This window comes from Melopsittacus undulatus, chromosome 4, assembly GCF_012275295.1.
Source record: "Melopsittacus undulatus isolate bMelUnd1 chromosome 4, bMelUnd1.mat.Z, whole genome shotgun sequence".
NCBI lineage: Eukaryota > Metazoa > Chordata > Aves > Psittaciformes > Psittaculidae > Melopsittacus > Melopsittacus undulatus.
Genome location: NC_047530.1, coordinates 15,625,447 through 15,695,981, shown reverse-complemented (window position 1 = coordinate 15,695,981; position 70,535 = coordinate 15,625,447). Strand labels below are relative to the sequence as shown.

Here is a 70,535-nt window from a genome sequence, read left to right as displayed (position 1 = left end):
AAATCTGTTGTGGTAGAACCTGAAAGGAATGAAACTTTCTAGTCAGTATTTGAATACTTGCTTAGCTTTACAGATTTAGTGTCTTTTTTATTTTTTTCTCCACCAAAACTAAACCAAAAAGGAAGCTTCAAGCCCTACCATATACAGCTATATAGCTGTATAGCATGCAGAATGTGCTGGCTACACGATGAGTGGCTCTCAAGACTGTGTAGATATGTGTCATCATAGAAGGCAGAAAACAAAACTGATATTTGTCCCCTAAAACTAATTCTGTGATGAGTCTGCTTAGTGTTTGTATTGCCCTTTCCTTCAGGTTTTTCATCTGTGAAGCAGCAATAATAATAATAATTACCATCTATTTATGCATAGCTATGTTTTGTGGCAGTAAGAGACAGGAAACTGAAAAATGTGTTCAAAGAATGAAAAGATGTAGAAGTTTTTTTCAACAGAATAAGATTACTCATTGGAACTAGGATCTAACTCCAGCCACACAAAAAGCATCCATGTGTTTTAAGTGAGTATAAATTCACAGACTTTCTGTTGCTGTAGTCCAGCTGAAAGAGGATGCTATCGGTACCACAAAGCCCTTTCACTGTAGAGAGGGGCAGGGTGGAGGCTAATTTTTAGCATGAAAGAGAATGAACAGCCCTGCTTCCTACAGCCATTTAGGCTTTTTGTGCTCATGGGCATAAGCAATTTTGGTGAGTTCAGGAGATGGTTGTTCTGAGTCTCCTGTGTAATGCCAGGCAAGTCACATCCCTGCTCTGTGACAAAGTATCCCCTTTGTATGATGGGTCATCTCCTTCCTTCAAAAAGGGCTCTGAAATCTTTTGGTGACAGGTCTCTTTTTTTGCTAAGGTTAGTTAGCTGGCTTATGGCTTGTCTTTTTCTGTATCAGCATGCAAAACCAGAGCTAGAGCTTTATAAACATGTGGCAATGTATGAATTAACATGTGTTTACACAAATATGTCTGGCAGGCCTTGAGATTTGGCTCTATGGCCATGTGGTAGCTGTGTTTGGCCACCTTAATTTCTTCATTTGGCTGTGGGCTTGCAAATCAGTATCCCTACAGATGCTGCCCCAGTGGCTGGGCCATGGGTCGGGAGAATATCATCTGGTTGTAGGGACTGAGGGCAGATGCAGCCTTGTGTCCTGCTGGCTGAGGTCACGATTCTGTAGGGGAAATGAGAAGGAGGTATAAGGCTGACTCTCCCTCCCAAATCAGCTTTCTTGGGGTCACACTGTGAGACAATGGCCACATGTCCAATTGCCAGGACCTGTGAGCGAGGTTCCCCATCCTCAGAAGGGTTGCTGAAGCCACAAGAGTCATGCTTTATTTTCCAAATTTAGTTTTCTTGTCTTTTACCAGAGTTTTCTCACCAAACAGAATATCCATTCAGAAACTGTCTGTCTACATCTGTTTATGAATGATTTTTCTCTCAAATTCCTGTTTCATGCGATGATGCCTCCAGTCTTTCTATAATGATTCATAACTGTTACTTTTAAAAGGCTGACTTCTGATGCTTAGGGTCATGTCCTGGGCTATATTGGTGACTCTGCATTTGGCCATGCATCTTGAAAAATCCCTGGACTATCTGTCCAGCACAGGCAGATAAGCTCCACTTAACCACTGGGTATGCCTTTGACCTGCTACATACCTCTGGAAAAACTCCTTTTGCAGTGAGATTGCAGCTTAATTGTGTAACGCTGTGGCACTGAGCATCTCCCTACAATGCTGTGCATCTCTTTTGAGTCCTCTGATCTTCCTGCCCCTGTTCACCTGTAAGCTGCAAGGGGTCTTGTTACTTCCTCAATGACACTTAGCTCTGAATTTTCATTACTCCCTACCCGCAGATTGCCAAGCATATTCATACTTGCTCAAGACTTAGATCTCTCCCTGCTTTGCCAGTTCCCTACAGACTTCTAACAAGCAGCTACTGGATCAAAGAGGCTTAGCTGGGTCTACTCACAAAGCAGCTCCTGTGGGAAGAAAACAGAGAATGACCTGGTTTCAGCAGCAGCAGTTCAAACTTCATCTTCTCCAATGCCATTTCATGGCAGCCTTCTCAGTAAGTGATTCAGTGCACATGCTGCATGATCAGTAGTCTCTTCTTCTGGATTTCCTGAGAAATTCTTCATCAGGGAGCTTTGGGTTATTTAAGAAGTGAAGAACTACCACAGAGCATAAGTCTCTGCATAGTAAATCCTGCACACTATTTTAGTTAGTTTTGAAGGAAGTTCTGATGTAAAGCAGAACAGGATTTCCTAGTTGATAGTCATGAAAAAGAAACTGGATGCACCCCCTGTGCATTTGCCCAGCTTCAATTTAAGGTTGGTACACACACCACTTAATATCCCTTTGTAGTCTCCCTTTACCTTCACCATCTGCATCAGTGTGGGAAAGTGAGGGGAGCTTTATCTGAGCAGAGAAAACCTGGTTAGGACTGCCTTAACCGCTCTGACTCCTACAACATGGTCCCATGGTTGCTATATTTATAAGCCATTTAAATTTTTTTTTGGCTTAAAATGCCAAGGTTCATGAAGCTGGGATTAGAGATTTGCTGCAAGAACCTTATTCCTTTCAGATTATTTGTGTTGATAGTGCCCAAAATCAAGTAGTATCAATACCACTCTCTTTGAAGATACTGTCCAGGAGGATGGGTAATCATTTTGGAGAGATTTATGCTTGCAATTTCCCCAAGGAAAAGCCAGTCAGGCCATCAGCACCAGAGTCCAAACTTCCCGTCCTGTTCTGAGGTTATGTGCCCTTCTGCATGTCAGTACTCCAGGCAGGTAATACTGCTGGCACACAGCAGGGAGATTCTATCATTCTGATGAGGTTACGCATGTGTTGGGAATTCAGTTAGGACCACGTCAATATTGGGTAAAGCCCATCTGTTTGATCATCTGTTGTTAAGTCATTGTGTTCCTAACAATCCCCCATGTATAGTTACAGCAATACATTCAAATGGCCCTTCAAGGAATTGCAAAACATTTGGTCTTTGAGTCTTTCTGGCTGATGAAAGAGGATATTTAAACTTTGGCAGATGAACATTAAAAAAACCTTTCAAAACAGAAAGAAAGGCTAAAGTCGTTCTCTCCAGAGCATGATTTGTTGAGTTTCCTGATATTTCACAACAAGGACATGTGAGATAGCAAAATGACAGAAGTTACAAATTGCTGTAAAGCAGACATGAAAAAAGAGGAACACAGTCTGTGGTTTCAGGAAAAAGCCAAACTCATAGTAATTCCTGGACTGTAAGTTTCCTTGCAAAGACCTGCAGGTTTGAGGTCCCAGCCGTGCCATTGCTTTGCAGGAACACTTGTCACTGCAGCAGTGGGCCACAAGGAGGTATGCCATGAGATGCCAAGACATGCGTGCAGTCACTTTGTCAGCAAGACTGTTCTTTGGGCATAGATAAAGGTAGGTGCATGCAGATAGAGGGAATTGTGAAGTTGCTGTCAGAGGGTTCTTTTCAATGTGAGAGCATGGCTCGTTGCTGCCCTGCAAGTCTGCAATATAATTTGGACTGTGGAAGGCAGATACTAGACAAGGCAAAAGCATACTTGGCTTGTTCCCCAAACACACATAAAGGTACAAGGTTGGCTGCCATGGGTTCAAATATGGCCATGTAAGAATAGGAGCCCTGCTTGATGTGTAGCCACATGGTGAGTGTACAGTGCCTGAGGGCAGCTTCTTTAGAGAAGACAGCAGTAACTAGATGGCCAGAGGGAGGGTGAAGGTTTTCTGCTTTAAGATTCTTCTCCAGTCTGGAGATATGTCTCAGTGTTGAGTATAAGGATCACACCATGTCACTGCAGCTTAAAGACTCTGAAAAAGCTTTTGCTGCTTAGCCCATTCACAAACAGAAGATGACTCATTTGACTTCCCACCAGCAATTTTCTGTGCTTCTGAAGTTTCCTAAGATAAGCTATGGAGCTCTGTTCTTACCAGAGTGATGACAGTTGTTACAGCATGTCTCAGAAAAGGGCAAACCACCACGGGAAGGTAGAAAACAGTTTTGAATCAGCACCAGAACTGGAAGATAAGTGGAATGACTCAAGGAAACCATTCCTCCTTTCAGCAGTGTGATTACTGCCAAGCAAACGAAATGATCCCTATTTAAGGAAACTCTTCAGCATTTTGCTATAGGACATATGACATACAATTTGAAGAAGTGTGGCTTCTTAGCACCAGGGAAGATAGTCCCTTTTATTCCCCAGTAGTGTTCCATACTGTTCCATAGCAGTGGTGGAACAGTAACAAAATCAGTGGATCTTATGGACCCTTTAGATAAGATATGAAGTTGATCTTCATAATTAGGAAATTAACTGAGAGGTATTGATTTGATTTACCTTAAAAACTGTTTATATTGGAACTTTACCTGAGATCAGCAGTGACAGAAGATCTTATTCATGTCTTTTCTCCCTCTTCTCGACAAGGAGTGATTTCTTTCTGATTTATATGTGTAATTTATTGTAAGGACAGTAAAATATCAAAACCCTATGTATTTTGTAAAATTTTCCCTCTATTCTCAAAATAGAGAAATTCATTGACGACTAGACCCAATTGTGAAGTTAGTATGCATAGGTCACATCCATGTGACCATTCATTCTTCAGAAGGCTCTTTAAGGTCATTTGGATTTGAGGAATTAAAAACCATTTAGGAAAACAGATTGGTAACTCATTATCCAGCCTCCTTTTGCACCCACTGATCCTTCCCACCCATTTATTCCTTTAAATATTAGAGAATCTTAGAGAATCAGTTCCCTTATTGCTCAGGATTTCCTGTTCCAAAGGATTAGATCCAGGGGAGAATGCTCAGAGATGCCATCTGGATAAACGGCTAAAATTTTAAGTAATTATTTGAGTTGAACCAGGATTTTTGGATTAAACCACGTCATTAAAAGCAGAGCTTTTTAGAGGGATCTGATAGTTTTAGTAAAACTTTTGCTAGGACAATTTGTAGGTTCAAAAAGAACTTCTAGGTAGTGAGATATACCCACTTGTAACTAACTGAGAGCTTCCTGGGTAGAGAGAAGCTTCCCAATGCCTGGGAAAGCAAGCTGGACTAAAGATTTATTTACCTTTTCTCCTACATTTCAGCATTTTTTTTACAAGGGCCTCTGGTGACAGGACAAGAGGTGAATGGTTTTAAGCTGACAGAGGGTAGATTTATATAAGATCTAAGTAAGAAATTCTTCCTTGAGAGGGTGGTGAAGCACTGGCACAGGGTGCCCAGAGAAGCTGTGGCTTCCCCATCTCTGGAAGTGTTCAAGGCCAGGTTGGACAGGGCTTGGACCAACCTGCTCTAGTGGAAAGTGTCCCTTCCCATGGTAGGGGGTTGGAACTGGATGAGCTTTAAGGTCCTTTCCAACCCAAACCATTCTGTGATTCCATGAAAAGTTCTCCTGAATATCAGCCACAAGATGTTCTGGAGCAGGGAGACACTCAGCCTCTCCTGTGGGAACTGTCCTGCTTTAATTATTTACATAAACAAGGAAATAACACATTTCAGCAAGAATAGAGAGAGGCCTAAATCAGAATTCATGTGCTTGTGGTTTTAGAAGCTCATTTTGAAGTTGTAGAATGTGCAGAAGTTTCCAGAGAGAGAAAAATATCTTGGGGAACTGGGAGTCTTATTCTTGGACTGAAGAGGCCTTGGAAAATGCAGCTGGAGGTTAACGAGGTGAGCTTGGCTCATTCTTTATTGACACAGGAAAGAGTCTCCTAAGCATCTGAGGTGGCTTAGATCAGCCTTGGAGAATCTCTTAGCATCCTAGATGAAGCTGGCTCCTACAGGGCAGGGATTATGGACCCTATCACAAATGAATGCTTGCAGTCAGAGTCTGAGAGCTGCAGGACTTCAGTGTTCAACTTGGGTGGTAAATAGCTCTCAGTCTCTTGAAGTCAGGAGGACTCTCAGATCAGCCTAGAAGGATGGTCTCCAATAGAAATTACCTTGAAGATTAACAGATGGAGCCTGCACAGTGAATCCTGCAACCTGATGGTTACAGAGGATTGAAGTAGGCACCTAGCACACCCACTACTGATGCTGACACCACAGTGATATTAAACCTGCATGCCAGATGGGATGGAAATGCTTGGTGAAGTCACGCAATCTGAATCTCCTTGGGAGGCAGTGGGTGATCTCACAATGATCTTGCTTGCATACAGATCACCTCTAGGCTGGATGCTGGGGCTTCTCTCCTTTTTTCTTTGTATTATTGGTAAAGATGTGTCCTATTGATAGTAGCAGAGAGGGACTTTGTCATTGCATATCAGTGTGATAGAAGGAAATACATCTTGTGACTGAATAGCAGTATAAAATATCTCTGTGACTGGCTTTAGAGCTATGTCTGATGTATACTTCCCTGATAGCATAGCTGTCTTGGTGGTCCTTTGTCAACATGGCTGAAGCTCTGGGAAACAGAGGGATCTTACTCTGCTGGTAGAGGGTGTGGAGCTGTGACACAGGAGACGGCAGTCAGCACATATTCTTTTCTCTGGCTATTTACTCATCCTTTCGCAAGCCAAGGGAAAGCTGACAGCATGTAACAAACTTACATCAGAATCCTGCTTTCCATAGAGGAGTTGGACTTTCAGCAAATTCTCTGAAAAAGGCAGGTTTGCTGAATGAAGGACCAAATGAGGGTATTTTTTCTGATAGTGAATAATTCAAGCCTAAAGCTTTTTGGGTCCATCCAAAGGCACATGCGAGTTCTCATAAAAATATTACTAGAAACTGGGAAGCTCTCCTTAGCCTGAAAGCTATCAGAGAGAAAGGATTAAACACCAGAGAAAGGAGCTTCAGGTGACACCGGAGTCACAGTCAGAAGTGCAAATCTTTGGCTTTATAATAAATGAGTCTTCAGCAGATCCTAAGTAGACAAGTAATACTCATGTTTTCCTTAGTCAACAATTGCTTTTCAGTTTCTTCTGTTGTGGAGGAGGATATTGGTATTTTGTTGCATGAAAGCCTACATGCAGTTGTTAATGGCAGAGGGCACAATGCTCCCAACAGACAGAAGGGAAAGAAGGAACTGAAGAAACAAGCAGACAACCAACCACAGGACATAAAAGAACATTAGGAAAATTTTATGTCCTGGCACCTAAGCCACTTCTCACTGAAGCTGATGGAATGACTTGCTTCATTACAGCAGCCTTTGAATGTTGTCAGCTCTATGGGGAACAGGCTGTGTTTGTTTTCTGTTTTTTAACTGCCATGTACAGTTAGGAAAAGCTTACTAATAAAGACATCCTGCACTCATAAATTTATCCTCATGGTTTTGGATGGATGTAATTTTTTGTTTCGTTTCTGCATGTATGCACAATTTTAACTGCATGTAGTTAATATGTAGTTAATAAACTGCTAGTTTGCATTTCAGATGTGGCTTCTCTGCTAATGCAGAGAACCAACATTAAATGATATTTCTAGATGTAGTTTGCATGTTAGTTGAAATCTATGAAGTATTTGGTAAGTACTTAGAACGAAGGCTGCTACAGAAGTGTAAACTTCTTTTTCCATTGTCAAACTTTCTAGCTTTGCTATTCTGAATGAGTCCTCTAGCCCAACAAAAATTAGTGGGATAACTCTTACAAGCACCTTCCAGCTCTCAGTCCATTTTCTTTCCCTTATCTACCAGCTTGTGCAGGGGAATAGTAGGAGACGGCAAGTTATTTAAACCAAAATCAACCATCTCTAAATGGCAAGTTCTTAGCATATAATTTCAATTATTTTTTAGAAAGGGCTGATTTTGCCACGTGTGCCTCTGCACTTATTTCAGGTTTTCCCATTAATGTGATTTTATCTGATTTCTGCATCTGTCTTACTAAACCAAAACCCCAGTCTCTTTATCTGTTATAAAAAAGCATAATACCTTGGAGCTAAGCTGGTTCACACTATCTGGGGAATTCATCTCTAGGGAGACCATCATGGGATCTTTGAGCCTTTGTGTGTGCAAATGGCTGAGAATAGATGAAACCTCTCCACAGATGAAGACAGCAAGGAAAATCTGTTCTTTTCACCACTGCCTGTTGATAAAGTGTCAGGAGTTAAATGTGTTAATAGACCCATGAGACTGGAACCTTTTGTGTAGGAGTCCTGCCAACACTGACAGACAGAAGGTCTTTCCCTGTTCCTATGAGTTCTTGTATTCTCTCTTCTGATTTTATGTCCATCCGTAGTAACCTGCTGCTTCCTAATGGTAGTAAACAAGGCTGGAGACTGAAATGCAGGATTGTCTTGGGTAGCTATTCAGGAAGAAAAAGATGCTCTTGATGTGGGCTGGCCTGGTCATATTCAGCATTTTATAACACTTGAAAAGAAGACCCTATTAGGCAACAGCTGCTCTCAGCCAATGGTCTCAAAACAGCACCTGACAGAAGGTAATTCCTCTTCATGAGATCATGATAATGCAAATTAATTGCAGTTCATTCATTTGGTGGGAGATTCATTATTTTAAATGCAAACAAGCCCAGACTTAATTATAGTTTGAATTCCCAAAATAGTCCTCTGTTACAAGGCCACTTGCTGTCTACCTTGTTACCCTGCAGCTGCTGGCTGCACTTAGAAGTGCTGCTTACGAGGACCTTCATCCTCAAAGGGGGTATTGCCATGCTCCACTGTTGGTACATAACTAATCAGCAATGCCCCTCAGAATTCAGCTCTGAATGCTGCTCATCAAGAGCCACCATGCCACTTCACTGTCACCTGGCCAGTGAAGCTGGAACAGTGCTGTGAGTTCTGAAGCCAGCTGTCTCATTTGACTTAGAGCTGGGTCAAACTCCCAGAGACCCCACTGTGTCTGTTCTCAGCATCTCTCTGCATGCAAACTCCATAGAGGCAACTCTGTCCTTCCACCACAGGACCACAGAGGTGACTGCCATGTCCCAGCTAGCATCATAAAGGGTAAGCAAGACTGTGGGTATCAGTCCCTCCTTTCAATGTGTTCTTTCCTTTTTCATCTCCTGATGAAACTCCTGGCTAGACTCAGGCAGACAACGCAGATGCTTCTTTTGCTTTACATGAGGGAAACACCTACAGCCCTGGAGAGGACCACTCCTATAGGAATGGCTGCTGTGGGACAAAAAATTGCATAGGAGAATGCGGACATTTTAGACAGTTGCTTAAATACATTTAAAAGGTTTTTCCCTTCTTGCCTTTGGCTCAGGTTGCTACCTACTAGAAAGTAGCCTCACTGAGCTCATTCATCCTCATCTACAGCTTCCCAGCTTTACCCTTTCCTCTTCAAGATGCAGGCTGTTTCTGGCTCTCCTGAATGTGCGCTGCACACAGCTTCATGGCCGAGTCTCTCGATTCCCACAGGCTAGTTATATTCCCTAGAGCATAGTTACTGTGTAAAAATGATGATTTCTACAATAAATCTGTTTCAAGCAATCGATCCTAGCACATGTTGTGCTAGGTGTGTTGTGAAGGCTGTGCATCCATTCTCTTTCAGCAGTGCTCTTTTCAGTATATGCACCATGTGCAGCAGCCAATCAAGAATGCAGAGCTAGAAGTATGTTCCTTGTTGATGCACTCAGACTCCTTTAGTTATGCTAGCACTTTAGTTTATGCAAGGTGGCAAAAAAGATGCTCCTGTCATTGGGTTAATGGTTTATTCCAGATGTGTCTAAATACGTATTTCAGTGCATTGCCATGTTTCTCTTTCTGCATAGGATCTTTGGCTGCCCTAGCACAGCCTGCAAGCTTTGCCTGGGCAGATGTGCTGGTTTATATCTAATTGTTTTATTCTGAAATTCTGATAAGCATCATCTGTGCTATAATGTCTAGGCTTTATAGGAGCCAGCTTCCATGAACACTGTAAAGATTCCCCTTAGCATCTAAAGGCTTTGCTCCTAAAGTGCTCTGGGCTGTGTGTTAGACTCCTCAGGTACCAATAAAAGCCCTTTGAATTCTCTCAGACACTCCAAGGGGAATACTCAAATGGATATATGCCCTATGGGAATACCACATTTCTAGCAAGGCTACATGGAAGTTGCAGTGGGTGGTTCAGCAGATGTTCAATGATGAACTCTTCAAGCCACAGTTTGAAGACAAGAATTGAATTAGCATGTATTGTTTGAGGACTGTAATGTTGCCTCTGCTTATCTTCATTTTCATGGATCAGAGCACATGGATAGTGCCTTTGGGAAGGCTCACTCTGGAAAAATTCCTAAGTGCCTCAAGTTATACTTCTTTGCATAGCCTGAATTGCCCCAATTACACCATTCAGCACAGCACAGAACCTATTGCGTCTGAGAGTTTTCTTTTAGGATCTACAACTAACCAGCCCTTCACTTTATTTTGAAAGGTGCTCAGCCTGTAGACTATCTCAGATGTTGTCTAGTACAAGCCTAAAGACCCAAGCTCTCAGAAAATGCAGCACCTTCATAGCATTGTCCTCTAGAAGGCAGGAGACTGCTGCTTCCATTGCTGGATGGCATTTAAACCCCTGTTTCCTACCTGCTAGGCTGTTCCCCTGACACAGTAAAGCTTTACAGGGAAGCATTAAGGCTTTGCTGAGCAGCAACACCTAGTTCTTAGGGCACACAGGGGAGGGAAGAGTAATGGAGGGCAGACCTCTCTCTCAGGGCCGTTTGTACATTTTAACCAGGGGCTGTTTAGTGCAAAATGACACAGCTTAAGATGTTCAGAGGATCCTTCTGTATCCCAGATTACTTGCTTCTCAATGAGCTTAAAACCCAGTGTGGATTTGACAGTTGCCTAGAAATCGCACCCGAACTGTTAGGTCCCATTTCTCCCATGGCTTTAGCTTCAGCCATGGATGTCTATACTGCTGCTTCCACTTGACTCTGCAGATGCCAGTTGGGTCATTTGCAGTGCTTACAGAGTCCCCAGAAGCAGCTGCAGCTATGGGAGACTTGGCTCTCTATCACAAGGTGCCGCTCAGTGGAAGCTGCAAGTACATGCAGCCCTTGATGAAGCTTCTACCTGAAAGGAGGACTGGTTTCTTGGTGGGCAATCAGAAGCTTCAATTGCTATCCCAAGTGCTGGATTTCAGTCTGTGACAGGCACTGGCAGTCTCTGTGAGTTGAGAATAACTCATATCTTCAGAGACCTAACAGTGAGAAAAAGGTGAAGTGCTATGCTCAGCAATGACAGCTGAGCACTGTTCGCAAAAGGTTTGCAAAGGTTAGGGAAGCCCTATATGGGCTGACGTGTTCCAGGCATTGCTGCCAGTATGTACTCCAAAGGGTTTCCCATCCCACTCTTATGCCTCAGCTAAACCATAACTAGCCACTGAACTTATATCTCAGGCTTATATCCTGTATAGGCTTAGCCCTTCTGTGACTGTTCCTTTGAAGTTCCTCTCTGGTCAGTTACATATCAAAAGCATCAGCTACTTTCTTGTCCAATGTCAAGCTCAGGCTCCACTACAGATACAACAAGTTTCCTGAAGGGATGGTAGCAGGACAATTTGGTATGATGGTCAGGACCATCATTTCTGATCCATAACAGTTTATTAACTCTGACAGAACAAGTACATGACCCATCACAGAGAAATTACTCCCTTCAAAAGAGAAACCCCACTTTGGCAAGGAAGAAAAAAATCCTGCAAAATCCTAAACTCTAAAAACATCTAAAAAAGAGTTCTGTTGGTGGAAGCAATGGGTGGTAACAGGGTTCTGTGAGCTTATCATTCCAGTGTGTGGTTTTGAGTTGAGAATTGCCCTAATGAGCTGCAGTAGGTAGATTTTTCTGTGGCTGCATACACAATTGGCAAACACCCACTTCATCTGGCTTGTGCTGTTTTATTTAAATTCAGTTAGCTTAGTCCCACTGCAGTCGGGTTTATTTAATGTTTCTTTATTAGCTAAGTACTGCTGGATGCTCCAGCACATTATGCTTTATGGTAAGGAATGAAAACCACAAGAGCAAGCTGTAGCATTAGCAGCATTCCCCACCATTGCCCTTTTGCTCCTGTTGAGCATTGTGTTTTGCTGTGGAATAGTAACAAGCCTGCATTGACAAGAGGCGAGGACAAGCATGACAGAGGATAGGGAAACTGCTTTGACTTCATCATATCCTTAAGCTCCACAAACTGCTCTTTGCTGATTGATAACCTGATGCCCACTCATCTCTGTTCTTTTTCTGGCTCTATTTTGCTTGCTGATTCATTCTGGGTGAACAAGCTCCCATATACAAAAGGCATATATCTCAGCATTGCTTGCACATTGGGAAGTGCTATTTCAGTTGCTAGGGGATCTGCTTAGAAAATAAAGCCAACTCTTTAAAATGGTATTTCCATTTCAAACAGTATTACCTTGTTCCTACATGTTGTTTCAGCTAATTTTTTGAAGAATCATACCCTGGTTTTGTGTTTCTATTAATATTGAGAGGAAGTCTTTATTGAGAATTAAGACTGCTTGAGAACTCAACTTGCATGCATGCATACACCACAGGCAGCCCAAACTGAGTCAATATGTTGCCTAAGTTCCTGGAGAGGAAGAAAGAGAACCGCTACAGAATCTAGAGGCAATTGTGCTGTACTTTTTTGGGTTTTGCCCAGGTTCAGTGTTTGAGCAGAACATACCGAATACAGTTTAAAAAATCAAGCAGTATTCTTGTGAAAATGGTCAGATATGTCTAGTAAGAAAATCAAATGGATCAGCAAATGTTCTGTGAATGACTCTTAAATGCAGCTGGAGAAGTCATGTGTTTATAAGCTCAGCCAATAGCTCTAGCAATGGAAATCAGGGATCTGGATGGAGATAAAGAACTGCTAATAAAGTAATTGACCCCACATTAAAAATTTAGAAAATACAGATTCATATCACTGTATCTGAGGTTAAGTAGAATGCAGCACTGGTAAGAACGGAAATGAAAGTCCTTGGGTTGTATTAGGTAAAGAACAGCCTATGCTTGCAAGTAGTTCTAGCAGTTAAATGGCTCAGCTCATTCTTTAATACCTAATAATAATGTCTTCAATTTCACACATTGAGTTTTAAACAATGTCTGTCAAAATAAAGTGAGTTCCAAAGTCAAATTAGCACAGTCATAGATCTGCCGCCTTCTTGATACCTCATTGGAAACTCCACACTCTTGGAGCAAGCTAATTCCATTATCCTCAAGGTGACTGTTGGAATGGGGCTTAGATCGCTCTGCCCAGGACACACATACGAAGTACCAGCTGGTCATCAGCTATTAGAACTATATTGCAGCACAGCCCATCCTCTAGCAACTGCTTCAGACATGTTCCCTGAAAATCTCTCAAAACTATTAAGTACTGCATTTCCCTTGTGTTCTTGTGTTGTGGTTTAAACCCAACCACAATGTCTCTCTCTCACACACATCCTTCTTTCTCTCCCCTCACCCTCCTCGTTCCCGGAGGGATGGGGAGGAGAATCAAAAGAATGTAACTCCCACAAGCTGAGATAAGAACAGTCCAGTAACTGAGGTATAACACAAACCACTGCTGCTACCACCAATAATAATAATGAGAAGAGAAATAACAAGGGAAGAGAATACAATACCACCCACCAAAACGAGCCTGACGCAGAAGAGAGCAAGCCCTTCTGTGTAACTCCCAGTTACCTTCCCGATCATGACGTGCTGTGGTATGGAATACCTCTTTGTCTAGCTTGGGTCAGGTGTCCTGTCTCTGCTTCCTCCCGGCCTCCCCTCCTCCCTGGCAGAGCATGAGACTCACAAAGTCCTTGGTCAGAGTAAACATTACTTAGCAACAACTAAAATCATCGGTGTTATCAGCTCCGTTCCCAGGCTGAAAGTCAAAACACAGTGCTGCACCAGCTACTAAGAAGGAGAAAAATTGACTGCTCCTGATAAACCCTTACATAATCTCCTTACTGGAATACAGACAAATAACCTCTTAGTTTTTTGCAGTAATTGGTATTAAATTCAGTGTAGTTTTAGATGGGAAGAGGGTAAGAGGAAGAGCAGAGGAATTTAATATTGGCAGAAGGTTCAGTATGGACAACCCTGGAACCACTAATTCACATAAATTGTGAGACAAAGTCTGTGGGGAGGAGTTTGTCCCTGCCTGTCTTGCTCTATGGGAGACAGCGCTGGGAGGGAAGAATTTGGGTACTATGACTACTGTACCTCCCACAGTCTTCAGGCCCTAGTACGCTGGTGTGGGGCCACACTGACACTATATTTACTAAAGACAAGCTCTTGAGGCACCCCAGTTGATCTGGTCCATGTGCATTTTCTGTGTCTGGTAAGGGAAATGGTAAAACGGAAACTTTCCTTATGCAACCTAAGCCAGATACAGCCATTAAAACCTGGCACCTGAATGTATGTGTGGTCAAATGCTACAGAAAAATGGGTCTGCTGTACACAGCAAGGTTGCTTCATTGTGCTGAATATGACACAACCTTGGAAAATAGCATCTGTGCTTGCAGAGCGTAATCCAAGTGTGCCATAAGAATCTATAATGAAACATGGGCCTAATATTTTTGTTTGCTGCTTTCTTTCCCACATTTAGGAAATACCATATGAGGAGGTCTTGGTTGAGAAGCACCAGCAGGCCTGTCCATTTACCCGAGGACTGCCTGGAGAACAGAATGGCCAAAGCCTTTGAGGGCCATGAATGTCTTCCCTGTTCTCTGCCATGATGCTGACAAGGGTTATGTCCAGCAGGGGTCTTTGTGCTTGTCAAGAAGTTGTGTAGTCACTTGCAGATGTGCAGCTGTTTCTGATTGCAGAAGGTGCTCCCTATGCTTCAAATAGCTCTCTTCTGAGCAACAAGGAATTCACCCTGCTGAGCTATTGGTGCAGATGGGGATGGCACTGCCACTATGTACGTGTTGTGGTACTATTAACCATGCTCCTTTTTTGTTTGCTCCACAGATACTATGTGGGAAAGAGATCCCCCGCTGGGTGAACCGTCTGGCCTACTTCAGCTCGTGCATCCCCTTCCTCCAGAGCTGCCTCCCCAAGGAGTGGCTGACTCCAGCAGCCCTGCAGAGCCACATCAGCCTCGGCCTCCATAAGGAGGAGCAGGGAGACACAACGGATGAGGAGTCCCCCTCCACCTCCACAACTCCCTCAGCCTCAGGCACATCGAGAACCTGTAGACATACCCGGGTCTAAACTGTGCCCTGTATGCCCTCAAATAACACCCTCTTTTCTCTTGTACCGTTTCTTTCTCACACCCTTTTGCATACCTTGTTTTCTCTCTTCTTCAATGGACAACACAGGAGTGGGAAGACCCTTTCTATTATGGAGATGAAGCTTCAGTCCCTTTTCCAAGGGCTTCCACTATAGTTGCTCAGCAAAATGACTGTGAACCCCAGTGCTGAACTGAGGAGCATGGCAACTAAACTGGATTCTCTTCCCACGGTTCCTTGATCATACTCCCTGATCAACAGATAACTGCTGTCTCTCTCAGGCATAAAGGCATGCACACGGGCAAGGGGGCACCATGCTCTGATGTTCCTTCTCTGGAACTGTTTTATCTTTTTATCTCTTCCTCCTCCCCTCCCCCCCCTCATGTGAGCCCAGCAGCCTCCTCCCTATTTTGGCTGGGCTTGCCATTCCCTTATGACAAATCTCCTGCCCACATGCAGTGAAGGAAGCAGAGCCAGAACTCAACCTGCTCATCTCTTAGACCAGCAACAAGCTCCACTCAGCCCCATCCCTTCTTGTAATTATCAGGTTTCTAACTCATGTGAAGTACAAATGAAAGGTGCTGCTGTTCTACAGCCACCAGTTTTCAGTACTCAAATTTAAGAGCTCAAATGACTGTCCTGCTCTTGAAAATAATAACAAAGAACCAAGAAAATTAATGTGTTACCATGGCTTTTCTTTGGGTTCAAAAAGAGGATGGGGCTAGTGCTTAGAGGCAGCTACTACATATTTGCAGAGATGACTTTTGACCATATTGGTGCTTTCTGGCATGGACCCCTCTCATTTCCCCTAATTCTAGGCAGAATTTGCCCCCAGATTCCCTGGGGAATCTCTCTTCTAGCTGACATATGGCTGTCTTTGGGCCAGAGGAGGAGAGAATATCTGTTGAAAAGGTATTTCCTTTAGCTTTTTCTCCTGCACTCACAGACCTAAAACTTGTCTCAGAGCCACCCTTCCCTAGTCTATTTCTGAGCCAACTCAAGAAGCTAAAATAAAAGCGATGAACCCAAAGAATGTGAACTGTTTCCTTCTCCTCCCTTTTTGGAGGTGGAAGGGGAAACTTAAAGGCACATCTGAAAAGCATGGATGACTCTTCCAATGCATGGGCATCATGGCGCTTTCCATGTGTGCACTATTTCAGTGGCATGGAAAATGGGCACTGCCCTCTTCAGGCTGGCTCTTGACAAGAATCTGGTCCTTGCATATATTTATGCTCACTCTGACAGCTGATGAGAAAGTAGAGGAGGAGGAAAGGACAAGTATCCCAACTCTTCCACTCAGTTACCTTACTAGGAGTTCTAGTCACAAGATGGATGAGAGAATCAAAGAGGAAATCCAGGCCCCTTCCTCCCTCCCCCTTACAACTCCTCTTGGCTACACAAAGGAGGATGAAAAAAGAACAGGCACAGTGTTGAAAGGGGGTTGCCATTTTAGAAATGCTGTTTTCAACATCTATTACCAAGTCAGGACTTCCATCCTCCACCAAGAAAGAACTGCAAGCTCTGAAAATGGGTGGCTGTTTCCTTTTATTGGTCACAATAGCATGCTAAGTCCAACCTGCTGTTTCTTTAGCTCAGGTATACAGAAGTGTGTGCTTTCAGGGCTGAAGGTCTTGGCTATGATGTACATCATGTCTGCACAGAAAGTGCTTAATGGTTGTTGCATGTTCACACTCTTAGTGAAGCAGAGGGCTATGGAGAGATGCATGGATGGAAATATAACTCACAGGATGGCCTCACTTCACTGCCTCCCAAAGGGATGCACGTTTGGGCAACAAAACCTTTACAATATGCCTCTCATTTTCATCCTCTGAACAAACTGCTGCAAGTTCTGTACTGAACTAAAGTCATGTTCTTTATTAACCTTGGTTATTCACAGCCAATACTAAACTGTGAGCAATTCTGCAGCTCTGGGTATCCAGTCCAGCACCAATCTTGCTTACCCATGCTTGTCCAGGGATATTTAATAAGATTTCCATCCTGCTCTCCATCCTGCTGCCTGGAAACCACATTACACAATGTACTGTTGCACTCTCTGTTCCCTGAAGTCATGGTCATTGCTGCCTAAACCAGCAGTGCAGGCTTCATTTGTCTGAAGTTCCCAGGGTGCCTGCCAATAGCCAGCAGCACATTATGTGCAATGAATTTTAATATCTCCTTTTAGGTCCTTCCCTGGAGAAAAGTGAGTTTTTGTCCAGGTCACAGAAACTGCAGTCAGAAACACACAGTTCCTGATGTGACAAAAGCCGGCCAGCCCTCACCCTGAGCTCCAGATAAAGCACCATATATACATCTAGGAGACAACTAGGGCTCCAGGGGCGTGTTTCACATGGAAAACCTTCTCACCGTATTTCCCAAAGTAAAAAATGTTTAACTCACAGTATGGTAAGCTGGACAAGAAAGCTACATTCAGCCTCCTTAGGGACATGAATACGTGCTTGAAGTATTGGGAAGAATACTTGGGGCAAGCTGGCAATGTCATATACCCCAGACGTTTGGTCATCTACTGTTACATTTGTCTGTTTATGGTAGTAGGGGTCACATCAAGGAGGGATCGAACCTCTGTTGTAAATCAAAACCAGAATATATTCCAAACTTCAAAAGCATTTCTCCCCACTCCTCCCTGTTCAAAGTGACCAACCAACAATGACAAGAACAAAGGGACACTGTGGAAATAAAATATATAATGATGATAGCTTTACCTCTGTAATTTAACAGCGTTTTAGATTATTAAACATGAAGACATTTTAAAAGCCTAACTTACTGTTCATCTCTGGCATACCATGTTTATTTTAGGCACTTTTCTTACACTTCCAATTATTACAAAGTAATTGTTGTTATACAATTATATCATACTTGTATTTAGTTACACATTTGCTTTCTCTTGCTGTTTTTGAGCATAACACAATGGGGAAAATTTTAGGTAGCAACACTTATCAATGAAAACAAAAGAGCAGTTTATGAACATTAACAAGAGCACCCCATGGCACTGGCACAAACTCTTAACCCATCTTCTTGCCGCCAGGACTTTTAGTGTTGTTTTGAAAGATAGAGATGGCACCAACTCTGTACATGGGCATCAGCAGCTGTGGGTTAAGAGAGAAGAGGTGAGAACCTCTCTTCTGAGCACATCTGTATGGAATCATAGAATGGTTTAGATTGGAAAGGACCTTAAGATCACCCAGTTCCAAACCCCTGGCCATGGGCTGGGACACCTCACACTAGACCAGGTTACCCAAGGTGCCGTCCAACCTGGCCTTGAACACTGCCAGGGTGGGAGCATTCACCACTTCTTTCTACAATAGCAGCTCTCACTTTCAGGCCATTATTCTTGGTCTCCTTTTCCAAAGTCTGTGATTTGAGGTGTGTATCTCTCAAAGTTTTAAAAGGGGCATTTGTTCTTTCAGAGGCTCTGGGTAAGCAGGTTCCCCAGCAATGAGCCTGTGCTCTGTGGTGAAGTCGTTTCTAGTCTCAGCACAGTGTAGGTACGGACACAGACCTATTCTCTTCCTCTCAATACTCCCAGATGAGAGTTTGTATTACCAGAATTCAGACCCACATTGCCTTTGTGCTACTGACGAAGTCAAGAAGCAGTCATGTCCTGCTTCTTTATTCTTCAGTTCTGCTTATTTGCCTCTACCCTGGAGAGGCTCTCAGGACAAGTTAGTGGCCACTGGATTGCAATAATGTTAGCTTATCCTTATGTGTTTGATTTTCCCATTTTAGTTTGTATTAAAGTGCCTCCACCAATTCTTCAATGATGTGATTAATGGAGAAAACCAAAGCAAGTTATCATCAGTGTTTCATTTTAAAATGGTTTTAAATCACTATCTTGAGGCAGCTGGTGCCCTGTTCACTTTGTCCTTGTGCTCCCCCCATCGGGCAACGATTTGGGTTGTGCATAGGCTGTTAGTGACTCAGGAAGTATTTAAAATCACTTCCTCTCCCAGCTATTGCCACAGGCTATCTGAACGTGGCAGAGCATTTCACTATAGTAATATGTGAAAACATCGCAGCCCATGCCTGGAGAGTATGTGCCCCTACCTCTAGCATGTCAGTGCTCCACCGCTGTGCATGCGGCTGTCGCTGAGGGGTGTGCGAGCGGATGGCACTAGCAGGAATGAACGCCTACCGGCTATAAATCAGAGACACAGACTGTCCATCAGTGTTGTAGCCAGCTTTGTTTTGGGAAGGCTATAAAGGTGTTTTGGGGGCCGTTGTGGTTGGGATAGGGAATAACAGTGAAGGAAAACGCAGTCCGGCTCTGCCCAAACCGACTCCCGCTCCCTACCCTCCTAGTGCACGCAGCCGGCAGCACAGCGATCGGAAACCGGCTTCCCGGCGCGCTGCAGCGGCGGAGGGTCCCTGTGCCGGCAGACCCGCGCCCCGTCGGAAGCGCTGAACTGGGCGAAGAGCGGGATCCGAGCCTCCGGAGGGGCCGTACGATGGCCTTCGGGGGTCCCTCTGCTGGCGAGCACCGCAGGGAATGCGCTGGCACCGGGAAGCAGGCGCGGCCGGAGGCCAGGCCCCACCGCGGCGGGGCGAGCTGGCTGCGGGCAGCGCCTGCGCCCGCCGTTGCGCGACGGGCGGTGGTACGGCGCAGGCGCCGCCGGAGGCGGTGGAGCAGCGTGGGGCGGTGCAGTGCGGGGATGGCCCGCGGTGGTGTCGCCACAACCGGGGGTTCTTGCCTGCTGGCGGGAGGAGGAGAGGGACGGTGCGGCAGAGTGCCGCGGTTGTGGGGAGCTGCAGGCGGAGCCTGGCTGTGCTCCCGGGGAGTGCGGAGCGGTGTTTTGGCTTTAAAACGCTGCTTATGTATTTGTCTGACTTTAGCTTTTCAACCGATCTTAAACCGCAGTGGCAGTGACAGTCTGGTAACGTATGCGTCTGAGTAAATTGAAAGAATTTGAGTTAAACGAGTTGATAAGTTATAGTTACAGTTGTGCTCAAAGTGATAGGTGAGGCATAACTTTTAGAATGCTCGAGGTTAGAAACGATGAATCATAGAATCGTAGAATAGTTAGGGGTGGAAAGGACCTCAAGATCATCTAGTTCCAACCCCCCTGCCATGGGCAGGGACACCTCACACTAAACCATGGCACCCAAGGCTCTGTCCAGCCTGCCCTTGAAGACTGCCAGGGATGGAGCATTCACAACCTCCCTGGGCAACCCATTCCAGCACCTCACCACCCTAACAGGAAAGAATTTCTTCCTTATATCCAATCTAAACTTCCTCTGTTTAAGTCTGAACCTGTTACCCCTTGTCCTATCACTACAGTCCCTAATGAAGAGTCCCTCACCAGCATCCTTAGAGGCCCTTTTCAGTTACTGGAAGGCTGCTATGAGGTCTCCACGCAGCCTTCTCTTCTCCAGGCTGAACAGCCCCAACTTTCTCAGCCTGTCTTCATACGGGAGGTGCTCCAGTCCCCTGATCATCCTCGTGGCCTCCTCTGGACTTGTTCCAACAGTTCCATGTCCTTTTTATGTTGAGGACACCAGAACTGCACACAATACTCCAAGTGAGGTCTCACAAGAGCAAGTAGAGGGGCAGGATCACCTCCTTTAACCTGCTGGTCACGCTCCTTTTGATGCAGCCCAGAATGAAACAAAATTATCTTCATTAGGGACTGTAGTGATAGGACAAGGGATAATGGGTTCAAAAATAAGGAGATTTAGGTTAGATATAAGGAAGAAGCTCTTCCCTTTGAGGGTGGTGAGGCACTGGCACAGGCTGCCCAGAGAAGCTGTGGCTTCCCCATTCATGGCAGCAATCAAGGCCAGGTTAGACAGGGCTTGGAGCAACCTGGTCTAGTGGAAGGTGTCCCTGCCCATGGCACGGGGTTGAACTGGATCAGCATTAAGACCCTTTCCAACCCAAACCATTCTGTGATTTTATCCCAAGTACCTGTGCACATTAGAGGAAAATCTAAACAACCCAGGTGCACTTATGGATAAAAACTCAGGGAAGAATGTGGGAATTCTTAAAGAGCCAAGGCCACGTAGTGAGCGATCCCAATATCCTGAGCCTTGTTACTGTAAAGTAAGAAGATTTTGGCAGGCATAAGCAAGGTCAATTGTCTTGTTAGGCCTCTGTAATTTTCCACTGAAAATGTGCAGAGAATGATCTCTGCCAAGGTTGTAGTTTCCCACTGTATTTTTAGAGTAAGGTATTTAATCACAATTATAACAAGTTATAACCATTAGCTTTGTAAACGGTACTAACCTCTAGATTAACCAATTAGAGCTCAGTATCCAAGGCTGTTACATAAGGGAGTAAGGGTATAAGAAGAGCACTGTATCTAATAAAGTTTGGCAATCATTTGATCATATTGATCGTCTCTGCATTGTCCGTGACTCCTGCATCAACAGAAGAAGACAAAAGCAGCAGCCAGGATGGTATGGTTTCTGTTTGTGTAATTCATGTCTCATTTTCCATATATATAATTGGTTTATAAAAAGTAAGCAAATTTCAAGGTGGATAAAGAGTAGGTTGAAGGATCATTCTAACTTTTAATAATACTACTAGAGAAATTAGTGTCATCTTCCTAAATATTCAGCAGCATGCCTCAGAAAAGCTCAGCCAGGCCAGCCTTTAGCTCCTGGCTACCGGTGAAGGGTTTCTGTTCTGTGAATAGTGCACATTAATTCTTGGCTGCCAGTCTGTAACTTACCAGCATCTATTTGTGTGTGGGCACTGCATTCACATGGTTGCGAATAGTTTTGCCTGTTTGGTTTTGCCTGGACAAGCTGAAGAACAAAGTCTGATATGCCACCAAGAGTTTCCCCCCTGAGGCTGCTGCCTCCTGCTGCCCTTTCCCCTGCCAGCCCTGGTGAAGTTTCTGAATCCCTTGGCTGGGATATGCCCCCCACATGGAAAGGAAAAAAAAGTCCATAATCAGCTCAGTTAATGTTAAACAGGTTGTTATTTAGGAAACTAAGCACCAGAAAGTATGTTACTGGTTAACTGACCTCTCTTGCCCTGGCTGTACCTGACCTCAGAATGGCACCACATATTGCTGTCCTCCAGCTTCTGTGGATACTGCATGGACCCATATTTGAAAAGATGTAGGCATTTGTGCACATGCTGTACTGTAAGAGCAGCTCCCATGTTCTCCCACAGTGCCACTGTTAAGACTTGTGTGATTTGTTTGGACTGTTTTTTCTTTTTAAAAATAAATCTGCAAGTGTGGACTCTGATGGCTTGTTAATGATACAGTGCTTCTTTCTACATATGGATGCCTCAGAACTTGTCTGAATCCAATCAGAAGGCTTTCTTTTAAAATAACTAGCTTTGGTTTTGTATCACAGCAAACGAAAATCATGTCTGCTCCATTTGTGCAGGTTTCTGTTCACCTCATATTTTAATATCAAAGCTATAAATCCTGGAGTGGAAAGGTGGTGGGCAGAACGCTGTTTTTCAGAAATGCCACCAGGCAGGAGGCTGACAGCAGCACTGCCAGGCACTGATGTAATGATCCTTGTTTCTTTGAGTTACATAAATAGTTACAGCCACTTCCCTCCGTGCCTGTCGAAGGCCAGAAGACTGATGGTTCAATGGATGCTACTGTTAAGGCAGCAAGTAGAGAGAAAACAATGCAAAATCCATTGTTGCACACACATGGGCTGAAAAAAGCAAACTGACAGCAACATTTGCAGAGCATTCGGTCAGTTCCGGCTTCAGCTGCATGTAATCGTCAGGTGTTCTTGGCATAGGATCAAAGTCCTGGTTCATGGTGGTAGGAGGAAGGGAAAAGAAGGACTGAAGCAGGAAGCCCTGTATTTGATTTGAATACTTTACACTCAAAATGAGGTGTGGTGCAAAGTGCTGCCTGTTTGATTAGGAAAGTAGCATTTGAGTTTGATTCCTTATTGTGGCTGATCTCTCCAAGCATGAAAAACCCTGCTTTCAGTGTAAAGGATAGAGGGTTAAGTTCCAGGTGATTATTTTTAAGCACTCATAATCTCTCACTTAAAGATCCTTCTGACACAGCTCTAGGCAAAGATGGGATTTGGTGACTACTCTTTTTTTCATGATGGCAGTTCCTCGTTCTCTCCCATCCCACTCGGGAACCCACTTTTTCCACTATTTGGATTCTCGCTTGTGTTGTTTTTCCACCCTTACTTTCTGAAGGGATTCTCTTTCGTCCCCAGATCCTTTACATCAGCTTGGGTTGTCCTTCAAAAGGGGAAGCAGCCACTGCAGAGCATTCTGGTGTGAATCAGAAATCCTTATGGATGAGCTAAATGCAGCAGAGCAGAAACGAGGTCAACACTAGCTCTCATGAGAATTTAGCTATATCTCTGTCATGGCACTTCTGATCTTTCTCCCGACCCTTCTACTTCCTCTATAGCCACAACTATGCCAGAAGTGTGCTTAAAATCTTTGTGTTTGACCAGTCAAAGTACGTTTCACTTCCTGTTAGGAAAAATTCATCAGTTAATGCCCTGGAAACATGTCCTTTCTCCTTTTCCATCCCCATTAGGGGAGACAAAGCCTGTCTACCCATTGTACAGTTAGCTGCAGGCACGAGTCCTGTTGAAAGACTAGTGAAGGAGAAGGACTCTACTTCCTCAGCCAAAATGTCCCTTGTGTCAGCCTTGATAGGGTTCCTCACTAGAAAAACCAGCCCTCCTGCAGCATGTGCTGCCTCAGCTGCACAGAACAGTAGTGCCTATTCCAGCATTGAAATCTTGGAGAGAATATCATTTCCAAGGAATGTTATTTCCTTATCATGCCATTGTCTTTAATAAAATAGTTCCAGGTCTTTAATAAAATATTTCCAAGAATCAATGTGGACTATGTTTTTTTCACAATGTGATTTTTATTAGTAATTTACTCAGCCTAGCAGATGCCAGCATGCAAACTATGCAAAGAGCAAATCTCTTCCTCCAAGTGTAAATATTTACAGATCACATGCAGTGGTATTTAGTACTCTGCAAACATACTGTCAACAGTTCCATCCAGAGTCTTCCCTAATCACAGCCTCAGAGTTGGCAGAGGCACGTTCTCTGTGAAAAGATGGTTATGGAGAAAAATTATAACAGGCTAAATAGCTTCTTGGCTTAAGTAGACATGAATTATACCGCAGGTGAATCTGGCCTACACCAAGTTAAAGCTCTCTTACAGGAGCTTGTACCTAACACATGAAGAGTTGGAGAGGTGATGCTTCCAGGATGACAACTCTCCCAGACACACTGGAAACCTCTCTTGGCACTGGATGAAAGGGTGATTACAGTGCATGGCAGGGAGTTTGAACTTTCCACATGTTTTAAAAGATGGAGTTCCACCTTTTCTTGGAGATAATGGACAGGACACCTGTGGCTATTCATTTCATCAACTAGCTAAGTATATTTGAATAGTCCAGAAGAGCAAATATTCCCTACTCCAATCTGTTCTTGAAACAGAAATGTATTATTTCTTAAATGCAGACCTACCTTTTGGTCTCTAGCTCAGTCAGTGCAAAATCCCTGAATGGGTTATGTCTGGGCCATAGCTCGACAATATTGGAGCCATTCTGTTTAAACTAATATCCTAAAATCCCCTTTCCTGAACCTCCAGCCCAGTCCCCCTTAATAGAATTTCATTACTTCCCATAATCTCTGCTCCCCTGACAATCTGGCATAAATACAAACCAACTGAAAGCTCAATGGTGGCTTAGCCCTCATTTAGATTCTGTGAAAACCTCCTCTTACAAGCATGTCTTAGCACCCCGCTTTTCACATGAGGTGTGCAAAAGTGCAGAGAACTCTTAACACTTCAAAACACTGGGATTCTCAGAGGAAACAGCCTGACTGACATTCCCTGTGCATCACAAGGAATGAAATGAGAGGGAACATTCATGACATCCCATATTCTGTTTGCCTGATCACAGCTTTCTTTCTTTCAGTGCTTCTATTTTCCCATCCTACACATGGACTTCTCCATGAGCATTTTCATCTCCTGAGGCTGTTTTTCCCAGAAATGCACTTGTTCCCTGCTACACCGAACAGCTTCACAATATTTCCTCCATCTTTGTTCTTGGTCCTACCAGATAATATGTTCTACAGCACAGTTTTCCTCCCTCCTTTAACTATCTCTTCTAATTCTCTTAAATTGCAGAGTTTCCTTCTTCCTTCCTCCATTTCTGGAATGGGGGGAAGGGAACATTTCAGTAAATGTCAGTATCCTACATGAAAGATGCAATGATAGATCAATACAATATATTACATCTACTAATGTAATATATTGAGGCATTCTATTAATGTAATATACATTATTACATGTAATATATTAATGTATTATAATACAATACAGACATACTTTGAGTCCTTAATGTGAGTATTGGCCAGCTCTGAATTTTGTCTGCTTTTAATCAATTGATGGACGAGTGTATCAACTCCTCCTTCTCATTGCTCATTTAAAAAGCAGGTCTCTGTGTTCTAAAATTACATTGGGATGTGTGAATGATTTCAGCATTACTTTCACCTATGGCCAGATTAGCAGTATCAACTGAAATCCTGAAGTGGTTTCTTAATGACTCTTCTTTTGGTGATCTGGAAATAACCCAGAGGAGCTGAATTCAGGAGATAATGTGCTTGTTCTAAAATGGGCACCCATGGCTTAAAGGAAATCCTGCACCTGCTGCTGTTCCATGGACCTGGCTCCACACTTCACAATGCAGCTTGAATATATACGAGTGTACATACATGTACATGGTGCAGTATATAAAAGCTTCAAAGCTCCACTGCTGCTAGGGTCTGCCCAAGCAGCTGTGAGCTGCTGATGTGCAACCTTTTAGTAGAGGCAGCCATACTAAAAATAGCAAAACAATCAACAAGGATTTTGACTATTTGATTCAGTACTTAGTTCAGCAGCAGTCTCTACTCACACAATGCTATTGCCAGTGGACTGTTTTACTAGATGTTTTGCTAGTAAACCAGAGATTTGCATATTTTAAGGATTACACAAGTTATTCGTAAATTATGGGAGAATATGTGTTTTTCACAGTGCAGGGTAGCAAGAAGCGGTTAGCCTGTGGATTTTTCCTCTTTGGTGGCAAGTATTGAAGTTTGGACCCAGCTAATTTAGCCACTGTTCCTTTACTCATCCCAAGAAACCCTGTTAGGTTTGCTGCAGACAACATGGGCAAAACGCATTAGTCTTACATTGGCTTTGCCGGGAACATTCCCGCTGCAACACCACAACTTGCAGGAGATGGTGGCCGCTGGAGGCCACGTTGTGAACATTCAGGACGATGCATGCTCTGGACAATGGACAACGGACAATGAATATACTTCATTGGACTACAGCTGCACAGACGCATATCCCAGACCGAACTCATCGCAAACCTCTAAATACACAGTGACAGTAGGAGGGCCCATTGGCGGCCCTGGGGAGTGTAAGGGCAGAGAAAGCACAGCACAACCAGCGGTGCCGGTCGGAGGCAGGTGGAGGCAGCGACACTCCCCTTGGCGCACGGGCCGCCCAGACAGTGCCTCGGGCCGGTGGCAGCTGGTGCCGGACGGTCAGTGCCGAGCTCGCAGTACCACCTGGCGGAGCCTGCCGCCACACGAGAACGGCTTCGGCACCGCGGGGACAGGGGAGCGGCACCACACCAACCGCTGCCAGCCCGAAGCCCACTACCGTTACCCTAGAACCACTTCCGCCCCTTCAAACCCTACCCTAGGGAAACGTCACTTCCGCGTACACGTTGCCACCTTCTACCGGTGTTTCCGGTGTGAAAAGCTGCCTGCGCTGCTGGACCTCCGCGGAGGGGCGGGGCTAGAGGGGAGAAGGCGTGGCCTCAGCTTTAGGGGCGGGGCTGTATGCGGACTGGCCAATGAGAGAGAGATGGGGCGTGTCTGGGGCGTGTCTTGGCCGTGGCATGTGGCGCGGCGCGGGGTGCAGGCTGCTGCCGATCTCCTGGGGCCGCCCAAGCGCTGGGCGTGCGGCCGCTGCCTCTGCCGGGGTAAGCGCCACTTCCGTCCCGCTGGCCCAGGCCGTGGTTTGCGCCGGGCTGAGCCGCGTCGGGACGGAGTGTGTGCTGTCGGGCGGTGGTTTGTCCTGGGCCTGAGGGACACAGGCAGGGGAGCGCAGCGCCGGGTGAGCCGCGGGGGCGGGGCTCGGAGGTAGGGGTTTCGCGGAGCGAGTGTCGGTTTGAAGTGCTGCGGGTCGTGACCGTGTCCTGGGAGGGGAGCAGGGGCTCGGCAGTCTCTTCCATGAATTCGCCACGGAAGTTGCTAATAAAGTTGCAACTCCCCTCGCCATAGCAGTCGTGGCAGTGGTGGTTTGCGCTCACCCGCTGCTCGCCTGCAGTGCGATGTGTGTGTGCTCGTAGGTGATCGTGTTCTTGGGGAGGTGGGAGTGGAGGAAACTCGGTTTCGTTGTGGGGAGGAAAGCTGATTGACTCAGCGAGTAATTCTTTGCCTGAAATGTTGCATTTTTAGGCCCTATGGGCCACCTCAGAAATACGGTGCCTGGTAGCAGATCACCCTAATGCATGGCATCACAGATGTGTGCACGTAACTTGTGTCTGAATAAATAATGCGGAATGTGTACCGTTGAGATCACCTTTGTAAATAGAATGTAAATGGAAAGAGTGAAATCTTTCCCATCGTACCAGTAGGTCTCGCTATACCCTGAGCGATGTTAGCAAAGTGTCAGCTAGAATCTGGTAATTGGTAGGAAGAGTAAATACTGTCCTTTGCTCAGGCTCTTGAATACGGCAGACTGTAGGGATAGTCTGTCACAGTGGATCTTGTTCTGGTGGATTCCTCAAATCCCTTAACTTTCCCTTCTGCTGTCTCCCAAACTTTGTCTTCTAGGATTGGCAAAGAAAAATCCTGCCAAGTAAGGTGCCTTGATGTCCTGCACATTAGCTGACTGAATCTATGCCAGACTTGGTCATGCAACAGCACTTCTGTTTCCTGATAAAGTGAGTCAAATGACTGCTTAGTGGAGGAGCAAACCCATAGAAATATTAATTCTCTGCACACTGAGCCAAGTTGCAGCCTTGCTGAGTGAGGTAAACTTGCTGATAGTGAGCAGTTCGTGCCCTTTAGACCTCACAGGGTTTGTGGTTGATCAGTATCTTTGAAAAGTAGGCTGTAAGATGCATATTGATGCAGTGTCTGTCTCAAAAGTGTATGAATTTCTGTGTTAATCTTACTTATCTACTGTAATTATCCACTACAATACATGTTAATGCAGGCCATTGCATGATAATGGCTAATTTAGAAGGAATCTGTAAATTTTTATTAACTTTTACGTCTGTAGTAGATTAATGCTCTTACTGTGCATATTTACTGCTTTGGTTCTAGTTTATATGTATATAAACATAATGTATGTATACATGCCTGTATTGTTTTAGTAAGTTTCTGGGATAAATTCAAGATTACATGCTTCTTAACACACTGGTGCAGATGTCTTTGTTTTTTGTTTTAATGGCAAATTCCCTGCTGGATTTATAAACCCATCTGCCAGAAAACAGTCTTTGTATCTGGTTATTTTCTCTTGAAATTCTAATTGGCACATCCATGCAACTCTGCAGCCTCTGCCTTCTAAGGGAAGTCTCCTGGCATACACTTCTCCAAGGCAATGGGAATAATGTGCAAGCAAAATTTCAAGCTTTAGTGGTGAAAAACATTAGTTCTGAAGACCTGGTAATGTATTTGAAATGTCTGCCTGCACACCCTGGATTAATGTACCTGCTTTTAAACGTGGTAGCTTTTTCAGTGACTAAATTTTCAAGGGAAAATGTTGCAGAGACATTAAGGAATGGGGATGTTTATTTAAAGCAGTGCATGCTCGAAATGTCCAAAACTTTGCTTGAAGAAACCATGAAGAATTGATTTGTTTGGGTAGAGTTTTTTGCCTTTTTTTGTTTTGTTGGTTTTGATTTATTTTTAAGACATGGATTAAACTACATGAAGCTTTTAGTATACAGTTCCGCTGATGTCTCCCCATGCTCTAATATACAATGTTAACTAAGCACATATCATCATCCATGCTTGAACACAGTTTTATAATCTGAAAGTGCCTTCAAGCGGGCCAAGCATAATTGCAGTGAGAAACTACAAGGTACCTAGATGTCGGAGGAATGAACTTTTTGCTCCACTTTCACCCACAAACCAGGTGTATTGCAATGGCTTCTTCATCCCGGCTGACATGCATGTTCTGATTGATGCTGTGCTTATGGCTCAGAGCAGTGGTGCACATGGGTGCGTGTCATGCACATGCGTTTCCTTGCAGCCCTCATCTCCATACGGAGATCTGTACATTGCCTGCATGTGTGTGCTGAACAGCTCAGGTTCATCTGCTTTGACCTGGTTCTGTTCTCATTTATGGACCCCACATACGGGAGTGTTCAGGCACTGTTAATGTCAGTTTTATGTTTAGATTATCCTTGTGTTTTAATTGTTGCTTTGCGTTTTATACAAACTTCTAATAGCAAGAGCAGTTATGCACTGGGAAAGACAGAGGGGAAAGCTTCTGTCAATTCACTGGCATTTGCAGGTAGATCCTCAGCTGCTGTGCAGTGGCTACCGTTCTCATCATGTCTGCCATTCCTGTCAGTGTTCAAGGCCAGGTTCAATGGGTCTTTGATCATCCTGGTCTAGTGAAAGGTGTCTCTGCCAGTAGCAGGGGGGTTGGAAACAGATGATCTTTAAGGTCCCTTCCAGCCCAGATAATTCTGTGGTTTTATGGTATGTGTTTCCTGTGGTGATGTTCACCTGTGGGGCTTGGGCTATAGTTGTCATTCTGTTGTACTTTGGAGCTGGGTTATGATATGATAGACTCGCAGGTCATGAAACTCGTGGTCTGTGTGGTCGGTGTTGTCGTCACCTTTGTTCCTCGGGAGCCATCTGGTGACAACTATGAACAATTGCACCTTTGGCCTTCTGGGAGAGCCGGCTGGTAACAGATACCTTCCATTCAATATCCTCATTCTCCTCCAGGATAATTACAGTAGTATTTGAGAAGCTTAAAAATTTTGAATATTCTTTGAACTCTTGAAACCAGCCTGGTTCTTTGCTAGGAACCAGCATGTTGCTGAATATGGTTCAGATCCTGCTCAGGTTTAAATAGATGCCTGTGGCTACTCCAACCCTCATGAAAAGCACAGCAACTTGCAGGAGCAGGACTCAAGACTCCACTGACAGGCACTGTGGTTACTCAAACTCCAGTGGCAAGGAATTTGGCTACTTCAACCCCTGCGGCACGTGCTGTGGCTACTCAAACCCTGATGACAAGCACTGCAGCCTCTTCAGTCTTCACAACAAGCACTGTAGCTACCCATACTCTGATAACCAGTACTGTGGCTACTCAAACTCCAGTAACAGGCATGCAGGTACTTTTATCCCCATAACAAATACTACAGCCACTCAAACTCCAGCAACAACTGTGGTAGCTATTCAAACTTTGGCAACAGGCACTGCAGCCACTTTAATTCCTGTGATGAGTGCTGTTCCAGTCTCTGGTGGCCAGTTTTCTAGATGGAGTGGAAAAGCTGATTTTGCTCCAACTCCTATGCAGAGGAATTCAAATCCCTTTGTACAAGAAGTGAAAAACTTATGGTCATTGTTAAAGGGGCCCTACCTTCAGCTAGGTGGAGGAAAAGGACAGCCAGGCTTAGTGGACTGTGTGGCTCAGATGGCCTGGCACATCAGTCCCATGGGAGTATAAAGCTCTAGTAGACACCAGTGCACAGTGTACCCCGATGCCATCAAGAGGAAAACCCTGTTTGTATTTCTGGGGTAACGGGATCACAACAGCTGACGGTACTGAAATCAGCCAGACTGGGAAGGAGTGGCAAAAGCATCCGACTGTGGCTGGTCCAGAGGCTTCATGGGTCATTTGCATAGACTGTCTCAGGAGAGATTACTTGAAGGACTCAACAGGGTACCGATGGGCTTTTGGTATTACTGCCTTGGAAACTGAGCAACTCTCCACCTTGCCTGGTCTCTCAGAGGATCCTTCTGTTGTGGAGTTGCTGAAGCTCGAAGAGGAACAAGTGCCAATTGCGACCACAACAGTGCACTGGCAGCAGTATCACACCAGCCGAGACTCCCTGATTCCCATCCATAAGCTTATCCGTAGACTGGAGAGTCAAGGAGTGATCAGCAGGACCCGCTCACCCTTTGATAGCCCCATATGGCCAGTACGGAAGTCTAAAGGAGAGTGGAGACTAACTGCAGACTACTGTGGCCTGAATGAAGTCACACCACCATTGAGTGTTGCTGTACCGGACATGCTAGAACTTCAGTATGAACTGGAGTCAGAGGCAGCCAAGTGGTATGCCATGACTGATATTTCCAATGCATTTTTCTCATTTCCTTTGGCAGCAGAGTGTAGGACACAGTTTGCTTTTACTTGGACGAGCATCCAGTTCACTTGGAACTGACTGCCCCAGGGGTGGAAACAGCCCTACCATCTTCCATGGACTGATCCAGACTGCACTGGAACAGGGGCAAGCTCCAGAACATCTGCAATACATTGATGACATTATTGTGTGGGGTGATACAGGGGAAGAAGTCTTTGAGAAAGGGAGGAAAATTATCCAAATCCTGCTGAAAGCCAGTTTTGCTGTAAAACTGAGTAAGGTCAAGGGACCTGCACAGGAGGTTCAATTTTTGAGAATAAAATGGCAAGATTGATGTTGCTAGATCCCCACAGATGTGATCAACAAGATAACAGCAATGTCTCCACCAACTAATAAGAAAGCTTGTATTTCTTTCTCAAGTATTGTGGGGTTCTGGAGAATGCACATCCCAAATTACAGACCTGGAATAAGAATGATTTTAAATGAGGCCCTGAGCAACAACAAGCCTTTGAGCAAATTAAATGTGAGATAGTTCATGCAGTAGCCCTCGGACCAGTCCGGTCCGGGCCAGATGTAAAAAATATACTGTACACTGCAGCTGGGGAGAATGGTCCTACCTGGAGCCTCTGGCAGAAACCTCCAGGGGAGACTTGAGATCAACCCTTTGGGTTTTGGAGTTGGGGATACATCGGCTCTGAGGCCAGCTGTACCCCAGCTGAGAAAGAGATACTGGCAGCCTGTGAAGGGGTTTGAGCTGCTTCGGAAGTGATTGGCACTGAAGCACAGCTCCTCCTGTGTGTGGTACTTGGTTGCTGGCTGTGTTTAAACCACCACACTGTTCAGGAAGGCAGTGGGATTGTTTTCCCTGTGTTCCAGCTAACTTGGTGCCAGGATGGAGAACTGCTTAAGCAGTAGTTCAGCAAAACACTTGGGTGGATATGTCAGACAGGGAATGTGCACTGGTGTTAGATTTGTTTTAAATATATTTATCAAAAAAAGGAGGGGGGGGAAGTAGAAAAAAGGGATTTGATGACATTTGCATTGAATTTTGCTTGCTTGTTTGTGTTGGATTTGTATTTGTTTGGCTTGAGGAGACTTTGCAGCACTAACTAAATTTGGTTTAAATCCACTTAAGTTAAACCCAATACAACTTGTGTGTGGACAGCAGGATTTAATTTCAATAGCATGGAACATGTTATTTTGCTGAGTTTTCTTCTCCATCTTTCTTTGTTTCACTTGTCTGTATTAAAAAGGATAAACCTTTCCACTCTTCCATCTCTTTGAAAAAATACTTTGACTGTATCAGGGAAGTGTCTCTCTGGTTGCATACAACAATATTTAATTAATTATTATTTTTTTTTATGCTTTCAGCTCTTGTCCTACCATACCCAGGCTTTTACTGGCTTTTGCTTCCCCTAAAGGTGCAGTAAGTCCTGGCAGTGAGAAAAACGTTACAAGGGTTTGCCTGGTAAGTTTCTACACTCAAAATTATGATTATTCTTTTGCTCCCTCTGGCCAGATTTGAAGCTGCTGTAAAACAAGTCCATTGGTAAAGTGAAATTTTGTGGAAGTTGGCAGAAACTGAGCAGATGGGTGAGGGCAAAATTCATCCCTAGTTGTGAATGCTCCATCCCTGGTGGTGTTCAAGGTGAGGTTGGACAGAGCCTTGGGTAACATGGTTTTGTGTGAGGTGTCCCTGCCCTTGGCAGGGGGGTTGGAACTTGATGATCTTAAGGTCCTTTCCAACCCTAACTATTCTATGATTCTATAAAGGTAGAAGTGTTATCAATGCAAACTGGTTGAATGGAAATACTTGGGATCCATTTAAGGTCAGGCAAACCATTAATTGGAGAGAAGGCTAGTTCATGTGTTTGTGCTATGGCTTCCCTTCCTCACTTCTCCATGTACATAATCCTCTGAATCTTAACTATTGGTCATTTTTGGTTTGTATGTGATATATGTTATAGGAACACTCCTCTTGCCCCTGTCCTTCATTAAATGAAAATCCCACAGCAGGTGTTTCTTGATATTCCTGAGATGCTTTTCATGACACACTTACTAAATATATGCTTTCATATTAAAAGTAGGCTGTCTTGTAGCTCATGCACTAAGCTGGATTTCAAGAGACTCGGTTTTCATTTGCAGCTCTGACCCGTTCCTTCTATAGCCGTACACAAATGGCTCAGTCTTCTCGCACTTCTTTTTCCACCCTACGAGATAAGGGAGGGTTGGTCTATCTTACCTATGCTCTGCTCTTTTGAACCAATGCCATGTTGTGCTATGGACTAACCTGTGTTACAAAGGTTGTCCTGGTGTATTTGTGTCAGCAGAGCTCCTTTACATCATCATCCTTTTGATGAAACTTCATCTCATTAGTGGGTCATTTTGCTAGCAGTGGCATCTGGAAAAAAAAGAAAAGCTATTTCTTTTTGGTTTTGCTGTAAGGTAAGCAAGAGATTGGATTATTAATGAGGTTAAGGATGGAAGTATCCGGTGGGTGAGAAATGCCCAGTGATAAATTGAAATATTCTATGTCCAAGCAAAGAGCGTTTACTCCCTAGTTCTTTACTTGCAGTAAATGGGTGTTAGTCTATTTGGTAACTTAATAATTTAAGTATTGCTATAATTTTTTTTGGCCTTTCTCATCTGTGCTGATCAATTTTCTTTTCCTGCTGAGACCAGTTTTGTTTTAAGTCGTCATTTCTTCCCATTTCTAAAACTCTTCCTGTCGTAGCTGATTTGAAAAGATGATGCTGTCACTAGGATTTCACAGCTATTTATATGAAGCTTCGGTGTGAATTTCTGACATGCTGACTTGATGAGGCTTACAAAAAGGAGCAAAGTGGCTCTCCCTCCTCTAAAAGAAAATATTCTATACCCTGGTTTCATATATTTTTAAAGTATTTTGGAAAATGTCTCATTTATGAGCATGATGGAAGGTGCTGGGACAACTGTAGGCATGACTAGCTGGTCTGAAGTTTGAGTGTGAAAACTCGAGACCATCTTTGAAATGAGCAAACACACTCCCTCCTCAAGCTATTTTTTTATTTAATTATTATTATTAGTGCTTTTTATTAGTGAATCCTAATTATCTAGAGCTTTACAAAATGCACAAATCCTGTTTAATCTTTCCAGTTTCTTTTCATATGTGAGTTTTTTTTCTGGGATAATCATAATAACTTCCTTAGTTTGTGATACAGATGATGTTATGTATGTACAGTATTTGCTTAGGCTGGTGTAGAACTGCAAAGCCTGTTGTATCTTGGATGCTTTCCATACCTGGAAATGACCTTGTTTGCAAGAGCAGCAGCTCCTGCATTGTCTCAAAATGGTACTGCTATGCAGAGCTCCTTTAGGACCAAGAAGTGTTAAGTGCTGAAGCCTACCTCCCACCTGATGGTGGAGCATATGCCTTTGAAGGCCACATGGAAGCTTCTGTTCTTGAATTTGATCTTGAGCAGAAGTTGCAACTTCTGTTCTGGGAAACTTATGAAGAAAAGCTGAGAGAGCTGAGACTGCTCAGCCCTGGCTCGTGGGGATCTTTTCAATGTACAGAAATACCTGAAGGGAGAGTGTTCTTTTCAGTGGTACCTAGTGGCAGTGACATCATCCCTGTGAACTGGGACACTGAACCTGGAACAGAGCCTCTTCTGTTGGAGAACCCTTCTCTTCTCCATGGTGGTTCACCTGAATATTATTTGCAGTCTGTCTTCTAAAATCTTCATGGTTACTGGCATTAGGATAATAATGTATGTACTTTCTGCTAATGAAAAGGTGTCTAATACACTGTTATCAGGCTTAGAGCCGTGTTTTCAGGCTGTCTCATGACTTTGATAAATACATAAAAGTTCTGTAGCCAATAGCAGGTTGTGCAAATGTTCTGTTGATGCTAACTAAAGCTTACTTATAGCTTTAGATGCAGGCTAACCATGCAACTCAGTCACAGCTTCTGGTCTCAGAGAAGTAATGTCACAGTGTCCTGATTGCTGTTGATTCTTTCATAATGTGGAGCATGCAAAGTCTTCTCTCCGTTAAAAGCAACTGCACCTCTTTTTTAGTACTATTTCAAGTTTTGTAAGACTTAATCATTGCTAGATGAAGATTTGCACTGTTGGCTCTGGCTAATGATAGATTTTTGAGTGAAAGGCCAAAGTACCTCTTCTAAAGAGGCACTTCAGAGTTTGTAAAAAGGAAAAAAAAAGTGAACTTTGGAATTACAAAGGAGAGGTGGAAGAGCTGAGGGTCGTTGCCAACATCCAGTGGAAATGTTCTTCCTTTTTCTTGTTTATGTTTGCAAGTTGGTGGCTTCATACTGCTGAACCCTGATGCCCACTGGTTTTTAGTGAAGAAGGTGAAAATCCAGTATCACTCACAAAATTCCTTCATACTGCCTTGCCAGGGCACCTTTGTGCCTAACTATGCTTTAAGGCTGGGGAAACTGACTTTCTGTATTTTTTGGCCTTTTAGAAGTGAGCATTGGTATTAGATTTACCAAAAAAACCCTTGGGAATCTGCTTTTCCACCTTCTTACTGAGATGGACACAGGCTTTCACAAATGATTCCTCTCCCTCAGGTCCACTAAGCTGACCCAAAATAGAGAGGGAACCTGAACAGGAGACTGATACCCCTCTGACCCATGTAGTCACTTAAAACATAGTACTTTTTGCTGATCTACTTTGGAAACTTTTGTGTTTCTGGATGACTTTAAGAAGCAAATACATTTCCTAGTCATTGATAGTTGTCATGCCAGAGCATGCAGTGATCTTTAAGGTCCCTTCTAACCTGAACCATTCTATGATTCTTTTAGCAGTGAAGAGTCATTGCACTGGGACCATGCTTTGGCTGTTTCAAGACTGTCTGAACTTTTTTCTGTTTCTGAACAATCCACGGTATTGCCTGTTGATTTTGTAACATAGATCACCATCACTGTTATGCATAACCCTGCTGAAAACCATGCACAGGCTTAAATTCCTGAGCAGACTTGCAGAACGTTGTGTTCTAGATGAAGGTGTGTCCTGTTTCTTAATGCCCAAAATCAGTATTACAGCTTCATGAACTTATAGAGGAGCATAAGAATTTCTGACAAATATCTAGAGTGAAAGATAGGGTTGCAACTGTTAACTCCAGTGGAATTTAATTTGACCTGTATTGCCAGGAAAATGCTGACTGAAGTAAAACTCTGTAGGGCAGGAGGTGGGCAGGAGAGCAGACTTTAACGCATTGGCAGCTTTATTTGCTTCTAAAGTAACACTTAGTTGATTGTACCATCAGGCTGAAGTCACTGCTTGTTTAAAAGTCTTTGTTAGGTCTGGACTTTGCATTTTTGAATTTATAATACCTCGGACACAATTTATTCCTGTGCATGTACACTGTGCTGGTTCTAGCTTGTAATGCCATCTCAGCAAGCATTAAGCACCCATGCTGCAGAGTACCTGCTTCTGCAGGCACTTAGAGAAACCAAAATCATGAGCTTTCCTTTTACCCTTCTTGATCTCCTTTGTTCTTTATTAGCTCAGTGATACCAGAGCTCATGGGGTGGTTCCTTTTGAGGGCCTTGTTGAAAGGTGTTTTATTTGAAATGTGTATTATGAAATGCCCCATGTATGATCTCCTGTTCCCACGAGACAACAGCATGTCTGAAAACTTGCTAGCTGCTTTGGGTGTGGATCAGCCCAAGGAAGGTTGCACTTGAGTCATAGTGCAGATTTTTATTGTTTGGTATCTTTGTTGCCAGATTTATTGTCCAGTTACAGCTTTATGCAGTTAACATAGTTGACAGTTAATTTTTCTGTATCTTAATACTGGATTGTTTCAGATACTCCAACACAAGCCACATTTTCATAAATGAAATAGCTGTCTCATCATTTTTCACAGGAAAAAGTGTCTTGCTGAGTAATACTTCTCACTATCTGAACTGTATCACATGGCACTAATATGGCTGAGAAAGGTTGATGGGTGAGTAGTGCTGGTTTGGGGGTTTTAGGCTTTAACAGACTTTTTTCTCAGAGGCAAAATGTGATGGCAGTGGAGTGTCAGTGGTGCCAGTGTGGGTTGTCCTTGTTAGTGGGATAACAAATGCTTAAACTGTCTTGCCTTCTGTCCTGAGAGAGGAACACAAGTGGAGACCTGAGGCACAGAAAGGTGGAGATGGCCAAAGCTGGTAATAGTCAAAACAAAACTAACCAAAGAAAGAAACCAAACTCACCCCCAAAACCCACTGTGGTTAAATGTGTAAAGATTGTGAATCCATAGCATTGCATTACTTCCACAGGAAGCTGGAATGAGGGAAGGAGGCTGACCTCAGGTTGTATCACTCAGTATGGGCTTTAACCACTAAAACCTCCTTCCTGTCTGGGTTTCTGGTAGGGAAAGGAAGATTGAGCAAGTTGCTGAAGATCTTGAACCTGAAGGATACAGCACTTTAATATCTGTGTGAATGAGGTTTACTGTTCAGACTGCAGTTAACTCAGTTCTTGCATGGAAATAGGTTTTCATTCCTTTTGTTGGAGAGTGGTAGTGTTAACCTTGCAGAGATGCTGTTCCTTGTGAGCTTTGCACAGCCTTGGCCCTGTGGAGCATAACATACCCTTGTCAGCATGGAGCCTGAAGTACTTCATACTTGTGAAATTTTCAAGTGTTGACCAAGTCCAAGTATGATCACAGAGTTTCTCAGCAAAACTTGGCATTCCACCTCTTTGAAAGAGACTTTAAGTTTTTTTTTTCTGTTTATGCAGTGCATCTTGAAAGTCCTGATTTACCACATTTGACCATTTATGAGCAGAAGAATAGGTTTTCTTATAGAGTAATATGTGGCAGCTGGAGAAATGTTTTAGCAGCTGCAGACTTCTTTTAAAAAGCACCATTTTACACCAGTCTTCCAGAGAATGCAGCAGCTTTCGCAGAGGCTGTCTGCTCAATGACGTTGGATTATTCCTTGCTCTCTGCCTTAATAACTCTCATCGAAGTTGGTCAAATGTGAATCTGGGGGGTGTGTTGGGTATGCTGAGCAAGGATGCTGCCTCTGTTCTTTTTATGTCTTTGTTTGCAACTGTTGCTCATCACCTAAAGCTTGTAGATGCTGCTGTAGTCATTGCACCTTTCCTGTGGGGTGAGAGTCATGCAGATTGAATGGTGATTCAGCCATAGATGGGGACTCCAATACAAACTGAAGGAGGTGGTTCATGTTTAAGAGAGGAGGAGATATATAATTTTATGGCTGCTTAACTAAGATGGTTTTGCTTACTGGTCTGTTATTCTTAACACATTCCAGTGTGATGCAATTTGTGTGGACTCTCTGGCTTTGTAGGATTTTTTAAATCTTTTTTTGTGGACAGGTATTAGGAGAAACATCAGAAAAGGCAGCAGCAGACCAAACCAATGCCCATCCAATAGCCTGTTCAGTGAGAGTGTGCCTGCTATTGTGGATGGATGTGCCAGCAGTTCTGTAATACATGGCTGGCTGTCCAGTGTTACGCTCTGAAGAAGTTGTGTTGTAGAAGGAATATAAGATATTTTCTTCCACACCTGAGCTGGCAATGTTTCTTTGAATCACATTTCAGAGTATGTTTAACTTGTGTCCTACTGTTGCAGCAGATAAGCCTTGAATGCTCTGCTGGCCTCATGTCAGCCCCAGATGTTTATCAGATTCAGCTTTTTGGTCATCATCCAAGCTTGGCGGATGTATCCATAAGACTCGGTGATTTCTAGGCACATTTTCCTTCAAAATTCCATCTGCAAGTGTAGAACTGTGCAGGTCCCACCACAGTCATCTTTCCAGGGGAGCATTTTGTTAGTACTGAGAATGGTGGGGACATGGAGACCCTGTATTAGGACAGCAAATGGACCGTTGACCATTGTATCCTGCGTTTTCTAAGAAAGTTGAAATGCTTCATGTTCTGCATGCGTGTTGGGAGGTGAAAGGACCTGTGTCCAGACGAAGGACTTAATAATGCATTTTCTGTAATCCTAGCACTTCTCTGCTTCACAATTTCTGTTCAGCTCATTCTTAGTTGTTGATAGCATATGACAGTTTGTAGAAACAGCTTTGTAACTTGTCATTAGCTTTTTTTCAGGAGCCAAAGGAACTTAATGGCTCTAAAGCTGCTCTTCAGAGAATGATGTAACTTCATCTGATCATGCACAGCTGACAGTGGGTCAGCCACATGTGCCTTGGTGCTGCCCCTTCTATCTCCAGACCTATCCATGTGTGCAACTTCAGCCTTGGAGATAAGCTTGGGAAACCAAATGCTTCTCAAGATTGCAGTGCAGATTCCCTGTCTCCTGCATTCTAGCCTCGATTCATGAAATGATATGCTTGTCTTCCCTTGGGAAAGTCTGGTTTAATACTGTTTTTCAAAAGAGTGAAATACAGCACTTGTTTTGAGGGCTGACAACAGATGAAGTATTTAGCAGCAATTACAAGTTGAAACCAGGCTTTATGTCTTCTCAAGTTGATGGAAGCATCATTGTCTGCAAAAGACATTCCACTCTTGTTTTCCCTGCTTTGTTGTTAAACTCGGAATAGAAGTTTTCTTTGCAGCTGTTTGGCCTGATTTCATGCCTAGTTCATGCACACTTGTAAGTATGAGTTTTGGGGCAGTGTCTGCTAGCTCTTTGATGACAGCTCAAAGGAGTATGTCATCAAATAATGGCATGACTTTCTTTGTTCACTTTGTACCTGTGATCTCTTTCCGTGCTTTTCTTGTCTAGTTCTACATCTCTCCTTTCACCTTGCTGTAGTCACTTTCATGCAGCTGCTTAACCAGGAGCAGCTGAGGCTGGCTGGGTGAGCATGGAAGCAAGGGAATTATATTTGAAAGGCTTCACTTTGCTCTTGCAACATCACCTCAGTCAATGCTGTTTGAAATAATACAACCCTCCCAAATTCCTTGGCTGGAGCACAGGGAGATCAGCAAGAAGGAAGAATGCTTCTGAAAAAAAGAAGTCCCCTCTGGATATGTATGTACATTGCAAAGTCATCAGTCATTCAGTTATTGACTCAAAGTTATTCTAGCTTTCCATGCTTGTTCCCTGATGAGTTATAGCCACAGATGGTAAAAGTAAGCTTTGAATTTTTCAGAGTGTAGTCTTTTCCCAGATTTTAGTTGTTGCTGCCTTCTGTGGTTTGGTTTGACTTTTAATTTCCTTGGGAATGCTCTACAGGTGGAGAAGATAGTGCTCAAAGAATGAATCTTGTCCAGGTTTACCAAAATTACTTCTGATGGGAACAGTAGCTTTCATCTCATCCTTTTTGTTGTCTCTGACAGCCACAGGATGGTTTATTCTAGGGCGAAACATAGTCTGGAGAAGAAGCTGTAGCTGATTTTCTGGGATGTAGGTGTGTGGAGTGGGTGCTCAGGGGGCTCTCTGCGTACAGATGGAGTCTGTAGGACTGGCTAGAAGTGTGATGGGAAGACAGAAATAAAGCTTATTGCTTGTAATTATAAAAGACAGTTGTTAAGTTGGGAAAAGTGATCTACAGGTAATCATGACTCTTGTTCTGGATGTATGGAACTGTGCTGAAGTGGAAGAAGCCAGAAAAAAAACAACCCGCTAGCTGAAGGTTCTGGTATTTAATCCAATATCCCAAGCATTACCTGGACTGCATTAGGGTATGACTGTGTCTGGTTATCCCCTTGCTGGACTTGGAAATGAGCTGTTTGCTTATCTGTTGTACTTACAGTCTGTGTATTGTGTTTGTCATATGCTCACTCTGCAATTTGTAAAGGGATTTTTATAATTGGCTGAAGAATGTTTAAAATTATTTTAAACTTATAAGTTTTTACTGAGCACCCGGGGGGAGGAATTATCAGGTGGCTCCTGAGGAGACTATGTTTAGTGAAAGAGAAAGGAGAGACAAACCTTTTGTGCCTGAGCTTGGTGTGTCCACCTTAACCATTGCTGGTGTAACTCAGAAAGGCTGCCAGGTGCTTTGGAAGAGGTGAGAGGCATTTACTGGTGTTTTGCTTTCCTATGGAGCTGGTGTAGTCAAGTGGGACTGAAGTCAGATATTATGGGAAGGACTTGTGGTATCCTAATGTGGTTGAGGAGACAAAGTATCTCTGTGCACCAGGGGACAGACAGCATAGATATAATGCTGCTGTATCTGCATTTCCAAAATGCAATGGAAGGTGTTTATTCTCTGTCAGGGTTAGTATGTGTAATGACAGAGGTATTAGTAAAGTTAGGGGGAAAAAATTGCAACAATGAGAGTGTTCTGTGTTTATTTATTGCGGTCTTCTTTAAAACAGTAAATGCATATGTTCTTGCACAGCAAATTCCTTCTCAGGGTCACTTCTTAAGGCTATAAAGTATTGCATCTTGTAAGCCTTTTACCTTGAAAAGGGACAGCAAACATAACCTGGACTCTTTAAAACGTAAAACTTACCCTTAATGATGTAGGGTTTTTTTTTTTCCTGTGGGTCTAATGATGTTTTTTTTTTCTTTTTTTCTGTTTGCTGAATCTCTGCCTGTGACCTGAGAACTTTACAAGAATTGCACTTATTTCTGCATAAAGTGTGGGAGTGCAGGTTGACAAGTTGTGCTCTGTCTTGGTAGGGTACCTGTAGTGTCCATGAAAGAACCCAAATAACTTGCTTTAAGTTGAAAGATTTGTATTTAAAGCAAACTTTTGCTCTCTGACATGAATAAGGATCTGTCTGCTCTAAGAAAATCCCTTGTGGGCAGAGCTTCACATCTCCCCTTGCTTTCCCCCCCACTCACAGTCTTGTAAACAGGAGTTTTTTTATGCTAACAGTGACAGCAAGAGTGTGCTGAAGGCTAAGGCAAACTTGTGGAAGTGCCTTGTAATTCAGAACAGTGGGAAAAGTGTTGAAGTTGTCTTGGCTGAATAATACAAATTCATATTACCAGCATGATGCTGAAAACATGGGGTTGATTTCCTAAGTAGCTGATTCTTGTGTACTGTGCTGCGGAGGCTGCGGTTATGTATTGCACAGGTTATCTCCTCTCTTGTTCTAGTTCTTTCAAGTCACTCTGAGGTGCATTTGGAAGAGCAAGTGATGAGAGGGAATGAGCAAAGTCAGCCTGAGCTGTGTGTACACAGCGTGAAGTGGGAGAGAACTCCCAGCAAAGCTTGTGCTGGCTGGACACCAGGCACAGTCTGGTATGCAGGACTAGATGGGGCTGGTGAGCTGCCTTTCACTTACAAGACTTATGTTGTCAGATCAGACTTAGAAATGTTTTCAGCTGCAAGGTGGAATGATGCAGAACTGAACTTTTGGCTGCAGTGAGAAAGCTGCTCACACAAATGAGCATGATGCTGTGGACTTTTATTCCAGGGAGAAAGCCACAGAGGACTGCATAAGCTAAGGTCAGTGGTGCAGGTACCCAGCTACTTTACAGTCTCATCCTTTCAGGCTCCCCTGCTCTCCAGGGAAGGAGATGTAGAAATATTCCATCTATTTTTGACAGCCAAAGTAACTCCTTTTACTAGACTAAATAAAAGGGCAGGCAGGAGGCTTTAAGTTCCTTTAGGAATTTGTAGGGCAAATAGGGATGCTGAATTTGAGGCACTGCATTTTAGTGTAAAGTTTTGCCCCCATCTTTGACAACTTGGTAGTCTAAGATAGAACTGCATGTTGTGTGCTCTGCAAAGCTTGGGGTTGCTGTTCATGTTTCACCCTTTTTCAGGCAGGGTGGTTTTGAAGCTAAAACTCTGTTACCCTGTTTGGGTCTTTAGGATGTAGAGTAAGGAGGAAAATTTAAAAAGTTTCGTGATATGTAGCATCCAAATGTTGTAATATGGGAGTCAAAACTAATCATAGAATCATAGAATCAACCAGGTTGGAAAAGACCTTTACAATCATCAAGTCCAACCCTTAACCCAGCACTGCCACGGCCACTGCTAACCCACAGCACTGAGGGCCTTGTCTACACAGTGTGTGAACACTTCCAGGGACGGTGACTCCAGCACTGCCCTGGGCAGACTGTTCCAATGTCTGAGCACACTTTGAGGAGGAATTGCTCCCCATCCCCCTCTAAACCTTCTAAAAACAAAAAACAAAAAAAAAACCCTTTTCTCCATCTTCTACTGTCTTCTGAGTTTTCTTAGCTGCATGTCTTTTGTGATCATAGTACTTTTTGACACTGGCATAATAAGCATTATCTTGGGCTTTCTTGGAAATAAAAAAGGCTCTTACTCAGATTCTTAAATTCACAGTCATGACTGGGACTGGAGTTGAGAGCTCAGGGTGAAACTTCTTGCATGGATGGCTAGATCAGGGTCTTATGCATGTTACTGATGACTGTTGGAGGTTTTTCACTATGTTATTTATATCATTCACACATGCTGTTCATTCTGTGTTGTGAACGGCCTTTGCATCTTCAACTGCAGTCATCACATACATCTCTGAGATGTCATGTGGAGTTGAATCTCAGCAATCTTCTCTTTGAAGGCTATGACATTTCTCCTCAGAACTGCAGGATGAAGACCAAAGCTTGCTACAGTGATGAGGAGGAAGGTTTGCCTTAAAACTACTTAAGGAAGAGACTTACAATTGGTCTTGTTCAGGCTGAACTGTTTGCAAGCTCATACACAGTTTTGTAAGTCTTAGAGACAAGAGGGTAAAATCAGGTAGAAGCTGATGATGTGCTCTGAAGTCAATGGAAGCTGCTTCAGCGACTTGAAGGGTGAGGTCCTATCCACCGGGACAGTGTTTCATGTGTGCATTAGTAATGAAGAAAAGGCATTGCCTATTCATTGTTTTATGTGGGGAAGGCTTACTGTGGGTGTGAATCTTCCTCAGCAACAGATTGTGTGTGTGTGATGTTTCGGAAGACCTGAAATGCTGGCTTTTGCTTGTTTTCAGTCAAAGTTTCTTTTAGGTTTTTTTTTTGTTTGTTTGGTTGGGGTTTTTTTGTTTTTGGTTTTTTTTTTTTTTTCAATGAGCAGGAATCGGCTGAGATTGATACCTGATTTTAACTGACTTTGTGTAAGGGTAGAGCCAGGACTATAGTTCCCATACTAACAGTGTGCTTTAGCTGGTGCAAACCCTTCTGCTGAGCCTGGGAACAACATGGGTCCCAGAGTGAGTCAAGAAGCATCATCTCTGTGCTGCCCTACACCTGTGGGGTTTGAGTTTGGCCATTTATACATGGCTTTTGACTTGAACTGTTCTCTGCTGGGGCCTGAGGGAAGAAGAGCAAAGTAGCCTTTTTTAAGAAAGGGTCTGTCTGAATTCGGGAATGGTTTTCTCTTCCTGCTTCTGTGTCCTTGCTTGTATGTTGTATGTAATGATACTTGCCTGCATTTTGTACATTTTTTCCCCATTCCTGCTGATAGGAGTGTGTTTAATATAATGCTTGGTTGATATAAATGCATTTGTTTTCTTCTTTTTAATAGGAATACTGCAGTGGATCTGAAAGTGAAATAAGAAAGAGTTGCTCCTGGGAAAAGAAGCCTGTCTGCAAGGCCAACCCTGAAGATGTGGACTGCCATTGTATTCTTCCTGCTGATCTCTTTCTGTATATGTGAACACAGGTTTTCTGTCCTGAAAGGAAGAGGAGTCCATGTAGTGCGAATAAACATGCTTACAACTGAAAAGGAGTGCAGGCAGGCTTGTCAAAGCCTGGGTGCTTCAGGTGAGGGTCTCGTCCCTTAGCTGAAATTTCAGCTGCGTTTTCTGTTCCTTAAAGGTCTCCTCTGCTCCCCTGACAACTGTCATTCTTAATTTCAGTTGTTTATAGGCATTTATAGTTATGGCTTCTCTGTGCAGTCCAGTGGTGCTAAGTAACTGATTAAACTGAATACAGAACAACCATTTCCCAGGGCCGTTCTAGCTTCTGTAAGAAACAGCATGCATGTGTTCTTGGTTTGCACTGGCAGCTTGCAAACAGTGTTAGGTCACTTGACTTGAAAATGATTATTCCTTGCTGCCAGATGTTTGCAAGTGAGCAGTGCTCTTGTAGACAGCTGCACTGGGATGAGTAATCTGTGCTCACTGGTATTTATGTGTGGTTTTTCTGCCTCAGAAGAAACCAGTTGTATCCTGCAATGAAGGGTTAAACAAGTTTTGGAGAATGAGACCCTTCTGCTTTCTGCCTCTGGTGTCTTTAAAAAGCATTAAAATTCTAAATGAGTCTTTCAGAGTTGTCCTTATGAAGGACCTGATCTCATTTAGCCACATGTGAAAGCGTGTGACACCTACAAACAACTGGTGATTCTGTAGTGAAGATGAGACCTTGATTCGGGTGGATGAATGTCTGACAATCAGACTGATAGGAATATCATAAAGATGCCCTTTTCTAAAGCCCAGTGGTTTCAAACCTTTATTTGAAATATGAGACTTCCCTTCATGGTGGAAAGAAAGCACCTTTGTAAACTGTTCTGTCTAGATGGTAAAAGATGAGTGGGTTTGTCTCCCAGGCACCAGAGGTGTGAAAACTCAAACTTACGCTTTTTAAGGTGGTAAACCGTAGAAAGATGACACATTCACACTGACTCTGCTGACACTTAGGGTATGTAGCACTGCATGTTTGTCTGTTCCACCTGGCAATCTCTAAACACTGCACATGTAATTTTAACTTCCTGATATTTTGATAAGGGTAGAAAAGGTGCTATCAGCTGCCTCGTCCTAGGGATGTGAGGAATTTAGTCCATGGTCAGGGCTGGGAGATGTTCTGAGTGCGTGCTTCATCCTGTGACTGGCTTCAATCGCTGTTTTTTTTTTATGTCCTTCACCTTGTTCTCTCCTGCTCTGTTTTGTACAGAGCAAGTCCAGCTGAGTGTTGGCTTTATTAGGCAGAAGGGGTGGACCCTCTGGAATTAGGTGACCCTTTTCATCCTCATGATGGATGCACAACTAAACCCAGAAACATAAAACTTTCCAGGTTTTATGTTCTGTATTAAACCCACTGAAGCAGTTTAATTGCTAGTTGTTACTTGATGGCCCATCTGCTGCACTACCTGGTGTCAAGGGAATTGGAAAAGATGCAGGCTCTTGGTATCAATGTATTAGCCATGTGCATAGAAAGAAGGACCTGAAGGTCCTTTTTAAGAAAAAAAATAACAAAACAAACAAAAAGAAATCCAAAACAACAAACAACTTTAGGTTTTAAGATCAGCATTGACTGCTCTTGTCCTCCATTCCCACCTTCCCCAAAGTATATTTATTTTTGTGCTTTCTTTCATTACAAATGTGAGGCCTGAGGCTTAGGTGTCAGAATAGTTATACCTATGTAACTGTAAGTAAAGGAGCAGTGGTTGTTATTTTTTAGGTAGTGTAGTGTTAACTTACAGGCCAAGGTTGCATAGGGGAGCGTCTCATAGCTACGTTGTTTGGAGAAGTGGAAAAATAACATTCCTGGCTGGTTAGGCTCTATTCTGTAGATGTTATGACAGCAAGGGTACAAATTACATCACTAATTTGGAGTAGTGCAGCTGTCACAAGAAGAACTTTTGCCAGTATATTCACATCTCAGATGTGCCCTGCAGAAAAGGGAATGGTTGCTGGTCTAGCTATTCCAGCATTGCCTTCAAATATCCACACCATCAGCCAGGATACATAGTTAGCAAATTAACATATCACAAAACAGAACCCTAACCATTCTATGATTGTATCAATATCATGAGACAGTTTGACCTTCCAATTGCATGCTAATAAAAGCAGCAAATCTCTCTAGCACTGACAACATAGGTGGTAGATTTAACCTCTGTTTGTTGTCTGTTGCAATGGGTTCAAGCCTCCAGATACTGCTAGGGCAAGTATCTTAGCAAAGATCTGTCAATCCTGAATTCCCAGATGCTTCATGAACGTGGTGAACTTGTGTTAGAAGTTAAGACCATGCTCTTTCATTTGCATCCTCAGCCATATTCAGAGCTCTCCCAAGTTTCCTCTATGGCAGCCAGTCCAGAGCTGAAGGGGAAAATCCTGGCCATCTGAGCAATTTGGCCCTGAGAACATACTTTTGGGCTATCCTGCATACTCTGGGAAAAATAAAGGCAAAATAAGACATGGCTGCAATATTCCTGCTCACTAATTCCACAGTACAGCTGTTTACCCCATTTCTGCTTGCCTATGTGTATCTGAAATTTCTTTCCAGTAGCAGCAGGCTTAAGCATGAAGTAAACCAGATTTAGGGAAAACCTTGGCATCTGTCTACATAGTTTCCTTTCAGAATAGTTCTGAAGAACATTTGTTGTCCTTCCACGTTTTTTGCTCTTAATTTATTTTTTTCCTTCTGTCTACTAATTAGAAGTAAGCAAAAAGGAGCCACTGGGTGATATGTCTTGCAGTGGACATATCAGCTGGAGCTTCAGTTTGGAGTTGTATCAGAGAGAGTATTAATCAGTACAGCTCAATAGAGGTCTCTGGTTCTCCTAAGGAGCAACAGGGAAGTCATGAGCAGCTGGATACCATCATGAAGGTAGCAGAAACCAGGGTGTTTTAATGATGCTGACTACATTTGTCTCTTGATCTTTCTGAACTGCGTGACTTAGATAAGTAGCCAGTGCAAGAGATGCTGGTGGCTTTTTGTTTTCCCCTTCCCAAGAAATGGGAACTGGCATGATTTACAGTAGTAGATGGCCTGCATTTCCTATGTAGGTTAATGCTAGCATATAGATGGGTCCAAACTGTAGAGCACTGTCTTTGTCATTGTCTGGGTGAGTGAATTGCTGTTGTTAGTCTTGATACCAGAAGACAAGCAGGTAGGTAGGCTGCAGTGGCTGTATTGATTGAACTAGTTTTCCAGTTGTTTTCACTAAGCTTGGGTTAAGATCCCTTAAGGCCTGACCTTCCAGCTATTGTGGTTGGGGTTTAGTTTTGTTTTTTTAATTCTTTAATTACAGACCTGAAGCAGTGCATTCAGTATACAGTGTGTAGTGACCCAACTGGTTAGATTCTTGAACTGGCAGTGTTCAAGGCCAGGTTGGACAGAGCCTTGGGTAACCTGATCTAGTGGGAGGTGTCCCTGCCCATGGCAGAGGGGTTGGAACTTATGGTCCTTTCCAACCCAAACCATTCTGTTATTATATGACTTTATTTTCTCTGCTGTTTTCAGGTAACCATCACTGTAATTGGTCTGTGCCCTACCAAAATTATTGCATCCTCTTGCAGTGTTACCAGCTGAGTGTGTGCCAGAATGCAGGAGAACATGACATCAAAGATCTGCTTGGAGGTAATGCCATGCTTCAGGCTCCTGCTAAATCCAGGATCCTTGTCCTTTTGCTTTAAATGCCTGTGTTTACACATTGACTGGTTTTTAGCAGAGAGAAATGGGTTGTGAGATGCTTGCAGGATGATTCTGTAGGTGAACTTAGCCCACTGGAAAAACTGTTTCATTAGCCTTGTGAGGACTCTGGCACTTACATGTACATGGTCTGTCTATGAGTAACTTGTGTAACTGTTGCTGAGTAACAGTTTGTCACCATCCTGAGCACATCATTCATTCAAGCCGTTTGCACTCCACACACTCTCCTTTGGAAAATGAAGGCATAACAGATGTATTTATATTTTTTAACAGAAAGGAAAAATGTCTTAGCATTGCTTTTCCTGAGATTGCCAGGATTTTGTGCCAGAGGCAGCAGGATGCTTCTATAACAGGAGCAGCCTTAGTAGTAATTCCTCATGGTGACTTTACAGTGCCAGGGTCTTCAATTTTAATTCAGTGACACAATAACAAAATGGAGCTTGTTGGAAACTGGGGAATCAATTTGCTACAGTATGTTTCAAGAGGTTGCTGTACATAAGTTTTTTGTTGGGTTTTTTTGGTTTTGTTGTTGGTTTTGAGGTGGGTTTTTTTGTTGTTGTTTGTTTTGGTTTTTTTAGAAAAGTTTGTCCATGGTTCTTTTGGGTTGGCAAAGCTTTCTGTGCAGTATCACTACAGAACTTTGATAGGCAAAGGTCTTTGATGGGATTTATGTCGCTGTAAATCTAGGTCACTAATTGTGAAGGAGAGTCTTCTGAAGTATGAAGGTGTAAGTGGAAATTGCCACTCAGTTTTGAGAGGTGCAAATTATGAATCTAAGCATGAAGACTTTGTTGATGCTGTGTAACTTTGAAAGTGCGACAGCTTCTTCTCAGGAGCTGGCATTTGTAATGCTACTCCTGTTGATAACATGCTTCTACATTGCAACTCTGCACTTCCTTACTCCCCTTTTGTGGAAGTAATTCCTTGGTTGGGCAAATGCCAGAGGTCTGTGGCAAAAACAAGCAACAAGCAACATCTTCCCCTTTGCCCCGCCAGTAAAAATTGCTGACTTGAGCACTGATTTATTCCAGTTGTACTACATGTGCTGCAGAATGTGTTCTGGTTTGCATGTTGGGGTTTGAAGTCAGATTTGATCTCGAGAGTTTTAGTCTTATGATACTCATTGTTTTTGTCTTTTTGAAGGAATCTTGTTTCACCACCAAAGCTATCCACAGAAAAAGAGGAGGATGGTGAATGCACAAGTTGACCAAAACAATGTGGAAAACCTGTCCTTACCTGTTCAGACTCACAAGATTCATCTGAGGGATTTGCTTGGGGCTGACAGTGGAAATGTAACAACAAATGCAACAGAAACAATTGCAAGCAATACTACCACTGCTGCCACAGCCCTAACAACAAATGCAAGAGAAACAATTGCAAGCAATGCTGCCACCACCATAGCAACCACCACCACTGTCACAGACATAACAAAAAATGTTATAAATGCAACTGTCCTCACTGCAGCTTATGAAACAACTGCTGAAACCTCAAATGCCCATGGAGTTTCTGGTCATCTTTCTACAACCATGTCATCCATTCCCTCTTTTCCCACATCTGGTAACATCTCTGCTTCCACTTCCAGCCATGTCACCAAGCGTGTGACCACCACTGAAAAATCAGGAAATAGTAGCTCTGTCTCAGGATTGTCCCCCACTTCTGCTCTTCTCACTGTCACTTCAGGTACTCCAGTGAGTCAGACAGAGCAGTTTAATCCAGCCATCACCACCACCAGCACTCCCCGCTCTAGTAGCCCCACCACTACTGGAGCAGGCCTGAAGACACTGACCACAACACTGGCCACCCCCATCCCACCAGCTGTAGGAACATCTACCACTACTTCCACTCATGCCATGGAAGTTGCCCCCTTGGAGAATTCTCACTCTGTGAATCCACTGCCTGTTACGTTGCCAAATCTAGATTCAGAAGCACATATAGCCACAACATCTTTGAGTAAATCAACTTCTCATATGGGCTCTACAAGAAGTGCCACAGTTTTAACTACTGCCTATATAGCAGAAACTGTGACTGGGCATGGAATAGAGTCAACAGCTCACATTTTTTCAACAGCCATGGTTCCAGCAGATGCACCCAAAGCAACAGTTTCAGGCCTTGCAGAAACTCAGGACATAGACAATGAGTATCTTCTCATTGCAGCCGAGCCCCTGACTCAGTACTTGGTAGATAAAAGCTTGCTTCTTGCAGTGCTTTTAGTTGGTATGGTGTTTTTCATAACTGTTATAGTTCTTTTCCTTATGCAGGCCTATGAGAGCTACAAGAAGAAGGATTACACACAAGTGGATTATCTGATCAATGGAATGTATGTGGACTCCCAGATGTGAAAGGGTGGGGATAAAACAGTGGGCAGAGAGATGGAAAGGAGACTGAAGGCCTGCCTGACTTATTTTTCTTTCCTGTTTGCCTGTAACACAAACTGAAAGTGCTTCCAAATTTACTTGTGCAATTGAGGAGAAATGCCATGTACTATATTAAGAAAAAGGTTATTTTTTATTCAACTGTGCCACAGGTTGCTGTAAAAATAAATTTAAAAAGAAGTATTAATTTTTAAAACTTCCATAATGCACAATAGCTTTGGCTGTTATTTCTCATTGCAAACCAAACCTCACAAGGGGTAAAAGCCATCATCCTTGAAACATGCTATGGCACTTTCTCAACTTTTTACAGTGCAAGTTGCTTGTGTTTCATTTGTTTCACTTGGGCTCCTCTGAAAACAGAGCAACACTTTGTGAAGTGCTCTGAAATCTCGAGAAGTGGGGAGTATTGCTGCAACAGGTAACTTCTAATCCAAGGTATGTCATGTTTCAGTATGCCTCTTGCTTGTAAAGAAGTCTGTTTACAAGACATTGTGAACTTTGTTTACTCCTAACCCAAGGTACCTGTCTCTTAACCATGGAGCAGATTATTGTGCCTCTGCACTTAAATGATCTTATTTTTGTATTCACTTAATAAATGGGGCCCTGGAAGGGCATATCTTATTGCATTTCTGTTTTCATTCCTGTCACTGACAGTTCAGAAGCAGGCAAGTGACTCTGGGGGCAAATTAGCTCTACTTCGATATTTCAAGTATGGGAGTTTTGGAGGCCTCACTGGGTGTATGGACATGTCACAGAAGATGATGATCATCTTCCAGGGTACTGCTTCTGTAATACCAGAGCAGCATGTCTCCTGGTTATGCAGGCCCATTTACTGCTTATTATGTTTCATACATAGAGCATCAGGCTCTGTTTAGGTTTTTGTTCTGCATTCAGGACCAGCTCCTAGTTGCTAGTAATTTGGAAACCTTATTGCACATGGTGTTGCAGCTCACCTGCTAAAATCTGCAGCTGAGAGTGTGAGTAGAAACTCTTAAGCTTCAGGAAGTATTCTTCAGTGATTAATGCATCTTATTTGAATGACACATACATACCAATAACAAAATGCTGTATCAATGGAATGTATGTGGACTCTGAGTTTACCAGATTGATATCTTGCCTCTCACTTTGAATTACTTGACTCTTCTTTAATTCTGCTTGTACGTTATCTTGAGGCCAATAATAAGCAAACATCAGAATTTGAGCTGTTGGATTTTGGTTTGGTTATTTATCCAAATTCTTTGGCTGTTTAGAATTTGGAGGGAGTCATTACCCTGGAAGAGGTTACTTTGTATTGTATAAGAAACTTCTTACTCATCATCAAGCTCAAAGTGCTATGAAAACAGCTGCAAATAGTACAAGCAGCAGCAGAGGCAAGGGGTTGCTCGAAAGAAATGGGCAGAAGGTAATCTTACAACGTAAGTACCTTTAAGTTCAAACATTGAGGACAAAATCTGAGCAAGTATTGAGTTGAGGAAATGAAAGAAATAGCTTTGGAAGTGAGGTGACTTGGTTGTCAACATGTCCTGGTTTCATCTGGGATAGTTTATTTTCTTCCTAGCAGCTGGTACAATGCTGTGTTTTTGATAGCCCCTGTTTGGTGCTCAGCATGTGCCTGGAAGGGTTGAGATAACAACAGATCTAACTGTACCATGTTAAAACAAATCTGTTATGAGCATTCACTGTATTCATTTAGTAGTCCCTGGCCATGGTGTTGATTTATTTGCTCTCAGAGTTGTGCTTGTTAGTAGGGTTGTGTTATGTGATACCTTACTTGCAGTATGCGTTCTCTGTGATTATGTTTATTATCCTTGGGCTAAGATATAATTTTGTTGTACTTTGTAATAGTGGCTTATGATATGATAGAAACACTGCTTGTGAAACTAATCTGGTATGTGTACTCAGCATTGTCATAATTTCTGTACTTTGGAAGTCATCTATTGGGAACTATTAATAATTACACCTTTGACTGTTCTCCTCTGAGTGCCAGCCTACGCGGAAGACAGCTTCCTTCAGCTTTCTTCTTTCTTTCCTTTCCTGCTTCCTTGCAACAGCTTCATTCTCCTCTAGGCTGAATACAGTAGTATTTGATAATTTTTAATAATTTTGAATATCCCTTGAGCACCCTTGAAACCAACCTGGTCCTTTTGCTAGGAGCCAGCATGTTGCTGCATATAGTTCAGGTTTTGTTTAAGGTTAAACAACTATTTAAGAATACCACCCAGAGAGCTGCCCAGAGACTGGACAGTTATAAGTGGCAGGGTGACTCGTGTCACTCCAGAAACAGAAGTGGGTTCCACCACTTGACAGCTTGATGGCATCAGGGTACACTGTGCACTGGTGTCTACTAGAGCCTTATACTTTCTGTGGGACTGATGTGCCAGGCCATCTGATCCACACAGTCCAGTAAATCCGATTGTCCCCTACCTCCACCCGACTGGAGGCAGGGCCCCTCTAGTAGTCATCATAATGCTGGTCACTTATGTCTTGTTGACAGGGATTAGTCTTTATCACAGGAGCTGAAGTAAAACCAGCTCTTCCACTCCATCTGGGAACCTGCTCACCATAGACTAAAGCCACAGCTTTCGTGGGATGATTGTCCTTGACCTTTTTTCTCCAATTCATGCAGCTGTGCCTCCAGAGCTGAGGTAGGTTTTCCATCCCACTTCCTCATGTCTCCTCTGTGATTCTGCAGGTAAAACCATAGGGTGGCCTGTGGCATATACCTCCCATATCTTCCCTCTTGAGCAGTAGGATGCCTTTTGTTAATAGCTGAGAAGTGGGCTGGTACACGTGGGGAACTGGATAGATTGAACAGATCATCTCTCAATTGTTTGAACTCCCGAGACAGGTTTTCCATGGCTGAAATGATGGAAGGGGTGAGACTGTCTTCAAACTCTCGGAATTGATGAATCATTTCATCCACTGTTGGTGGTACTATATCATTCCAGGTTATTGCTGCCAGTGAGTGGGCATATGATGACGGTGAATTCTGTGTAAATTTATGCCACATGGGTCGTGTACATTCGACTTCATCTGGATCTATGGATCCTTTCCTGGCATCCTGCTTGCGATAGATCATCTTTACAATGGCTGATTCCCTCAGAGACTGGATATATTTCTCTAGAGTAGTCCACTTGACTGAATGACTCATAACATCGTCCTTGTATGGAAACCTTTCTTTCACAGCTGCCAAGAGCCGCCTCCAAGGGCTGAGGGACTGTTTCTTTTTGCAAGTGCTTTGTCAGTTCCCCCTTCCCTAGCAAGTGATCCAAGCTGCTTAGCTTTTCTACCTTCTAGTTCGTGACCATCAGCCCCATTGTCCCAGCATGTTAATATCTGAAAGTCACTCAGAGCCATCTTATGTTTTTACAGGTTTGGAAGGGGTTGTTGTCTGGGTTGGAAGAGACCTTAAAGACCACCATTTCCACTTCCCCTGCCCCAGGCAGGGACACCTTTCACTTTACCAAGTTGCTCAAAGCCCCATCCAGCCTGGCCTTGAATACTGCCAGGGATGGGGCAGCCACAGCTTTTCTGGGCACCCTGTGCCAGGGCCCCATCACCCTCACAGGGAAGAATTTCTTCCTAACATCTAATCTAAATCTCCCCTCTGTCAGTTTAAAGCCATTCCCCCTTGTCCTATCCCTACAGGTCCTTGTCAAAAGCCCTTCTCCAGCTTTCTTGTCAGCCCCTTTAGGCACTGGAAGCTGCCATAAGCTCTCCTCAGAACCTTCTCTTCTCCAGGCTGAACAAGCCCAGCTCTCTCATCCTGTCTCCAGAATAGAGATGCTCCAGCCCTCAGAGCATCTTCATGGCCTCCTCTGGACCCACTCTAATAGGTCTACGTCCTTCTTATGTTGGGGGCCCCAGAGCTGGATGCAGTACTGCATATGGGGTCTCACAAGAGCAGGAGAAGGGGAAAATCACCTTCCTTAACCTGCTGGTCACACTCCTTTTGATGCAACCCAGGACACATGGTTTTTGTTAGTTAGTTTGGTTGTCTGGTTCTTAAATCTCTTTATTCTTCTGTAAACCTTGAAAGACGAGGCAGACATTTCTCCAGTCTGCCTGGGGGGGCCAAGACAAATGGGCTGGAGAAAGAATGCATAAAAGATATGGTCAAGACTTGTTCTTTCATGTTCTCAAATGCCTCAAAACTTTATAAAGAAGTGAGACAATGTCAATGTAATAATAACAGAGAGTAAAAGTAATTCAAGCAGTCATTACCCTTAAAATACTTCCTGGAACCAAGTGCAGGAGGTATGAAGTCATACTTTTCACTGTCTTTCACGTTGTCTCCATAGGAAGGTTGGTATGCCTTTGAAGCTACTCTTTATTTAGACACCCACCAGCTCCTTTCTTCTTGAGCCTAATCACTATCCAGGAAGATAATCTAACCTGATCTGATCTAATAATCCAACATAATCTTCCAGAGTGTCATGAACTGCATCTTACAATGAAATATCTGATAGCAGTGAAGTAATGGGCCTGTTACAGATTATGTTGTCTGTCTGAAAGAATTATTTTTGGTTTCAAAAGCAATGTTCTGACTGACTGCATTAAATATGGCTTGTTTTCTGTCATGCCTGAAGGAGCACAAAATCAGAGCAAAAACACCTGCACAGGCCTTCCCCTCACAAAAGTGACATTAACAAGAAAACAGTACTAATATAATTTTCCCCAGTATGTCTTTGGACGCTTTTAGGCAGACTCCTGTGCTGGCCTCAGGGCAATAGGTTTCTTGTCACTAAAATACAGCAAAGAGGTTCCCGTCAGCACAGTATTTCCCGTCTCCTGGAACCAAGAGCAACTTTCAGATTGGTGCAAAGTGATGTAAACCCAGCACGTCTGCAGCGGTTTACATCTATATCATTCTGGAGTAAATAAATACTCGGAGGGCAAGAGATGGTACCTTTGTGTCTGGCTCTGCAGTTGCGTGTGCAAGATAGCACTTTGGTCCCTTTATACACACGGTTTGCTCTATGTTCTATGACTTGCTTATCTTTTGCACTGAAATGGTACCAGCAGAAGAAGTAGCAACACCTGCATTTCTGGCTGCCCAATATTCTCCACTGCAAGCCCCTGCTTTCAGTCTCCTCTCATTTCTCCTGAGCTGGAATCATGCCTGCTGATGTATTCCAGGCCACCTTGCTGCCTCAGAGCCAACATTCTAGCAGATTCCTGCTAAAATCAGTTCAGCGGTTTGAGACTGAAGCTAGGAATTTGGTAGTTCAGCCACCCTTGCTTCAGGAACAGGCCTTTGGCACATCCTGCCAAACGTTGCCAAGCTGCAGCTGCACGATGCTCTTATGAAAATAGGTATGATGGAAGAAGAAGCAGATTCTAATCAAGTATCTATTGGGGCTGGCCCTGTGATCTGAAGAGCAGTCTGGAAATGAACTGGCTTCTACGCTGATGGCATCTTCTCTCGCTGTACCTCCAAAAGGGAGCGGCACCACTTCTTGCGTGTGAAGAACTGCAAGTTCTTCAGTATCATTCAGCCCAAAGAGAGGGGTAATCCTGCCCTTAGTGGAAGCGAAGGAGGTCAGCAGCGCATGGGGGGGGGGGGGGGGGGGGGGGGGGGAATGAGGAGAGCTGGGGCTTAAATACGTGAATATCGAATTCCGTTGATAGGGGAACTCCTCGTGTGCACCGAGCCAGGCAGAGCGCTGGAGGAAAACAAGGATATTCCTTCACGGCTTGTTATTCCCGGAGCCATGCTCAGAGCGACTGTCACCTCATGTAGCAACTCCGCTTCCCTCACGGCCCCGAGCGCGTGCGTGGGGGCGGAGCAAGCTGTGACGTACGGAGGAGGGACGCGGCGCGATTGGCTCCCTCGTCTTCTTCTTCCGCCTCCGCGGCAAGATGGCGGTGGTCTGGCGGTTGTGTTCGCTGCTGTGCCTGGCGGCGGCCGCCCTCGGGAAGCGGAGCATGGTGAAGGTGCTGTCGGACGGCATGTGGAGGGAGCTGCTGCACGGAGAGTGGATGGTGGAGTTGTGAGTCGGGAGCGGGTCGCTCGGGCTGACGGGGCGTTACTGGGGGTGTCTCTGCGGCCAGCTCTGAGGCCGTATGGGACCGGGCGGTGCTGTTCGGTGACGGAGTTGTGCTGCCCCCAGCTATGCCCCTTGGTGCCCCGCCTGCCAGAACCTGCAGCCCGAGTGGGAGAAGTTTGCTGAGTGGGGCGAGGACCTGGAAGTGAACATCGCCAAAGTGGATGTCACGGAGCAGCCGGGTGAGAAGGACTGGCGGGGACGGTGGTTCCTGAGGTCTTCGGGGCTTCGGGCTTCCCATTGCCCGTGGAGTGCCTGGTGCAAGGGTGTAGCGGTTTAACCCCAGTCAGAAACCAAGGAGAAAGTCTTGAAACCACGACAAAGTGTATGTGCCCTAAGGAAATAGGATTAATAGGAAATTCGAAGTATGAGGCACTGGCACAGGTTGCCCAGAGAAGCTGTGGCTGCCCCGTCACTTGGCAGTGTTCAAGGCCGGGTTGGATGGGGCTTTGAGCAACCTGGTCTAGTGGAAGGTGTCCCTGTCCATGGCAGGGATTGGAACTGGATGAGGTTTAAGGCCCCTTCCAACCCAAACCATTATAGGAGTCTAAGGTAAAGATCACTTAGTTTAATAGGCAACTAAATTTTCATTTTTTTTAATGTGCTTTTTCCATACACATTTTAAAATCATAGTCTTGCAGTAAACAGAACCAAAAAGGCTTCCCAGGACTCCTTCAATATCTTAGCAAATATTAAAGGAGAATAATAGCTCAAACTGACAGAAAATTGAGTTGCTTTGGGAAGCTTTTCATTTTGGCAATGTTAGGTTTATGGTTGCACTTGATAATTGTAAATGATTCTATGATTCTACTGAAGGCATAGTGCAGGATGTATACTAAAAACTACATAAAGAGAGCAAGCGAATTTCTCTGAAGAGTGATTTGGAGGGTTTCAAGGGGATTTTTGGCTGTACTTTTTAAGAATTATACAGAGCTTAAGCTGTTTTAGCTTTCCTTGTGGTAGTACCTCCCCTAGTTCCTGCAGCTGAAGCTCACTTATCTGAATTGCCTTCCTGTCTGTGTGGTATTTGTAAAAATTACCTTCTCCATACTGATGCTGTTCTTTGACGTAATCTAACTTCTTTCCATACCTTTTGAAACCTGCCTTACTTGGATTATTTTCTGCAAACACTGGAGATTGCAGATCATGTGGGAAAAGGAGAGCATCTCTCAAGAGCTACAGCTAAAATTGTCACGTAACAGTCATCCTTGGACATCTCTTCTCCATGGGGAAACTTCGTAGCTCTTTATTCAGGGACTTTTAGACTGTGTGCAGTACTTTTATAAGCACAAGGTTGTGTTTGATCACAATTAAATATTGATACCTGGGGCAGAAGCGATTTTTATTTTGGTGTATAATTAGGCATTTCTTGCCTTCTATGTAAGTGTGCTCTGCAATTCTGAAAAATAACTTTTCTTACAGGATTAAGTGGACGATTTGTCATAACAGCTCTTCCTACCATCTATCAGTAAGTATGAAATGCAGCAGATTTCTTGGAGGAGAGAGGATATTTTCCCCACTTTTTACTAGGACAAATAAATGAGACTTGCCATGCTTTTTAAGAATGTGAGTTACTTTACACAAGGACAACCACTGTCTTACCTACTCTGACCTTACAGTACTGCCAGTTGATGTTTTTTGTTTTCCTTCAGGCCTTATTTATCCTATCTCCTCATGGGTGTTTCCATTTTGCAATCTTAATTTCTCGGTAGGTTGATCTTAGTGCAGTTATGTGGCAAGTGCATTAGGAAGATCATTATCTCTATGGAATTGCAACCTAGATAACCGTGTATTGAGCAGATACATGTGGAGTCAAGAGTCTAGAAATACCTGTAGTCAGCAGTATTGGAAAACATTTTAGAGCCAATATAATCTAAGGCAAAGTAAAACTAAGATCCAGGGCAAGGTGATGGGAGGGATGATGCTGATTGGAAGCAAATGCTGTATGTTTGGACTATGTAAAATAAAGGACTTGTTTTGTTTGTTTTACAGCTGTAAAGATGGGGAGTTCAGGAGATACCAGGGTGCAAGAACTAAATCTGATTTCATAAATTTCATCAGTGGCAAGGAATGGAAATCTATTGAACCAGTTTCATCATGGTTTGGTCCTTCCTCTTTCCTGTAAGTTTTGATTTTTATCATAACTTGTTGCATGTGCTGGGACAGGTCCTTAGGTGGTGCACCTGGTGCTGCCTCCTTACTATCAGCTTATGCAGCAGTGCTGAGCTGCTCATTAAGTCTGTGAATGTGATGGGCGAGTATCATGCCTCCTTCAGCAGCAGGTTGAGGGAGGTGATTCTCCTCCTCTACTATGTGTGAAGCAGGGTACTAATTTTAGGATTAATAAGTTCAAAATGTACTGATCCAGTCCCATTTCTGTGTGTACTGAAGCAGCATGCAGGCTGCTTCTGCTGCTCACTCATCAACTTAAATTGGCTTAATGATTCAGATTCTCCTTTCCTTTAGAGACAGTGAATACTTAGTGCTGAAGTTTCATAGTAACAGGAAAATGTCAGATACAGCAGGATATACATGGCAGATAGCCTGGTCTTTTTCACTGGTATGAAAAATATAGTTGAACTTAAGTGTCTGAAGATTTTATATAACCTGATTTATTTTTCTAATAGGTTGTTTTAATAAAATCTTCAGATGCTTATTTCTTAATATCTTGAATAGAGTTCCAGTTGCTTCTCAGATTGCTTGTCCAAATATAACTTAGAACATAAAAGCAATTGAGATTCATATGTCAGCAGATACAAGTCAAGAAAGTTTGAAAGTTTGTGGTTGTCCCTATGTAGAACATTGAAACAAGCTGATGTTGGTACCAAAAGTATCTCATGGGGAATGAGTGTTTATTGAATTAAAAGACAAAACAGAAGATAGAAGTCAAAGTAGTTAGGAGAGAAACCAGACATGAGCAGAAAATTGTTCAACTTGGGATGAAATAATGACCAGTCAGGCAAATCAGAAGGTATGGATATGTGACTGGCTTAAAGATGTTTTCAGTTACTTTTCTGCTTTGTTTCAGGATGAGCAGTATGTCAGCTTTGTTCCAGTTGTCAATGTGGATCAGGGTATGTACTTAGATCTCTATTTTATCTGAATACATGATATTCAGCTATTCTTGAAATGATTCTCTTGTCTTTTATTTCAGCACTGCCATAATTATTTAACAGAAAATGTTGGAATACCAGTCTGGGGCTCATATGCTCTGTTTACATTGGCAACTCTATTCTCAGGACTGATACTGGGACTTGTAAGTAAAACACTTGAAAGAGATTGGCTTGTGACTATTATGTATTATGCTAATATCTCCTTTCCTTCAGTCTTTAATAGTAAAGCCAGTTTTTTCTCAGGGTACCCTGCCCCCTGAGCTGGAAGACAGGGATGGGGAGCAGAACAAAGCCCCCATAATCCAAGGAGAAAAGGTTAATGACCTGCTACACTACTTAGACACACACAGGTCTATGGGGTTAGGTGGGATCCACCCAGGGGTGCTGAGGGAGCTTGTGGAAGTGCTCACTGAGCTACTTCCCATCATTTATCAGCAGTCCTGGCTCACTGGAGAGGTCCCAGCTGACTGAAGGTTAGCAAATATGACACCTGCCTACAAGAAGGGGTTGAAGGAGGACCTGGGAAACCACAGATCTGTCAGCCTGACCTCGGTGCTGGGGGATTTTATTTAGCAGATCATCTTGAGTGCTGTCCTATAGCATGTACAGGACATGTGCAGTTGATGGGGCCCAGTCAGCATAGCCTTATGAAAGGCAGGTCCTGCTTGACTACCCCGATCTCCTTTTTCGGCAAGGTGACCTGCTTAATAGGTGTGGGAAAGGCTGTGGATGTTGTGTACCTGGACTTTAGTGAGGCTTTTAACACCATTTCCCACAGCATTCTCCTGGAGAAACTGGCTTGGAGGGGTGTGCTGTTTGCTGGGTAAAAACTGTCTGGGTGGCCAGGCCTGAAGTGTGGTGGGAAGTGGAGTTAAATCCAGTTGATGACTGGTCACAAGTGGCGTTCCCCTGTGTTTAGGGCCAGATCTGTTTAATATCTTTATCAGTGGTCTGGATGAGGGGATCTAATGAACCCTCTGTCAGTTCACAGAGGTTGGGTGGGAGTGTTGATGAGCTTGGGGGCAGGAAGGCTTCACAGAGGGATCTGGACAGGATGGATCAATGTGCTGACGCCAGCTGTATGAGCTTCAACTGGCTCAGTGCTGAGTCCTGCACTTGGGCCACAACAACCCCTTGAAATGCTTGGGGCAGAGTGACTGGAAGGCTGCTTGGTGGAAAAAGACCTGGGGGCGTTGGTCCACAGTTGGCTGAGTTTGAGCTGGCAGTGTGCTCAAATAGCCAAGGTGGCCAATGGCTTCAACAAAAAGGTTGTTAAAACCCCAAAAGTTGGATATTGGGAAAGTCTTCACAAAAAGATTTGTCAGTTGTTGAAACAGGCTCCCCAGGGAAGTGATGGAGTTACCATCTTGGAAGTACTTTAAAGACATGTAGATGTAGTACTTAGGGACATAGTTTAGTGTGGACTTGGCAATGCTGGGTTAACTGTTGGACTTGGTGATACTAAAGGTCCTTTCCAACGTAAAGAATTTCATGATCTCATGTGTGGGATGTCTGGAGATTTAAACATGTTTTCCTTTGGTTTCAGATAATTGTGTTCTTAGCAGACTGTATCTGTCCATCCAAAAAATACAGACCGCCACAGTACCCTCACTCAAGTAAGCCTGCTGTATATAACTAATTCTGTGAAGCTGTTTGCTAAATGTTATTTAATAAGTACTGGTATGTAACTTGTGTCTGCAGGACGTGAGATGTAGTGTAGAAGTTTACACTTGCAGCTGTTTGCCCTTAGGGTTTATAGTGGAATTGTATTTTCTATTTAGCTAAAGTTAAACTATTTTTAAAAAGTCCTTTTTTTTAGTAAATGGAAAATTGCTTTTCCAGCACTCATAACTGCAAGATACGAAATTCCATGTGTGCAGGTAGATAAAAGTTCTGAGTGGAGCTCTGTGTTGCAAAGCTGGGGGTTACATAATTTATAGGGGCAAAGTGAGGAATAGTGGATGGTAAGTAATTCAGTTTGGGGTTAGTCTCTGGAATTTTTTAAGCTAATCTTAAAAAGTCATGGTTTGTAGGAACATGACTTCCTCCCTGCCCCACGAAAGCTGGAGGAATCTTTATCTTTCTTTACCATGTCTGGGTAGTCTGGTATCTCTTAATGCTTGACCTGGGGGTAATTTCATGCTAGCAATAATTCTACCTAAGGCTGAAGTGACTGATATCGGAAAGTGCTACCTGGATTAAGTTCATCAAAATCTTGTGCATCTGGATTTAAGTTAAATGCACTTTAACTCCCTGTTAAAGTGCATTTTTCATGGTAATGGTATCTGTGTATGCATGTTTTCCTTTCTCCTTAAGGAAAGCTAGCTCCGGAGTCGGCTCAGCTGCTGAAAAAGTTGGATGAAGAGCAGGAAGCAGATGAAGAAGATATCTCAGATGATGAAATCGAGGGTAAAGAAGTGTCTGACAGAAATTCATCACCAAATGCTGTAAGGCAGCGCCCAGTGATCACTGCTGCCACAATGGATAAATCTTAGCTTTATTTGCATGCAGGATTAGTGTTTGAGTCACCAACTGAGAAGGAAATACATGTCAAATCTTTTAGCTTGAAGAGAAGAATGACTCCTGTCATGGTGGTAATGATGCATTTAATGAATTCAGGGGGAAAAAAAGGGCATCTTTGGCATCAGGTATTCAAAAGTAAAACATGCTGTTGCAAATGGCTGAAACTTGTGTGTACGTGAAGAGAAGTGCTAAGAAGTAATGTAAGTGGCTTCTTGAATGATTTGTTCTATAGGGGTTTTTGTTTTTTAACAGAGTATAAACCAGTGTGCTTGTTGCATTATGGAACATTAGCAAGGAAAATGCACTAACCTGTTTGCTGTTAAAGCATTCAAAAAGGTTTCTCAGTATAAATCTATCTAGTTGTGCTCGTAAGAAATGCTGAGGGGGAAGGATTCCTTCAGTTATGGGACATGTTCCAGGCTTTTTATGTGACAAAAACTGCTTTCTGCTATGACAATGAGAGCTACAACCCCCTCAGTCTTTCTTCTTCCACAGAGGTGAAAGTTGCTATCCTCATTTAGAGGAACAGAAGTTGCCCTCTGAACAAAAGCTCAAGAGTTTGTCTTTGCCACCTTCCCAGATGAAAGTTGTCATAAAGCAGTGTGTGTAGTGTGGATTCTCTGGCTGACCAGAAACCTGCTATTTGCATCAATTTCTTTTAGAAAAGGCTGTAGAAGAGTATGAGCTTCTTGGCAAAGTAATTCTTTTCTAGAAAAAAAAAATACAAGTAGCACTATGAAGTCTTGTCTCTAAGACTCTGATTCAGATGGGAATAGTTTACACACAGGGTTCTCTGCTGAATGCAAATTCTATCCAGTCATCCCACTGGATGGCAGTAGGACTCTACTTAGTTTTAATACAGCATCAGTGATTTCTGCTTAGTCAAATTTTACTCCAAAACCAGTCAGGCTGTTCTTAGTATGAAGTTGAAATAACTGCTGCTTTTTCTTTTACAGAAAGTCATCTTTTCAGGTCTCACAAAACCATCTTGAAACAATATACCCTAATTCTTTAAGGCACAATCTGTAGTCTGCTGTTTTCTGTGTGGTATTTGTTTTCATTTTGTATAGAAATAAAAAGAATGCACATGCACATTGGACCAGTGTTATCCTACATGGCTTATAAAAAGTCTTCCGTAGTCAGTTTTTGTCCAAAGTATTGCAAGGGATGGGGTTAGCCTTATGCTGAGGTTTTTAGATTAGTCTATTCTTGCTGGTTTTGGGGTTTTGTTTTTTGGTTTTGTTGTTTCTTTTTGTTTGTTTGGGGTTTTTTTGAGGCATTTGGGGGTTTTTGTTAGGTTTTGTTTGTAGTTGTTTGGGTTTGGTTTTCTGAATTGTTCACCTGAGTAGGTTTGCAGGACTGGCAGTTGATAAATCTGTGTCAATAGTAAACTACTGTGAGTAATTAAAACCACAAATGTAGAAATGCTCCTGATCTTTTCATTGCAGCCTTGCTTTCTAAAGCAAGGCTCTCCTGGTGACTTAAGGCTATAGAACATCAGACAAGGGTGACAAAGAACTTTGGGATATGAAAGAAATACTGGGCACAACAATATTCAGCATTGGCTTGTAAAGCTGCCATGTTTTTTGTCAGTTCTGAATGCTTCTTTGTAACTTGCAGTGTAAGTATATCTGACAGATTCATGTTCTGAATAGGAGAAAGTAATTCAGCTGTCCAAATACCTGAGTGAATCTTCCAACAGGTTATTGGATGAGTAAGAATCAGTTATGTAAGATGTCTTGGAACTTCCTCTTTTAAGTTTTTGTTGTCTGAATATTGGTGCTCTGGAATGACTCATGACTCCAGTGCTGGGATATATATTGGAAAGATATAACTGATGCTTGAAAGGGTCCTTTTGATTAAAATGTGAGTGCTCCTGTCATTTGTAAATATCAATCTTCTGGTGTTTGAATGAAGACCACAGTGTGCCAGAAATGCCCTTAAGGTGTCAGTCTTGTGGGATTGCCTTAATCTCTCTCAAAGTTTAGATCTTAGCCTTTGTCACTAAAGCAATAAATCTGTGAGGTCCTAAGGAGAGCTAGTAGCACTGTCTGCTAAAATGGAGTATTTATTTAGTTTAGAGGGGGCTTGAAGACAGAACACAAATGCTGTATGGTGTTTTTAGGGACAAGTGTTAAATTTTTTAAAAGCTGAACTATATGGGCTAACTCCACTTGAAATGCGTTTAAATGTAGCTGTTATAAATGCGGGGCTTTCTAATTTTTCAGTTTCTTAAAGCTGTTTATGCACTATAGAAAGTAAGTACTGATACCCTTTGGCTAATTTTTGATTTTGAAACAACAACCAGCCTTTTTTTTCTTGCTGTTTTTCTAGACTCGTGGTTTAACAAGAACTTCTAGCACTAATTTACCTTGCCTTTGCCTTCTTGCACACCTGTTTTTTCTTACTGCCTCTCTGCCTTAGGCAAATAACCAAATTCCAAACCCGCCTCTTAGTCATAAGTGTTCCCAGTTGCTGGAATCCAGCCTCCATGTGGCAGACCTGTGCTTGTGATAAGTGTAACTTCAGCAAATTCCCTTTTGATTACCCATAGGCAGCCTCTGTTTGCTGATCTCTGTAAATCTTACCACTCCTATTTTTAGTAATATTTCTGTGGTTTTGTCCTGTGAATATTTAAGTTTATTTGTTTTGTAAAAATCTATATTCCAAAGATGTTTACTGAGGCTGAGTGAAGGTTGCAATGAAATATGCATAAGAGCCTGTCCTTTGTGTGTATTGATGATGCTTGAATATCAGTTTTGTAAAAGTCGGACTGCCCTTTCCATATCATCACCTTGTCTAAGCATGTCCAGATTCATTCCAGAAAGAATTTGTTATTTGTAACAATACTTTTTTTTTAAATGTTTCAGAGTCTTCAAGTAAAAAATAACCACCAGCTTTGGATTCCTGTGTTTGTGTCTTATTTTTCTAAGATAGTATCTTGCTGTTTAGCATTGAAGCAAAACTGCAGCTATTTCCATGGAAGAAAGTGTGTGCAGCATGATGGCTGACAAATCAGCTGTGATGGCCTTTTTTTAAAGGACCAGTTTGAATAATACTTCAAACTAAAGTGGCACTGAGGTGCTTCTGGCTTTCAGTTAAGACTGGCTTGGGTACCTCATGGTAGAGGGAGCTGGTCACATGTCATTTTGGTTAGATGGTTTGGGAAGGAGCTTTCATGCATACCAGGTTTGGACAGCAATGGTAATAAAATGGGATCTTGTACTGCAAAGAGAATGTAGACTGGAGTTGACAAATGATGTTTAAAATTCAGTTCTTTTAACTCTTCTCTGTGTAAAATGCATGCAAGTGTATTTTGACTACAGATGGACTCCACTAGATGCTGAAGGTGTCAGTATTGGTGAATTTATCTTGGAGTGGGAAGTTTAACTCAGATTCTAAAATGAAAGAGTCTTCTTAAACAGTCAATTGAATCCAGATGGGGTATGCTTAAAGCACTACTGAGTAACAGCCAGTCCGGTACAAAAGTTGCCATCAGAGAGTCTGTCTTGCCTATTTGCTTGCTGTTTCCTCTTCTATCTCTTCTATTTAGGAGTGAGTACTGAGAGCATGGTAGCTTTAACCTGTCAGTTTTCAGTCTGATAGTGTATACTTTTCTGGGCAAGTGCAATAATACTCTTGCAGTTCCTCCCCAACAGGAAAAAGGCATACATGTTGCTTGGGGAATTAAGTGGATGCCTACCCAAGCCTAACTTCACTACTTTTCCACTCAATACATTATGTATAATGCCAAATAACAGTCAGTCTAAAGCGCGGAGCAGAGGGACAAGACACAAGCAAAAAGTCAAACTGACTTGTATTTAGGTAATGAAAGTTGTTGGAACTAGCCTGATGAGAAACACAATAGCAACTGTACACTTAGCTGGCAGTTGGTGTTTGCCAGATTGGCAAAGCAATCCTTAGTGTTGGGTTGGAAATAAATAGTTTGTTATAATGCAGCCTGGGGAAGGAAAAAAATTAGTATGCTACAGCATTGTTTCAGTGTTCAGAACCAACAACGTACAGTGTCAAAGGCTTTTTGCTTTAAAGAGGAAAGAAAGCTCCTGCAGCTGCCCTATCTCCTTGCTTGCATCAGCTGGAGTCCTTGGTTTGACCTGACCACAGTCATCTCTGGCTTTTCCCTGAGTTTTATTTCTGACCATCAAGGGAGACCTTCCAACAGGCTTCCAGTACCTAAAGGGACCAACAAGATGTCTGGAGAGGGACTTTTGACAAGGGCCTCTGTAGGGATAGGACATGGGGAAATGGCTTTGAACTGGCAGAGGGCAGATTTAGATTAGATACTATCAAGAAGTTTTCCACTGTGAGGCAGATGAGACACTGGCACAGGTTGCCCAGAGAAGCTGTGGCTGCCCCATCCCTGGCATTGTTCAAGGCCAGGTTGGACGGAGCTTGAAGCAACCTGGTCTAGTGGAGGGTGTCCCTCTCCGTGGCAGGGGGTTTGGTAGTAGGTGGTATTTAATGCTCCCTTCCAACCTAAACCATTCTGATTCTGCCCCAGTATACCCCTTTTCCTCACTTTCTCACATTTAGATCTAAATCTTCTCAGATACAAATTTCTATTTAACATTTCTTATAGAAATTTGCTTAACTGCAAGGTAGATCCAGAAAGCCAACTCTTAGATACACATCTGATATTTTAATAGCCATCTTTAGTATAAAGGAAGTAGACGTAATCCTTTCACAGGTTAAAGTACCTCCCCAGACATGTATATCCCTGTCATAGCACTTGTATTCAACCTTAACTTCCTGTGCGCTAAAGCCAGCCTTCCAAAAAGCCCCTAGAACCCTCTTCCTGGCAACACTATACCCTGCATGCTGTGATTTGCTTTCTGTTCCTGGCCTGTGGATGCTTAACTTCTCTGTGCTGTAGCTCTGGCTGGAGACAAAGTTGCAACAGTCGTAATACTATAGAGGAGTGCCTGGTGTTGGGTTCCATGTGGACTAAGCACAAGATAGATGAGACACCCAACCTTTCCTGCAGTGGAAGCTGATGCTTTGCTTTTGGAGAACCTGTTCTATCATATAGCTATGTTACATGTGCCTCGAAGGGCCCAGAGCAGCTGCTGGGCTTGGTTAGCTGCCCTGGCACTTCACTCTACTGAGGCTGAAGTTGTGGGAAGCATCTAGGCTTCCAGTTCTGCCTTCCCAAGCTAGATGCCTGCCTGAGAGCCAGGGAAGAGTGCTGGATGTGCTGAGGGGTAATGGTGGACGTGGGCTTGTCTGTGACTGACGTCCTCAAATTGCCAGCAGGTTCTAAAATACATGTGAACTTGAGAGGAGGAAGAGACACTGGTGAAATCTTCTGAGCATCTCTCTTTAAAAGGTTCATTAAATTATACCTCCTGTATCAAGGATTTTAATGCTAGATGAAAAAAACATTAATGCAAGATCATAATTAAGGATAGTATTTTTGTAGCTATGCTTCTACTTCCAGAGTCATTATGCTTTGCTGAGCCTGGATCTCAATGTCCCTGTTTCCTTCCACCTTGATTGCCTGATAATTTCTTAGAAAAGTACGTATCTGCGTCTTCCTTTAAACTCCCTGCATGTGGGATGCTTACTCCTCTCTGGATGCTTGCTGTATTGAGGCTATCAACCAAAGGGAAAGTCAGGTGTTCAAAGTAAAGATTTCTTCTTGCCAGTGGCTGAAGTTGCAGGGATACACAAGGCCATTTCCAGAGGTCAAGTTCAACTGGTGTGTCCCTTCCCTGTCCTGTTCGCAGCAGAAGTGTTGGCACTGCAGTGACAAGGAAAGGCTGCTCACCCTGTTAGTGTCACTATACAAAGCTTGTTGTGTTTCAATGAAGCTCAGACCTGCTATTAGCATTATTGATGTAAACTTCTGACACCTTGAAGTAGCCAAAATCTTGGCCCCTGACATAGCACAGCAGTGTGGATCTGTCTTGGAACTGTAGTTTGATCTCTTTAAAAACAAAAACACGGAATGAGGCCAAGTGCTGGGTTTGGATGGCCTGGATTTCCTTGATCTTCTGCATCAGTGGGGAGAGCCTGGAGTCACTGGAGGTGGCGGTCACAAAGAAATGGGCAGAATATAGCCTGAACATGGTCTGCAGCTGTACCACAGGAGTAAGTGGGGTACAAGGACCTGTTTGGCTCTCAAGGGGGTGTGTTGCTACTCCCCTGTAATAACCGATGGCCAAGCAAAGTCTTTCCTACCTGTGCCTGCAGAGCCTGACTGGTTTCTTTACATAGGCTATCTCAATCCCTGGGTCCCCAAGGAAAATATTGCACATTTCCCTTGTGGAATCTTCTTGGCTGTTTACTGGACTGCAGAGCTGATTTCTTAGATGACTGGGGAAGTGGTTCTCCAAGGTAACTATTTCCTCCTCTTCTCCCCATCCCTTGTCAAGTATTTGGGAAGGACATGAAGTGTGGTCTTACATGGAGCTGCTATTATTATTAATATTAATATTATTAATATTTCAACAGGAACTTGTTAACGATAACTTGAGATCAAATACTCAGTATTAAGCAGGTTTTGGTGTGGGCTCTGTGTATCCCCAGCTGATCAGAAATAGAAATTACATCTGATGTGTCTCCCTTCAGACAGAGCTTGTGCCTGTGGCCAAACTTCCCAAAGGTTTTGAGTTGCTGAAGGATCTGCTGTGAGTGGTGATGCCATAATGCAAGAGCCCATCAATGAAATCCTGCGTGAAGATGAATAAAAGCAAAATGTTTCTGAAACAGCTTGTATTCAGGGAAAATAACCTGTGTGTAATCTCTGCGATGGTGTATTTTTAAATACAGTAGTTCGTAGCCAGTTTGATGTGTGCGGTAGGCATCATCATGACAGGTTTCTAAAGGAACTGTCTGGTTTGATGCATCAGCTGTCAGAGCCCTAGACAAGGATGATCCATCATCCCCTTCCAGATCTGCCAAGGCTAGAGCCAGTCATCAGCCCAGCGGGGATGGTGAAGCGATCACTGAAGCCAGGACCCCTCTGGGTGGGATCTGAGGGTTTGGAGGTTTCTGTATATTTTCTTAAGCACAAGAGATGGCAGGAACAAACCCTGCCAGGAGCTGGCAGCCCCTGGGGGAAGAGCTGTTTGTCCTGATGCTCTGCTGCTTTCTGCAGAAACGACCAAACCTCAAACCACCATGGGGTGGTGTAGTGAGACCTTGCTGTGCTGGAGGAGCCTTGCCAGCGCAGCACCCATCAGAAGCATAAAAAGGTGCCTTTTGTTATTGCTTTTGGAAGACATGCTGACTGAAGTCTCCCAGCTTGTCCATGGTACCTTGATGTACTGTGGTCTCTTTTGAAGACACCCCATTTGTCTTCTGCAGGCCCAAGAACTGGGAACCTGGCAGTAGCCTGCTGCAGCAGTTTCAGCCCCTCTTGAGACTGTGGCTGGATCAGGCTTCAGGTCTGCATGGGGAGTGGGCGTTTGGGGCTCCCCTGCCTCAGGAGGAGTTCAAGGGTGTTGCTCTGCATTTGTCTGTTGTAATTAGGTAGTTGACAAGAGTTAATGCTCCTCACGCTCTAAAAACTTCAAAGGCTCCAAACTGAGATCTGCTCCATTCTGGGTATAGAGACTTTCCAAGTCTGTTATTCACTTTTCTTTCTAAAGGACTTTGGAGCACATCTCCCGAAGGGCTGCTCTAACTTTAATCTCAAGAGTTGTGGAAGAAGTTGTGTGGCCAAAAGGCGAGCAAGTGAAAGGAGTCAGATGACTGTGTGGTGGCAACATGGAGATATTTCAGAAAGACTATGTGGACCTGTGTTGCACTTGGAGGAAATGTCACTTTTACAGAGAGACCTGAAATGATTTAATGGCTTAAAAGAGAATGGCAAAAGCATGAAATGTAA

At 43.4% G+C, this 70,535-nt stretch overlaps 3 protein-coding genes across 7 annotated transcripts in view; all 3 read left to right on the top strand.

Moving 5' to 3' along the window:
- The window catches only part of LOC101878583 (deubiquitinase DESI2-like), a 21,907-nt gene extending 6,509 nt beyond the window's left edge, over positions 1-15,398 (top strand). Inside the window, exon 5 of the mRNA XM_034062562.1 lies at positions 14,842-15,398. Within this exon, the coding sequence (XP_033918453.1) occupies positions 14,842-15,084 (243 nt within the window). The 3' untranslated portion in view covers positions 15,085-15,398. The remainder of the gene's footprint in view (positions 1-14,841) is intronic.
- An 11,578-nt stretch (positions 15,399-26,976) lies between these two features.
- LOC101878753 (uncharacterized protein C11orf24) lies at positions 26,977-51,626 on the top strand. Of its 5 annotated transcripts, none has more exons than XM_031051985.2 (6): positions 26,977-27,064; positions 27,921-28,030; positions 32,789-32,885; positions 44,781-45,019; positions 48,440-48,556; positions 49,772-51,626. In XM_031051985.2, exons 4-6 carry the CDS (start codon positions 44,863-44,865, stop codon positions 50,965-50,967), a joined length of 1,470 nt encoding a protein of 489 aa, XP_030907845.2. In that variant the 5' UTR covers positions 26,977-27,064; positions 27,921-28,030; positions 32,789-32,885; positions 44,781-44,862; the 3' UTR covers positions 50,968-51,626. The 5 variants fall into 5 exon arrangements, with proteins under 5 accessions (XP_030907845.2, XP_030907843.2, XP_033918456.1 ...); XM_031051983.2 differs by having other exon boundaries at positions 26,988-27,198; XM_034062565.1 differs by having other exon boundaries at positions 26,988-27,198; positions 27,921-28,120.
- A 5,223-nt stretch (positions 51,627-56,849) lies between these two features.
- Positions 56,850-65,587, top strand: TMX1 (thioredoxin related transmembrane protein 1). The gene is made up of 8 exons (XM_005152328.3): positions 56,850-56,993; positions 57,114-57,229; positions 58,470-58,515; positions 59,040-59,168; positions 60,076-60,121; positions 60,202-60,303; positions 61,707-61,776; positions 62,477-65,587. Exons 1-8 carry the CDS (start codon positions 56,863-56,865, stop codon positions 62,653-62,655), a joined length of 819 nt encoding a protein of 272 aa, XP_005152385.3. The 5' UTR covers positions 56,850-56,862; the 3' UTR covers positions 62,656-65,587.
- The last annotated feature ends 4,948 nt before the right edge of the window (positions 65,588-70,535 follow it).

What these genes read in the sequence shown, in the direction of transcription:
- LOC101878753 (XM_031051985.2), top strand. Translation starts at nt 44,863, where the DNA reads ATGTGGACTGCCATTGTATTCTTCCTGCTGATCTCTTTCTGTATATGT. An exon ending in TCAAAGCCTGGGTGCTTCAG is followed by an intron (nt 45,020 to 48,439) that starts GTGAGGGTCTCG and finishes TGCTGTTTTCAG; the next exon opens with GTAACCATCACTGTAATTGG. An exon ending in CATCAAAGATCTGCTTGGAG is followed by an intron (nt 48,557 to 49,771) that starts GTAATGCCATGC and finishes GTCTTTTTGAAG; the next exon opens with GAATCTTGTTTCACCACCAA.
- TMX1 (XM_005152328.3), top strand. Translation starts at nt 56,863, where the DNA reads ATGGCGGTGGTCTGGCGGTTGTGTTCGCTGCTGTGCCTGGCGGCGGCC. An exon ending in TTTGGTCCTTCCTCTTTCCT is followed by an intron (nt 59,169 to 60,075) that starts GTAAGTTTTGAT and finishes GCTTTGTTTCAG; the next exon opens with GATGAGCAGTATGTCAGCTT. An exon ending in GCCACAGTACCCTCACTCAA is followed by an intron (nt 61,777 to 62,476) that starts GTAAGCCTGCTG and finishes TTTCTCCTTAAG; the next exon opens with GAAAGCTAGCTCCGGAGTCG.